This window comes from Camelus bactrianus, chromosome 14 (genome assembly GCF_048773025.1).
Source record: "Camelus bactrianus isolate YW-2024 breed Bactrian camel chromosome 14, ASM4877302v1, whole genome shotgun sequence".
Taxonomy (NCBI): Eukaryota; Metazoa; Chordata; class Mammalia; order Artiodactyla; family Camelidae; genus Camelus; species Camelus bactrianus.
In genome coordinates, this window is record NC_133552.1 from 34,875,323 (window position 1) to 34,947,411 (window position 72,089).

Consider the following 72,089-nt stretch of genomic DNA (forward strand, 5'->3'; position numbering starts at 1 on the left):
GGCTTATTAGCTCTTAAAAGGAGTTCTATACTTTTCTAAGAGATACAGAAAGATCTTAAAATTAAAATTTTCCTTATATAAATGTTCTAAGAAATGAGAGGTTTGATACTCTGTTACCTTATCTCAACAGGGAGAATTAAACCTTTTATTTTTAATTTATATTTTTTCTTACAACATAACAGACACACACACATCACATACATGCAGTATATAAAGGTAGACCAAGTGCAAGAAATTGCAGAATAGCATATACGTATGTTAGTTATTTCTTTTTGGTATTGCCATTTTCTTAAGCTTTTATAAATTTCCTTCCTAAGATGCCACAAGAACTGCTTAACTAAAGACTCTAAAGATATTTTGCACTGGTTATCTCTACTAATATCACTGCAAAGATTAAAGACTACTCTGTCTATACTGGGACTTCTGGTACTGACCTCTATTTATTGATTGCTCCCTGCAGTGACTAATCAACAATATCACACACTCAGCAAGATAATTCAGCTACTTTATAAGACCTATTTTATGTCAAGGAAGAGATCTCAGGAAGTCATCAAGAAAGTGACTGATTTGAAGAGTAGTCTCAACCCTTAAATTTTTCTCCAGTTGCTTGTCTATAAAATTGTGTCAGAGAAAGTTCACTCTAAATCATTTTCTTTCTGGAAGATTTCCATATATCCCACTTCAGTTTTAGTCCCCACTATTTCCACCATAGACATCTGACAATTTTGAGTTGACTACTCTTTGGTCTGTGCCTGGAAAGTTTTTAATTTATTTTCTAGACTCCATGCTTGAGTCCTCCTCTTAACACATTTGGTTATTAAGCAATTAGACTTGATTGATTCTGTTTATTCCAATATTTTCCTTTCTAACTTTTATTAGAAATGTCTCTCCACATCTTGCGACTTGTATTCATGTTTTTTGCAAAAGATCTCAGATTATTTCCTTTACTGTGTCTTTGTATTTCATTACTAAATCTTTGTCTCATTATTTAGAGTTCTGAATTATTTGCATTACCCCAAAATACAATATTTATCATTCACAAGGGAAAAATGTAATAAGACTAGCTTACAATTTTACACTGGTTGAGATGAGAAACTGAATAGTGCATATTATATAAAACTTGGTTTTATTGCCAGATTGGGCTTAGGGATGCCACAATTCAGAAGATAAATCTATTTCTTTCCACCCCTCCAAAACACGATAAAAAGTTCTGCTTATAAGTTAGGAATGAGTTATGGAGGCATAAGTGAGGAGAAAACCATATTTTTAATAAATTTGAACTTTTGAGAACTAACAGACCACATTTTGATTACACCACTGTGCGTTATTTTCACTAACTTCAATTTAATTATATCATTTGCAGATATTGTCTCCAATTCCATAGGTTGTCAGTTTGTTTTACTTACAGATTCCTTTGCTTGCAAAAGCTTGTAAGTTCAATTAGGTCCTATTTAAAAATTTTTTGCTTTTATTTCTATTGCCTGGGTTGACTGCCCTAGGAGAATACTGCTAAGATTTATTACAGAAAATCTTTTGCCTATGCTTTCTACTAGGAGGTTTAATGTGTCTTCTCTTATGTATAAGTCTTTAAGCCATTTCTGAGTTTATTTTTGTGTATGGAGTGAGGGAGTGTTCTAACTTTATTGATTTACATGCTGTTGTCCTTTTCCCAATACCAGTTGCTGAAGAAACTGTCTTTTCTCCATTGTATAGTCTTGCCTCCTTTGTCAAAGATTAATTCATCATAGGTCTGTGGGTTTATTTCTGGGCTCTCTATTCTGTTCTATTGACCCACATGTCTGTTTTTGTGCCAATATCATGCTGTTTATTTACTGTAGCTCTGTAATATTTTCTGAAGTCTGGGAAGATTATTCTTCTAGCTTCCTTCTTTTTCTTCAGTATTGCTTGGCAATTCTGAGTGTTTTGTGATTCCATATAAATTTTAGGATTATTTGCTCTAGTTCTGTGAAAAATATCAAAAATTCTATTTTTTTCTATTATTCTACATCAACTATTCAAATTCTAGACCATACAGGTACTCCCAGATAGTACAATATAAAAGGAAAATATTTGATTCACATATTACTTCAAAAACATAATTTAATGCTGTGCAGTGTATATTTGCAGAGATTAGTAGAAATGGTATTACTGTATATTTGAGAATCATTTAAATGAATACTGTCATTAAGATTCTGCCAACAAGAATATATATTATTCAGTGTAAAGTTAAAGTTTTAATATTTTTATCTGATACATTGTTATCAGTTTTATCCTTAATGTTGAAGAAATAATTTTTAGCCTTCCTAAATTTCATCTCATTTCTTTTTGCTAGCCTCTTATAAATATCTGAAGAAGGATAGCATGCTACTGTTTATTTGTAGTTAAGTCAAACTGAGCACATTTATTTTCTTTAAGTAAAATTTCATGGACTTCATATAAACACTGGTCAAAAAAGAACCATTTTCAAAAGAATATAAAATTTACATACCAAATATCAACAGTTGCAAAAAGAAACACCTGCTATTATTTTGGTAAAGTCACAGAGGCTAATTTCACAGAGGTTACAGGAAGGAATGTCAAATGGCATTTAGACCTTTAAATTTCATATAATTATATCCTACTCTATACAGTTTCCTTAAACTTTATGTAAAATTAAAGTCAAATGAATAATTACCAAAATAGAAATTTGAGCATTTCATAAATCATCAGACACAGCATTTGAGTTAAAGAACAAGGGACTGGGAAATTAGGACCTTTTTCTTTTCATGTATCTGATCAAATCCCATTAAAAAATTAAGGGACTGTCTGGCTTTGGTTGATAATGAGTAAGGCATAGCTCTGAGCTTCAAAGTCATTATTGATTGTCAGAGAGTTGAATTAATCTGAGTCTGCTGCAGTTTGGTTCAAAAATGTTTAGATAAGATAATAGATTTATAAACTCACAGGACTAGAAAGCTATTACAAGGTCATCCAGCCTGTCAAATTCTTCTTTATGTCATCTACAACAATTATATGTAGAGAGCAGGTATGTATATAATTGGGCATAAAGTACTGACAGATGTAATGTCATAAATTCACTTCAAACAATTCTAAAATTCAAAGTTTCTTTGTCATATCTTTTCTGAAAAAATTGTTTATAGTATTGCTGGGCAATAAAAAGTGATAGGCATTATTTACATTTTGATGTTTGATGAATGGAGAACCAAGAAGTTAATTGGACAGTACTATTGTTAACCAGCAGAGTATCAGCAGAAGTAAAATATTATTTCTCAAGCTTACACAAATGAATTTCATTCATATGTTAATTCATTTAACATTTATTTATTGTCATTCTTCAAATTTTAGATACAAAGTAACTTCCTCAGGAAGTCTAATCTGAGCCTTAAATTAGAACTGATCTTGTTATAGGATCTTATTTCATTGCTTATTTCTAGTAGGCATTTATCACAGATGTGTTTTAATATTTACTATGTGATATATTGTTTGATGACCTCCTATTTAAATCTATAAAAGCAGCAGCACTGCGGTTTTGGTAACTCTTATCCATGTCTAGCACAGTGCCTTGTACCTAAGGTTTGCTCAAAAATATTGGTTAATTACATGCATTTCTTATATTAATTGTCTTGACTATGTTATTGTCTTGTAGAGTATCAAGCATAAAAGATAGTAAATTGGAGTTAAGCAGTCTGAACCTTACATGCCTCATTGTTTCAATCCATGTAGAATTGACACACTAATGTGCTGGAAACATTTGAACATTTCCATTTAAAAAATTAGTTTGAACTTTTCTTTCTTTTTTTCAAAGATGATCATAGTCATGGAAAAATTGTTAGTCGTGACCATTTATTTGTTTGTTGGTAGATATCAATTCCAATGTCTTGGAGTAGAATCATCGTTGTTCATGAAAGACTCACTTGAGTGACTCTTTTACATAAATGTAAGGTAATAGACACCACTGTCTAGAAGGGTAGAATTAAATGATTCTTTTTCCTTTCTGATTTCATAAGATATAGGTCTCTTATGTTGTAAGCAACACGAGTCTTACTTTGTTTTGCTTTTATTCTCTGCATAATTGTTGCTATAATGTGATGAACACTAATAGGAAGGGAGTGGGTGAATTTTCACATAACTGTTAGGAAAAATATGGAAAGAAAGGAAAGAAAATAATTGAAAAAATAACATTACTTAGATGTTAAATTTTCTAGAGTATATCTGATCTAGATTATGTTCCCAGTAATACAACATATTTCTAAGTTCAATAATACATATATTCCTTCATGATTTTAATTAATTCAGTGATTAAGTTAATAGAAATCATAGAATTTAAAGCAATATTCTTTTACTTATGAATAGATTCAATGTATGAAAAATGACGCATTTTTATCAAAATCAAAAAGTAACTCTTTGCAAAATTAACCCTAAGAAGAGACCATTGTAGTTATCACAGTTATGCCAATAACTAAACATAATTTTTAAGAACATTCAGCTTCAGAAATATTCTTTCCTTCTCCAAGTGTCTGCAAATATAAGTCTGGACTTATCTCTCCTCTTTCTCTTTCCCTTTCATTCTCTCTCAGATGAGTTAGTTCCTGTTCTGTATGTCTTACTGGAATAAAATTGTCACTTCATCATCATTATGTAATTTTTAATATAGTAGTTTTAAGCAAACTAGAAAGCTTATTTTTTTTTTAGAAAATGGTGAATAATGTGGAACACTACATGTTGACAATTCTTTTTATATTTTTCCTCACCTGTTAAATAATCAGCATATCAAGTGAATCTTTGAACCTGACTCTCAAGTAAGGAATGATGCCTTAACAGGCAGAGGAAATGCTTGAACTTGGTCATTTCAGTTGCACTGTAAGTTGACTTTGATAAAGCATCCTCATCACTGAGACTAATTTGTATCAATAGAATAATCATAATGAGAACACAGAAACATCAAGACATTTAACACATATAACTGAAAAATAATTTTAAGCAAATTTGCATTATGAATGATATCTCAGGACTCATAAATTTTATTCAATAATGTATAGATGGTAATCTTTTATAAAACAAAGAAACTTCCTTGTAAATAATACCTATAGAAAACCTCGATTATAGAAAGCTGATAATAATCATCATTTAAGTATAACTTTATTATAGACATTTTATTTTATAATATTTTTAAACAATTAGTGAATACAATGAGTCATAAAAATTATTTTAATAGTATCATGACACCACATGCTGTGAATTTATTTTTCTCATGTGAGTTTTACTTCCATTGTGTGCACAGATAGAGCAAATGCTCTCAAACTTTTACCTAAGTGCAGGTCACATATATTAGAGCAATATATTTGTGTGGAAAATAGTAAAATTATTTTCTTCCTAATAGGTAAAGTGTTTACTGAGAATGGTTGCATTCTGCAAAAAAAATCTGCTCACGGTGTATTATGATGTTCACAAATAAATTAATTAAGAAATATCCTCTGTGCCTAAAACAATACTAAATAGTTAATAAAAGTTAGTGGAGAGGTAGTGCTTGGTCAGAAGTAGGGGACAAAAGAGACAGATTTCTAACTAATTCTTGTTTCTAGCTAGGTTAGATAGCAGTATTACTCATTCTACTAATCTTCACATCAAAACTAGACAGTCACCATAAGAAAGGAAAAATTAAAAGCCTGATTCATTCATAAACAAAAATGCAAAAATCCTAAACAAAGTACTAAATATAGCAGGATAGCTAAAGGAAAATTCATTATGACCAATTTGACCCAGCAAAACAGATTAAAGGAAGAAAACTTCACAATCAATTCAATAGGTGAAGAAAAACATTTGCTATAAACTCAGCATTCAATCATGATACTCAATCATAAAATTCTCAACAATGCTGGAATTACAGAGAACACACTTAACATAATAAATGGTATCTATCCAAGAATTAGAGTAAACATAATTAACAATCAAACAAACAAACCAACCAAACAAATAAAAAACTATAGAAGAAGGCGCTATTTTTTTTAAAGATGATGATGACTTCAATTTGGAAATTCTTGGGTTTTAGAGATTTAGAAGTCATCTAACTGGAAATGTTCAGGAAAAGTTGTATATAAAGGTTTTTATTTTAGGAGAGTTCTCGGTGTCAAACAAATAATTTAGGGGTTATCAACATCCAAGGTAAAAACCTATAGAATGAAAAGAATAGAGAGTCAGTTGTCTGTGAAGGGAGCCAAATACTTAATCACAGTTAATTTATAATCTATTTTAATAATCCAAAATTAATTAAGAATTGAGTAAGTATTTCAAAGTTTTGCTAAACTCCTGTAGAACCTCTTTGAGAGAAAACAACAACAACAACAAACTTATCCTATAGTCTGAGCTGAAAATGATATTTAGCCTTAATTTCCACAATGCCTCCAGTTATTTTTTCAGAATTTTTTACTCAAAATAATTCATTAACTCCCCAGGATGTGTAGAATATTTAAAATACGTGCTCAAAGTATCCTATGTAGGTGTCACTCATGCATTGTTTATCTCTCTGTTTTACAAATACTTATTTTTTTCTCTTTTCACTAATTGTGAGATATCTGAAATAGAAACAAAATTTTATTACTAAGTTTGGCACATGGAAGAAATGTCACTGACTTTATTTATAGTGATACTTTTATTTGAAGTCTTGAAAAAATGAAATTGTACTGACATTCAACAAATATTTATTGACTTAGAAACTGACTTAAAAATGAAACCTTTTTACTGAAACATGTTTGGCAGGGCTCTTGTCCCCACCCATCCATCACCACCACTTCACTACTAATATTCCAGGTCTCTCAAGTTAGGAGCAATCATGATTTCTCCATCTGACCAGTCTTTCTTGTTGTGAAAGAGCTTCTTGATCTGCAAATACTATACAATTTACTCAGTCATATAGAGTAGTCTAGATGTAGCTGATTTTTGTTGATTTTTCATGCTTTGAATTGAAATTCATCTAGATCCAGAGAAATGAATCTCCTCACACATTTGGGGATTTCACTTCCTTTGTTCATGTTTTTTTCTAGTTTTCCCATTTTGAAAACAGTATCCTTGATAGATAATACAAAATAAAATTTGAAGGTGAATGCTTTTACTCTTTCTGTATGATCTTCAAGTGAGATATTATCTGTCTCAGCAATGGTCTTAGACCTTCTAGTTCTCCCTCTTTCACTTTTTGTCCTTCTCCTTCTTATTCTCCTATGCCTTCTTTTATTCCATAAACATGTGTCACAAAAGGCACTCTTTAAAGGATTTTAGCATTCACTACAAACTTCTGTTATTTTAGATTCAGATTATCCTGAATCTGTTCTTAAAATTCATACTATTGTTTAATTTTTCCTTGATTGTACATTACAACTGCTATCTTACATATATCTCTTTATATCTGGCTTATCAGAGAATAATATTTGCACCTATATAAATTTCTTTAGGTTCTTCACTGTCTTTTGTTCTCATTTTGTTTTTATTTTTATTTTGCATATTTGTTTGAGTAATAAGTTTGAATTAATCAGAAACAATAACAGTAAAGTCCCTGTACCCTGAGGTCTAATAGTAACCCAAGTACTTGCCAACATCTGACTTTAAGCCTGGTATTTGTGCATATTTCACCTGAGTAAAAGTTAAATGTGTACTTTTAAAAGCACGTATCCTTACTTTCTCATTTTAGATGATACACAGCACAATGCTTGTTAGAAAAGGTTATTTATAAGATTTTTTAGACACCTGCAGTGCAATCTGGTTGAGGATTATTACAATAGCCTGATTTAAATATCAATTTTGTCAGTTTGAAGAATTAGATTTCTACAGTATATCAAATTGACTTCTAGTTCTTAATAAGATGACAAACTAATGTGGGCTGATAATACTCTCTCTCTGAAATGTAACTCTAGAGATGCCAAAGAAGGGAGACTGACAGAATTGAGATACTCATAAAATTTTTGAAAAAAATTCTAAGGAAATGGAATTCTCAGAGTGGTAGAAAAATGCAGCTTAGAGCAGTGTCGGGTCCAGTGTTGCATATTGGCAACTTGGAAGAGTCGTTTTGTTGTGCAAACTTAGGGTCCTCATATTACAAGTCCCTAATTTTTCACCCTTTCACTGAGAAGCGGAAGAGTTGGAAACTATCTGAATGGTGTATTCAGTAGGGAACTCCATTACTACTTTTATTAGGCTCCCTTTAAAAAAAAAAAAAAGCAGCAGTAAGTCTGTCCTTGCAGGTCCATCCTGAGACCATCACCATGGGACCATACAACCAAAGGAAAAAGCTGCAGTGGAAGTACAGAGAGCCCTGCTAGGCATGTTAGGCAGAATGCATAGGTATGTAGCATGTCTTGATGTGAGTGTGTGAGAGATGCTTTCAGAACTGAGCTATATCTTGCCCCATCCTCTCATCCCTGCAGGATGTTACCTGGGGTAACAAATTCATATGCAAGAAAAACAGAATTCAAGAAAAAAGTTATCATGGAAAAGAGAGATTTTAAATATTAGTGAAAGAATGATCTGCTGAATAAAATACAATGACTATGAATATATATATTGAGAAAAGCAATGTAATTCATCAGTGTGGTTAGAATTTTATCATATGTTTCTTAAAGAAGGATAGGTTTGGCCAACAAAAGATAAGCAAAAATAGTGAAGATCTGCATAATTTAATAATTAGCTAGAATCAACAGTTACCAACAATATGAGTATACATTTTCTTATTGAGTTTGTTTGGAATTTGACAAATTTAAGTAAGTCACAATGGTATCCAAAAAGAACCTTAAATAAAGTCCTAAAAACAATATCATAAAATGTTTTATGACCAAATATAAAATACTAGATGTCAATAAGAAAAGATAAATTTAAAACTATCATAAACTATATATCTATAAAATAAAATACAATAAAATGATTCCTGGATTAAAGAGAAAATGTCTAATAATGTCTAATAATGTCTAATAAATCACTATGTTATATTAATAAAACATTAATATATTGATATAAATGATAATAGCATCTTTTATAGTACACTTTCTGTATATCTGATATTCCTATCAATTTAGTTATATAATTTCCCATATTTTTTTTGCCACTCCATAATCTGGGTTATCAATTGTAGTCAGAATTTGAAGACTCAGAGTGATTCAGAGAGAGATTTTGTAACTTGCCCAAGGTCACATAATTAAGAAGTTGCTGAGATGAGCTATGAACCCAAGCAATTTGACTCCAGAGCCCTCATCATCATCTATCTGTTATGTGTCCCTCAGCACACATAACCCAATCCTGCCAAGTCCACCCAGACAACTGGTGAGTCCTGCCTATTCTGTTCACTAAATAGATGTATTACTGAGAGCATTTGCTATTGTAACAAATAGCCCCCTAATGTGTAATAGCTCAAGCCACTTAAAAATTACTTAGTTCAGAAATATATTAATATAAGATACACCTGGTTGGTGGATGGCTCCCACTCATATAGTAGTTGTGAGATGTGAGCTCCTTTTGGCATATGGCTTTGCCTTAAGCTGGTGAAAGGGTGAGAGCTAATCTTGGAAACATCTCATAGTACGTTTGTTCAAGTGCCATCAGTTAGAACCCATTCAGCAGGGAACATTTAATAGGTAACTGAGTAAAGAGTCAGGAAATCTAATCTACCTATATAGTACTCTTGTTCTTGTATGAGTTACCTTCACTTTTCACATAATTTACTGGCATAGTGTCCCAAGTAATCTCTTTGTATTTTCTCTTGCCCTTTTATAATTTATTCTGTACTTTTAACTTAACCTGATCATTTCATTTTCTTGCTCAAAACTCTTCAATCTTTTCCACTGATTGTGAGAAGACCTAATATCTAGCAAGGCCTTGGCCTACACTTACATTTTCAACCTCATCATACTCCATACTTTCTTTCCTTTTTCTGAACTTCAGAGGTACAGACTCTGTGTCTGTAAAACATGTCTTGCTCCTTCTAGCCACAGAGGCTTGTTTGTGCTGATTCATCTTTTAGGCATGCATTCCTACCTCTCTTCCTGCCAGTTCTAACTCATTCTTTAGAACCAACAAAGACCTCACATTCTCAAACAAATTTCTCCCTTTGAAGTATGAAAAAATTGAAGACTGGTTTTCATATTTTTGCTGCACATTTAATATTCTTTCCCTACATCATAATATTGCCATAGTTAATTCTAATAATCTAATGCATCTCTGCATACATAGTAGACTGCTTTAGGATGGACATAAATAAATCTGTTCCTGACTATTTTTCTGTCATTCTAATGCTAAAACAATGACTGCTGTATTTTACAGATATAGAAACTTGCCTTCAGAAGTCAAGTGAATTGACATTTTTTCTTTTTTTTATTGAAGTATAGTCAGTTACAATGTGTCAATTTCTGTTGTACAGCATAATGTCCAATCATACACATATATACATATATTTGTTTTCATATTCTTTTTCATTAAATGTTACTACAAGATATTGAATCTAGCTCTCTATGCTATACAGAAGAATTTAGTTTTTTATCTGTTTTTATACACAGTAGTTAATATTTGCAAATCTTGAACTCCCAAATTTATCTCTTTCCATCTTCTTTTCCCCCAGTAACCATAAGATTACTATGTCTGTGAGATTGTTTCTGTTTTGTAGATGAGTTCATTAGTGTCTTTTTTCTTTTTTTAGATTCCACATGTGAGTGATATTATATGGTTGAATTGCCATTTTGTTTTCTACTTCACATTTCTCCTTTTTATGTGACCCATATATATGGATTATCTTTAATTACATACTAATGATAGTAAGTAAATAATTTCTAGGACTAACATTTGAGTACATTTCAAAATCAGTGAGATCAAGAAGACCTATCAAGAGATGTGATTATTCTGGATTAAGAAAGTTACTCAAGTATTATCTAGAGACTCACACAGCAAATTTCATTACTTCAGATAATAGTTATTTTGTTTTATAAATGATAAATATAGGTATTCTTTACTGAGTATGACATACCAGGAACTTTGCAAAGGGTATTTGTGCATTATTTTATTTAACTTTTATAATAAAATTATAAGTACTGTTATTTTACAGGGAAATAAGAGAGAAGTTGAAGAACTCTCTGAGGGTCACAGCCAGTGGAAGAGTCTGGATTTTAGAATGCATCTGTCTTTAAATGCTTTCTTTGTTGAAGACCATCATAGCAGACTCCCCACCTTTTATCACATGGACACATGCTTCGATCTTGAGGCCTAAAGAAAGTGAAATCATTGGGGAATATCTATTATTTGAGACCTGGAAAAAATCCTTTTGTTAAGATTTTCTTCTTATTCTCCCACACGGAACACAGCAGAGTACAACATAGTACACATTATAACAGAGTAAGTTATGATAACAAAGCTTGTTTGTTTCAGCCTTGCTTATAAGAAAATTGGGAAATTGAGAGGCAAAGTTTCATTGGTTAAGTGGCAATAACATCATAACTAAGTTCCCTATACTTCATATATAATCAACTGTTTCCAGACTAATTTTTTTTTCTTTTTGAAGCAGAGTGGTGAGTGACCCTGGGAAAAGAAACAAGACACACCTTATATGGAGAAGATTTTTTGTTTTGTTTTGTTTTGTTTTGAACTAAGGTTGCAGAAGCCAGGGAAATTTTCAGAGTGCACTTGAATATTGATTTTCACTTAAGAGACAAGTATAACCAACCTCTCTAAGTAGATAGTAAAGAAGTTGAAACCACAAAGTATGATTTTTCTGTGAGGCTGAAGGGAGGCTGTAGAAGTGCCTTTTATGAAAAGAATACACTTTAGTATAACAGGAATTATTCTATAAGAGGGAGTAGACCTCTGAAATTTTAGTGGGATTTTTTTTTCTGGCGAGATTCTAAATTGTATGGAGTATATCGATGTTACGGGGGTTCATCAAGACAAAATCCACTACAGTTCATTGTCAAGATCTGATTTAATATCTGTTTTCTAATTTTCTAATCTTTGTTTAGTTGATCACACTGTCTCACAGAATTAGTGTTTTATTCCTCTAATATTTTCTAGTTTATATTTACAGTCTATCAATTTGTTCATTCATTAACTAGATGACCATGAGACATACATAAGAAAGAATCTTGAATCTCAAAGAATCCAGAATCATCTTTGTTCCTCACTACAAAATTTCATTGGATAGAAAAGAAGTTGGGGAGAAACATGCTTGCTCTCCCTTCATACTCAAAATCTAGAATTCATTTAAATATACCAAACATTTATTTTGTGCCACTTTTTATACAAAATATTTCTACAAAATACAGAGAATACAAAGATGAAAAAAGATAAGGTCCATGCTGTTCAGGTGAATCACTTAGCAAGAGGATTAGAAGAAAAGATTTCCAGGTAGTGGGGATTTTTTTTTTCTTCTTTGTAAGTAAAATCAGCAGTTACATCAGGAGAGAATACCAAAAAGCTGTGGAAGGATGAGGTGAAATAGGAAAGACACAGGCACTTAGACAGAAGGTACTCCTAATACAACATAAAAGTTTCACATCATCAAGGATGTTTGGAAAGTGAAAGCAGCAGACAGACCACCCTGTGTGTGATCATCTGAGATGCACTGGCTTAATTTCAGCAGAACTGTCATGCAGCCTCAGGGACAGATCCACAAAAGAGAAAACTGAAATTGGGCAGTAGCTTATAGCTTCTCAAATCCTGTTTGGGGAGAAAGGATAAAGTCTCGGAAAAAGGCCATACATCAGCATGCATGAAAGGACATCCAGTGTGTTTTCATCAAATTACTAATAAAAATGAGAATGTCAACACCCGCTAAGAAAAGCAAAGACTAAATCAGTTCTCTACACGACAAGTGTCAGACATTGGCCTTTTCAGCTTCCTCAAAGTTTGTCAGCAGATTGTGCTACTGAACTTAGCCTGATATTTTTAATGTTGAGGAAGTGTTCTGACTCTGTGGTAGGATTTCTTATTTCAGTATTTGATGTCTGAAAAAGATAATGGCTGCAACTTAGAATTATATGTTTTATTTTATATATATGTGTATATATATATGTGCACATGTATATACACACATAGATTATTAATTTCCATATGAATAAAGGCAGTTGGTTTTAAAATTAGAAGTATGAGCATCATGAAATAAAACAGTTCTGTTTCTGGAGTCTTTTGTTCCTGAAGAATATAAATTCTATAAAATTTCATTTAAGAAAAAAAAATAGGGAATGAGCAAAAGGAAGAACAGAAGAAGGAGGGAGGGAAGGAAGGAAGGGCGGGAAAAGGGAGGAAAAGTGAAATATATTATTAAAATGCAGAAATAAATTACAGTTCTCTGAGCTACAGTTCAAATTCCTGAGACTAGACTAGGAACTGGAGAGCTATTCAATCCTAAGGCAGATGTGATACAGTCCTCTCTATAAGCCTGGGTGGCATTCTACTGTAGCTCCTCTCTGGGCTGTATGTATGTATGTATGTGTGTATATATTTATTTATTTATTTACTTACTTACTTACTATTTTTTAAGGGTGCCTCAGCGGCCTGTTTTCATAGAGCTCATGCTTCACACTTGTTCACACTGTTCATTCTTGTCAAACTAGGTAGGTGGGACCCCATCTCATGCCCCTGACCCCAGCTCCGCCCCTAAGCGTCTCACCATTTTCCAGTCATCACCCAGTCCCCACACATGGACTAACTGTGCCTTGTGCAACCACTGCTGCTTGGCTCCTGGCCAGAAGGCACTGGGGACCAGGTCATAGGCACCTGGGTGTCTGGCCGCCCAGGGTGGTCAGAACTCCTTCTCTGCGCTCCTGGGGTGTGCTGGACCCCAGAGGGCATAGGGAGCAAGCACCCTGGCTCCAGCCATTGGTGGTGGGCAGAGACTCCTTGGGAACAGAACACCCAGACCTCAGGGCTGCAGGTGATGGGAAATGCGTCTCTGCACTGAATCCGAGAGCAGATCAATCTTCTTTGCTTTTCTCCAAGCCCTCTGCGGTGTGGTCTGCTCCTCTGAGCCCAACCCCCACATCTGGGCTGAAGCGGGGAGTTCTCCATCCCTAGCTCTGAGCTGGGCTGGAATGGGATTGCCCTGCCCTCCTACTCTTGTACGCAGAGGCAGCTGTGGGCACAGACCTCTGCCTTCCATCTCTGTCCTTCTTATCTTGAAGCCATCACATGGCCCCTGCAGGCTGTGGTCAGGGTTGGAAAACTCCAGATGTGAAGGGACCCCAGTGTTCCAGAAGAGCACTGCTTTGGTGAGGAATAGGGGATGTGAGAGAAAGTGCAAACCAGGACTCAAGGCCTCAGGGACAAGGCTCCTGGCTCCTGGCTGGGGTGGCGAAGAAAGACCACTGTATCAAAGGATGGCAGACTCACTGGACCCACAGGCAGGTTAACACTGGTTTATCTGGTCCATAATATGGCTGGTCTGGCAGGGCCAGGCAGGGGCAGCAGTGCCTCAGGCCGAGGTGTCAAAGAGGCGATCAATCACGTCGCTCACCTGCTTAATACAGTACTTGATGTACTTCTCAGGGTTTTTGGTGACGGGCACCCTGCCAAACCTGTGCAGAAAGGCCCTGTAGGTCTCCTTTACAATGTTCTTCTGAGTTTGGTGGATCTTGTCCCTCTGCTCTGTGTCAAGAACAGCCCAGGTCTTTTGGATCTTGCACAATTCTTCAAGGCCATCACTGAAGCTCTTAAACCGCTCCTTAATCATCTGTCACTCCTCGTCCCAAAGCTTGACTCCGGGTTGGAACACAGTAGCTTCTTCTCAGGTATGTAGTCAGTCACCTTTAAACAACTGCACTGGTAGGTCTGGATCTGCTGCTCGATGTGCTCCTGGTAAGAACGCTTGGCAGTATTCTGGGTCACGGCCACCAGCTGGATCAGCTCAGACTTCTCCAGGGCCTTGAGGATGTAATTATAGTTCTCGTGCAGGAAGATGGCACTCAGAGCTTGGTCCTCATACACCTTGGACTTGCTCAGCAAGTTCAGCTGCAGGTTTCCCAGGACTTTACAGATATAGATGCTCAGAAGGTGCCTGCTGAACTTGGAGTTGTAGCTGATAGCTGAAGAACTGGTCTCTTGGGAGGCCAGCATGGCGCCCGCTGTCCCCTGGAAGTTCAGGAGCTGCTGCAGGAAGAGGGTGGCATTGCTCCTGAGCTTGTGCACGGTGCTTGGGCATGTTGTAGTCCTTGTCCAGGTCATTCTTGATGTTGTCGGGGAAGTCCTCCAAGCGCTTTGGCTCCAAAAGTCCCCATGGAGGTGATGAGGCTGGGATACTTGTTCTTGCTGCTGGTGGCCGTGCCCTGGAGCACATGGTCAAACTTGGGGTTGGTCTGCTTGAGGTGCTGCAGGGTGGGGAAGACAGTGAGCACTGCCAAGAAATCGTGTCATATGATGGCCTTATGGAAGCGGCCATGGTGTTCTGCCCTTCCAGCATCAGCCCGTCCAGCGCCTCCTGTATCAAAGAGTCAAAGGCCTTCCTCTGATGGGGCTCAGGGATGACGTTCATCAGCAGTTGGTACACGCTCTGGGCCGACTTGACAAAGGCACTGACGCAGTGAATATAGGCATCGGGTGTCCACGTCCAGCATGTCATCTCTCCCGACCAGCGGCCCATGCTTGTTGCTCAGGGCCTCGGACAGGTACTTTACTCAGAAATTATGCTCCTGACCTGGTTGCTTGACCGGCTTCTTGGTGGGCGTGTCTTTCCTCTTTGTGGGTGTGTCTCCTCTAGCAGAGGAGTAGGCAACCACAGAGGAGGAAATGCTCTTCCAGAAAGGCTCCTTTAGGCCTTTAATGGAGCGATCTAGCTGGCTGGAGCGGATCTGGTAATAGATGTTCACAAAATCTTGGTTGCGGCCGTATTCCACCAGCCAGCGGGAGACGCGGACCATGTCCTGAAGCATGCTCTCAGGCAGGTGCTCCAGGGGCGCCTCCTCCTGGACCTCCAGGTCGTCCGCAGAGCTGGTCAGATCTAGGATGAACACAGGGGGCACGACTGTTGTGCTGGGTCATCAGGCTTCGGAACTCAGACTCCAGCGACTCCTTCTCCCACTCAAACCACAGCTTCACTTTGTTGAGCTCTGGGCTGTCTGGGCTATTGTCCTGGAAATACTCCACAGCCCTCTGAATCTTGGCCATGCTTCCCAGATACTCTTTCAGCCTACCTGTGGGGCCCTCGCTGATGATCTTCTCAGTGTCACTGGCCACATGGTAGTAGCTGATGACGTGGTCCATGCAGGACAGTGTCTTCTCAACATTCTCCTGCACTGCTGCAGGTTCTCCCTCTGTTTGTGCACAGGGATGATAAAGTTCTTCAGCTTCATAAGGTGACTCTCAAAGGACGACAGGATACACACCATGTTCTTGGTGAGCTGGTCGCTCTTCTCTGGCTGTCTTGCATGAGGGACAGCATCTCCTCCTCCTGCTTCAGCTTGTCCTTGATCTCCTGCCGCCAGGCAGATGCCTCCTGTGAGGAGATCATGGCTTTGGCCCTACACTGCAATTTTTAATAATTCCATTCTCATATATGAAATTAGTGAGAACTCACATGTGTATATATGTAGTGTATGATAGTAGGATGTATTTTTGAGAGCTTTCCTCAAAACTTAGCAATGTAGCCTCAATTAAGCCACTGACATTTAAAAAATCTTTATTGCAGAATATTTGACATGCGATTAAAGTACACAGAATAAACAAGTTCATAAATTTTGATATTAGTTTCACACATGAAAACCAAGACAGTGAATATATATGTATATGTATATACACTCCAAAATTTTCCTCATACCTTTTTATGTTTTTTATTTTTTTTCAAATTTACCCTTTTCTAATCATTCCCTCCATCCCTAGTCGACCACTGGTATACTTTCCATAGTTAAGAAAGAGGTTTTTTTTTTTTAGTTTTTAGAAATGTATATGTATAAAATAATAAATAATCTATTCTTTTGTGCCTGTCTTCTTACAACATACTTTTCTGAGACAGTTTTATTGTTGCATGTATTCAGTACTTCATTTCTTTAATTGCTGAGTAGTATCCTCAAGTACTCATATTCCAAAATTTGTTTACTCATTCATGTATCAGTGAACATTTGGATTATTTCTAGTTTTTGGATTATCACACAGATAAGTTATGAACATTTCATACAAGTCTTTGTGTGGGCATATGTTTTTATTTATACCTAGACATGGAATGGGAAGATATATTTTCTAAAGCTGTAGTATCAGTTTGTATTCCCATCAGCAGTGTATGGAAATTCTAGTATTTCTCAGCTTGTCTGCATTTGGTATGATCAATCATTTTAAATTGAGTCATTCAAATATGTGTGCAGTATAATCTAATTGTGGTTTTAATTTACAATTTTTTTTTGACTGATGATTTTGAACATCTTTGTATGTGATTATTTTCAATCAATAAATTTTCCTTGGTAATTCAAATTTTTTGCCCATTTTTAGTATTTGCTCGTTTTCTCATGATTGAGTTATAAGAATTTCTCACATATGTATATATATATTTCACATACAATCTTTTTGTTACAGATATGCTTTGCAAAGTGGGCATTTTTTCTCCTACCTTCTCATTTTTTATGAAATCCCATTTTTTAATTTTTTCTTTATTTTTCATGTTTTAAATCTTATTTTAAAATTATTTGTGAAAGCCAAGGTTATCACAATTTTCTACCAAATCTTTGCCTAGATATTTCAAATTTTTATTCTTACATTTTTATCTATGATACTTTTATGGCTTAATTCTGAATATAGTGTAAAGTAAATGCAAAAGTCTTTTTTTAAAAATATTGAATATGGCTATCCAGTTGTTCCAGGACAATTCGTTGAAAATTATTTCAAAATGAACTGTCATGGCATGTTTGTCAAAATTCAATTTGCTATATATATGCAAAACTATTATGTTCTGCTGATTTATGTGCCCATTTTTAGCGCAATATCAGACTTTATTACTGTAGCTGTATTATGAAGTGATGAGGTCAAAATTTAAGTTCTAAAACTTTATTGCTCTTCTCAACATTATTTTAACTATTCTAGGTACATAACATCAATATTTCTTTGATTTATCTCAGCAATGTTTTGTAGCAGTCAGTGTAAAAGTTTTCCATGACATTTGCCAAATACTTAACATATTTGCTAAATATATGACTAAGAATTTCACATTTTTATACTATTGTATATAGTATCTTCTATTTCAATTTCCAACGCTTCATTCTCTGAGACACTTCATTTTTTTAGGATAAGAATATAGCTATTCCAACTTGCTTTTGATAAAAACATGATAGATATTTTTTCCACTTATAAAATTATAACCTATCAGTATCTTTACATTTAAAGTGATTTTTTGCTTGTTTGTTGTTACTTTGGTAAGTATCATATAATTGAGTCTTAAATTTTTATTGAATCTGACAATCTCTGCCTTTTACCTGGGGATTTGAGACCATTAACACTTGATTTAATTATTCATATAGATAGATTTAAATCTAATGTCTCATCATTTACTTTTTATTTGTCCCATCTGATCCTTTTTCTTTTTTCCAATTTCTTTTGGAGTAATTATATACTTTTTCAAACCACCATTTTCTCTTCTCTGTTTACCATTTAGTTAAAATGGACCTTTTTAGTGACTCCTTAAATTTTAAAATATACTTATTTAAATTAATACTTTCTAACACAGTAAATATAATACCACTTTACAAATAATGTTGAAAACTTACAACAGAATATTTCCATCTTCTCATGGCCTTTGTACCACTTGTTCTCAGACATTGTATTTTTTTAATTAGTCCCTCAATTTTTTTTTCTGTGAGCAGTCAATTATATTTTAAAGAGATTTAAAAAATAATATTTTGTATGTATCCACAGAATTCCACTTCTGATGTTCTTTATTCCTTTCTGTAGACCCGGATTTCCATTTGTCTTAATTTGTCTTTTATCTGTGGCAATTTAACACTCTAACTTTGTAATAGAAAAGAACAAATCTGATTCCATATTAGATCTGTTCCTTTAACTTTAACCCTATGCTCTGTTTCTTATGCTTAGTCTTGGTGGTTCTGCATCTTTTGTAAAAGAATGTTGCCTATAGGCTGAAATATACCAAACAGTCTACTGTCAAGGTTCTAACTTTTAAGGATATTAACACTTTTCCATTCATATAAAGTTAACAAGTTGAAGAATAGAAAATAACATTTGTTTTGTTTGAGGTTTACAGGGACACCATGATCTGACCCATGTGGACAACTGCAAGAACAAAGGATTCAAAGAACAATGGATTCTTTTACCAAGAATTTTGCAACAACCAGCATACCCCTTCTCCTTTTAAGTATAAAAGGAGCCCGAATTCTGACCTGGGTAAGATGGTTCTCCAGGACATTAGTCTGCCATCTTTTTGATCTGCTGGCTTTCCAAATAAAGTTGCTTTCCCTTACCACAACACCTCGTCTCCTAATTTATTGGCCTGTCATGCAGCAAGTGGAATGAGTTTGGACTTGGTAACAAGTTCAGGTATGCAATAAATTATTTAAGCCTTTGTATTTCTCAAATTATATTGATTTCACCTTTGATTTTGAAAGATATTTTTTTCTGAGTATAGAATTTTCAATTCAAATTTTTTATATTTTAATACATTAAAGATTTTGTTCCACTGTCTTCTGGGTTGTGATTTTTCCAAGAAGTCTCTTGTCAGTTTTGCATTGGTCTGTGTTTTTTCTTCTTTTCTTGATGCTTTGAATTTTTTTTCTTTGCTGCTGGTTTTAACAGTTGTATTCTAATATATTTTGATATAGTTTTACCCTATTTTTTCTTAATTATGTTTTATTACATTTCTTCAATATACAGATTTTTAATTTTCATCAAAATTTTAAAAGGCAATTCTAAATTTAAATATTTACTCTTCTTTTCATATTTTTCTTCTCCCAAATATATGGTAGGCTTCTTTAAGTTTTCCCCAAACTCACAGAATGCATTTCTTTAATTTTTAGTTATTTTATTCTGTATGTTTCATTTTGGATATCATTGACATGCATTGAAATTTACTAATCTTTTTTCTTTACTGTCTAATATAGCAATAACTCTACTAGTTTTTGTTTGCTTATTTTAGGCATTGTATTTTTTATTTTGAAAATTTTTATATTCTTCTAAACATACATATTCTTTTTCCTCCACTTCCTTGGCCATAAAGAATAGAGTTATAAATGCTATTTTAATGTCCTTAACTATTAATTCTACTTTTTAAATCATTTCTGATTTTGTTTCTGGTAATTGATTTTCTCATTATTATGACTGAAGTGTACCTTCTTTATTGAATATTTATTAATTTTCGATTGGTTATCATACATTTTTTTAAATGTATACCTTGTTGCCTATTGGATATTCTATTGCTATAAATCATCTTGAGTTTGTTTTAGAATATAGTTAAGTTTATTATAAATAATTTGATTATTTCGAGGCTTGCTTTTAAATTTTAGGTGAAACAAGAGGTTTTTCTACTCTAGAGCTATTTTTTTTTCCTTTGGCAATGCACTTTTGAGGTTACTACCTCATGCTTTATGAATTATGAATTTTTCTATTCAGGCTGAAATAAGTATAACCTATATTGATCACTTTTAAGCTCCTTTTAGGCAGTTCTTTATTTGACTTGGGTAACTTCCTTGTATGCATGAACTGATCAAGACTCAGTTGGAGATTGAAAAGTGTCCACCAAAGTTGACAAAGGTCTTATTCTTTTTGTTGCTCTTTTCCAATTGGTACTCTGCCATCTGGGAATTTTGGACTCCACAGACTCATATTTTCATCTCCTTAATTCAAGAATACTTCCAGGCTATACCTGAGTTCCTCTTTCTTGTGTCATAGCCTGGAAACTCTTAGTAAGACAGCAAAATTACAGGACTCATCTTTTTTATTTCTTCTTTCTGAGGAATCAGTGTTTCATGATGTCTAATGTTCAATGTCTGAAAATCATTTATTCATATATTTAGTCCACAATCTAGCTGTGGAAAGGTAAATCTGTTTTCTGTTACCCCATCTTGTTCAGAAATACATGTAAGATTATTATTCTCTACATTTAATTTTATGATTTCTCTTTCAGAGATATATAGTCTGTCTAAAATAAATATTATCTATTATTCAGATAAATAATAAGGAAAAGTAAAGATTAAAATTTTAAGCTTTATCTTTTTTTTATTTTTCCATCCAAATAATCAGAGTATTTATGAATTCAGCAACACTACATGTTTAACTTTAAGAATCCATTCCGGGTATTGACTGGATAAAGAAGATGTGGCATATTTATACAATGTAATACTATTCAGCCATAAAAACTGACAACATAATGCTATTTGCAGCAACATGGATGTTACTGGAGAATGTCATTCTAAGTGAAGTAAGCCAGAAAGAGAAAGGAAAATACCATATGAGATCGCTCATATGTGGAATTAAAAAAAAACCATAAATACTAAACAGAAACAGACTCATAGACATAGAATACAAACTAGTGGTTGCCAAGGGGGCAGGGGATGGGAAGGGACAGACTGTGATTTCAAAATTTGTAGATACTGACAGGCATATATAGAATAGATAAACAAGATTATACTGTATAGCACAGGAAAATATACACAAGACCTTGTGGTAGCTCACAGTGAAAAAAAAATGTGGCAATGAATATATGTATGTTCATGTATAACTGAAAAATTGTGCTCTACACTGGAATTTGACACAACATTGTAAAATGACTATAACTCAATAAAAAAATTTTAAAAAGAATCATTCTGGGTATAATAAAGTTGAAATATTTTCTATTTCAAATTTTCAGTTTCAAATATTTTGTGTGTGGTAAGTAAAAAAGCCATGATATCAAATTTCTACAAATTGATAGATCATTACATAGAAGAGCAAACAAAATTCTATTAGGGTATGTGTATGTTTAAAGGGGTCCGGCAGTATATGTGAGATAAATAAATCTTCATCAGAATCCTGAGTTCTGAGTGTCTATGAAGTACCTAGGTAAAAAGATCAGTAGGAATGTTTATGTATTTGTCTGGAGTTTACAGAATTTTAGTAGCATTAATAAATAGCTAGTTAATTTCTTCAGCATGATGAAACCGTCAAAAAGATATAAGAAGAAAGTAAAGATTAAATATGATGATATGATCCTGGAAAGTTCAAGTACACTGGTGTCAATTAAAAACATGAATTATACAAGAAGACACAATAAGACAATGTTCCTAAAGTTTCATTGCATTGTTGAATTACATAAAAATAATAATCTTCCCTAAATAAGAAGAGAGCTTGTAATTTTTTTAGTCTAAAACTCAAAATGGTATATTTTTTATTTCTAGATTTTTATATAGGGAGCAAAGTCAAACTGTTTCAAATATGTTACAGTTATCTACACTATTATTTTGAGGAAGAGAAAGTCATATTATTAAAATGGGCCTAGGAATGGTGAAGATGCAGAGGAATTAGCACATCATTATGTAGTTTTAACAGAGCTTCAAGTGTACAGTTTTGTTTAACAGATACTTACTGAATACCTACTATAATTTAGCCACTCTTTTAGGGGCCAAGGTATATCAATGAGTAAAGAAAAAAAATTCTGAATGGATAATCAGTACAGATTGCATACTTTGCAGATCTCAATGCAAGATAAAAATGTATTGTTTCTTAGTAAAAAAAAATCAAGATAATTAAAAACAGAGCACTAAACCAAACACAGCACCCTGCTTGACATAGGGCTCTGTTTAATTTCACAGGTCACCATAAAGTCAACCCAACATGAAGTTAAATCCTGTGGGAAGAAATATGTGATGTATAGATTTTTAAATATATTCCCAACTGTTCCTAAAAATATGCTCCCTTATATCTTTTGATGAAAGGAATTAAAGAAACAAAAATGTATTTTTCTCTTAATGTCCCTGGAAAATATACTCTACTAGGACATTAATTTGAATATTTTAATAAAATTTTAATAACACTAACAAAGAATAAACACATATATCAATATTTAAAATAAACTGCAAAAGGTCCTGTATAGGACACACAGTAAATAAAAATATAGTTCAAAAGTCTTCAACAACTCGGTATCACTTCATTTATTATATTTGTCGTCCCAACACTTAGGTTCATATTTAATGTATATGTGCATAAAACTTTTTAGAATATATTCTTTGATGATATATTATAATTCCAAGATTTTTAAAGTAAGAAGTCTCTCTCTCTCTTTCACATCCACACCCAACTTATCTGCACATCCCAGCCTGAAACTTAATTAATGAAGTGTGGCACTATAAGTACTCAATAAATATCAGCTTTCAAATTTGGGGTGGCGTTTTGTGAATTGGATATCCAATAACTAAAACAATGCTCAATCATTTTCTGAATATGCAGTATCACTTTGTCAAGTATCAGCAAACATTCTAACTATAGATTCTGGAAACCTATCATAGTGTCCTGTCAATTTGGTCTATGTACTGCCTGTTATTCATGTAGAATTACTATTAATCATGATTCCAATATTGCCATTATTTTTTCTACAATGGTGACATCAGAATATGTGTATATTTTAGCATTATCTTCCCCATCCGCATGGGAAGATACTCAATTTAGCCTTATCAGATGAACAACTTGTTCTATATTTATGTATAAATTATTTTCCTATAAAAATTCCAAAATAGTTATATGCAATAGAGATATGTCATTTGTGGATTCAGAATGGTATTAGGCATTTAATTATATTTTTAATTCAATTTTCTTCTTTTAAAGTACTTTCTCAATTCATATATTTAACATATTCAATATTGATTATTCTAAAATTTTTAATGTTGAAATTCTATTTGCTGCCATCTGTGCAGTAAATTGTGTTTATTAAACATAGAACTCTGAAGATGATTTTTTTAAATTCGATAAAGGGCCTATATGTGAGGTGTGTCAGACACTCTCAATCCGTGTTATTTTATAATAAATCGTTTGGCTAAATTTTCTAAGTTTAATATCTGTTTATGAATTACAATGTTCAGTGATGAAAAATCATATGGATATGTTTATTTTGCACAAATAACATTTATTCAATATACCTTATGTGCTCAAATCTTCTCATTTCATCTCTAAAGTTTATTTTAGCAAACAAAAAAAGGAAAACTTAGTGGAATTACTTAGAAAGTGATGTTAGTGAGCTGCTAATAGGCATTGAAGTTAATTTTCCTCATGATAAATTTATAAATACCAAAAAGTTAAGAAAGCTTTCATGTTTCCTCTGTATATAATTTGTTGGGGAAATTCATCTCTCTGATTCTCAAATTTATGGTTTTTTGCCTTGTACTACTCTGAGAATTAATATATGAATATTCTTGTTACTACTTTAACTTTCAGACTCCAGTTCTTTCATAAGGATGTTGAATGCATGCACAGGCTCTAGTTTCTCAAATTCACAGGGACAAAAAGATTTTACAGAAGTTTTGATTCAGGACTACAAATATCAAGATTCAGCCACTTGAAAGGTCACAAAATATAGATATTTAAGTAGATATTTTCTCCCAAGGGTTTGAACTGAAGCAATGGAAAATCTTGAAACCAAAAGATTTCTGAAGAGATTCTAATGCCATCCTAATTTCTGGATCTAGTGTTCTAGAGGTCATGCTTTATTTTCATTTTGGTCCACTTGAAAAAATTATTTATTTATTCAATTGTTGATTTGTGTTTTTATTCTATATGTTGTGTCTGTGTGTGTGCAACTAGGACCTCACTTGAAGAATAAAATTGAAAAAAAAATAAAAGGAGTACACAAATTTGTGCTGGGTATAGAGAAATAGCAATAGGTAGAACAGTACTTGGGGAGTTAGAGATATTGGGACAGTTTTATCTACATCTAGATTAAAAAATGATAAGTGTGAGTAATTACCTGAACCTGAATAGAGTATATATGTGATAATCAGCTTCCCAGAGAAGCTGATTTGGTAAAGATAGTCAGCCAATCTGGGAAACACAGGACAGAGAAAGTTGGAGTAAATACTCCAACCTCATTGTCTTGAAGTTTTCTTGCCAGTTTTTTCTGTTAGCTGAACTCAACTAGAAATTAAAGGACAGAAAGGGTCTACAAGATGGCAGAATAGAAACTACATGGAGCAACCCTCTCCCATGAATACATTAAACCACATCTACATGTGGAACAATTCTCACAGAGTACATACTGAACTTTGACAAAAGATCTTGTATAACTAGAGCTACAAGGAAAATCTTCAAGAAACTGGATAGGAGAAAAAAGGAAATTGGGGCAGGACCTATACCTCAGGGAAGGAACAATGAAGGAGGAAAAGTACACTCTCACCATGGGAAGCCCTCTCTCCATCAGTAAGGTCAGCTGGGACACAGGGATCTTCAGAGGCTCAGAGGAGAAAGCAGCAGCTGCTTGGCAGACAGAACAGAGAGAAACTGGCAGAGAGGGTCTGTGTGATTCCTAGCCTGAGACATGAGCCACCTGTTGTAGGGCAGGACTAGGTACTGGAATTCAGTCCATCAGAGAATGGACCCAGGGAGAGCCCTGGGGTTGACTGCGCAGAGGCAGCTTCAGGGAATTGGAATGCAGTGAAGGCTGAGGCTGGGAGTGTATGCAAAAGAGCCTGGGTCCACCATAGAAAACCCCACTCCTGGTGCACACAGAGAGGGATGCAATGCAGCCATAGCAGCCTTTTCCGCTAGCCCCAGAAGACATTACTTGACACCATTGTTAACCTGCCCCTACAGAGGGAGAGGAAGAGGGAGAATTCAGATATAACAGTCTTCTCTGCTTACTCAGAAAAGGCACTATCACTGGTGAGTGGCTTGCAGGTAGAGGCAGGTCTGAAACCTGAACCCATTCCCAGGGGTGGTACAACTTTGCAGGCAGGATTGAGATTTGACTTGAGCCCCAAGTGGCGATGTTGCATGTGCTCCACTGGTGCATTTATGGACTTGGTATTTTTGGGACATCTGATCTGACTTCTGGTGCCCAGCAGAGTCAGGTCTGGTTGTTACCAGTAGGTGGGTGTATGCAGAGGCAGGGCTATAGTCCATGATGGATCTGGGTGCAAAAATGCACACACACTATGGTGGGCCCTGGTGCCCGACATTGGTGGATCTGCACTGGTGGCTTTGTGGACATGAAGCCTGGGAGACAACAGGGTGTTTTTCTGGAACTCCTGTGACTGAGACAGGGACAGGTGCAGCACCAACAAAGTATACTTTATAAGCACATACTATGAGTGACAGGTGACACCACTTCCTAGTGGACATCTCCTGCAGAGGAATACTCAGTGGCTCTTTTCTCAGCAGAAGTGCTACAATTCTGCCTACCACAAACTGCAGTTCAGAAGTGAATCTGGGGTCCTCTATTCCCGCAAGGGAGAAGACCCAGCCCCTGACAGGACTGTGAAACAACAGATCAAAGGGGAAGTCCCACTCAAGTCACCACAACACCCATCACAACCCCAATTAAGGGAAAACAGTCAGGACACATGGAGGAAAGACATGGCATCCATCCATACTAAAACAGCTCTTGAAACAAAAATATGAGATGTGCACAGTCTACGTAGTAACACTCTTACATAAAAACAGCCCTTCAAGACCACAGTAGATAACTGATACGCCTTAATTCAGAATCAGAGAAATGTAAGTAAAATGAAGAAGCTGAGGAACCAATCCCAGTTAGAAGAACAAGAGAAATTCCCTAAAAGAACAAAAAATAAAATAGACCTCTGCAGTCTACCAAAAAGGAGATTATAAAAGCACTGAAGAAAATAAGAGAATCTATTGATAAAAATGCAGAATACTATAAAAGGGAAATAGAAACTATAGAGAGGAGCTAATTAAAATCAGGAAATTAAATTGCCAGGATAAAAGCTAAAGGAAATCAAGGGCAGAATAAATAATACAGAATAACAAATAAGTGATTTAGAATATGGAATAATGGAAATTACCTAATCAGAACAACAGATAGAAAAACAAAACAAACAAACAAAAAAAGTGAAACCAATATAAGAGACCTATAGGACAATATAAAGCATGTCAATCTACATATAATAGTGATTCCAGAAAGAGAAGAAAGAGAAAAAGAGGATGAAAAATGTATTTGAAGAAATAATGACTGAAAACTTCCCAAACCTAAAGAAGGAAACAGATATCCAAGTACAGTAAGCACAGAGGGTCCCAAACATGATGAACTAAATAGACCCCCCACTAAGACATATTATGGTTAAGATGGCCAAAATTAAAGATAAAGAAAAGACTCTAAAGCCAGAAAGAAAAAAATAATAAAGAGTTAGTTACAAGGGAACCTCCGGAAGTCTATCAATTGATTTCTCTACAGAAATCTTGCTGGCCAAAAGGGAGTGTCAAGATAAATTTTAAAAGTCCTGAAAGAGGAAAACCTGCAACCTAGGACATGCTACCCAACAAGACTATCTTAGAATAGAAAGAGAGACAAAGAATTTTTCAGTCAAACAAAACCTATTTGATGAAATCTCTATCAAATTATCCAAGACATTATTCTCAGTGTGAGAAAAAAATAATCCTAAAATTTATATGGAACCACAGATTACCCACAATCGCCAATGTTATCCTGAAGAAAAAGAATCAGTAATCAAAACAGTGTAGTGTTGCACAAAAGCAGATATATGGGTCAATAGAACAGAAAAGAGAGCCCAGAAATTAACCCACACACCTATGGTCAATTAATCTTTGACAAAGAAGACAAGAATATACAATGGAGAAAAGACTGTCTCTTCAGCAAGTGGTGTTGTGAAGGTTAGACAGCTGCATTATAAATCAATAAAGTTAAAACACCCCCTCACACCATACACAAAAATTAACTCAAAATGGCTTAAAGACTTAAACATAAGTCAGGGCACCATAAATCAGTTGATGAATTTATTCACTGCTCAATTTAAGAGGCCAAAAAGCTAAGAAGCAGAGTCAAGTACTTACCATTTAGACAGTCAATGAAAACTTTAAATTCCATTTTGGTTTAGGAAAAGGAAAATGCTGGAATTGTGTTGTGATTAAGTATTTTTTCTTTGAAAATCAGAGTTTATTTTCCCAAACATTATTCTAGATCCATATTGTTGCTTTATTTTTATTTTTACTTTTTTTGTGGCACATCTGTATATATTGCTTTTTCTTTAATTATTAATCTATTTTAATTTTTCTTAATTAAAAAAACTCCTAAAATAACTTAGGTATATTAGGCATATATTTATCTAGCAGATATATAAGCTATCTTGACATTCAATATTATAACAATATTTTTGTTAGGTGTTTTGTACATGGAAATTGCAAGACAATTAGCTCAAGAGTCTATGGTAGAAGCTTACCAATAAAAATAGATGACAACTCACAGACATAGTAAGCATAGTAAAGAGTTACCTGAGAAAGAGGGTGAGAAGGGATAGATTTGGGAGTTTGAGATTTACAAATGTTAGCCACTATATATAAAAATACATTTTAAAAAGTTTCTTGTGTATAGCACAGGGAACCATGCCTAAATGAATGAATGCATCAATGAATCAATTAATCAAAAAAATAGATGACAAATGTATTTTGTCATTATGCGTCACTTGGAGACTATTATATTGTCAACAATCAAGAAATGCAGGATTATTACAGATAAAATAAAACTACTGATAACATTACACACATTTTCTTTCTTATTTCACAAAGCAGAAATTATATAGTCTGAGTAATAACAAACTACATTTGTTCATTTGCTTAACAGTCTTAGTTTACCAAGTAGTAGAGTGTTGTAAAGAATAGTTACTTCACTAAAAAAAAGAAAGAAAACTCTAATCAAAGTTCAAGAAACATCGACCAAATCTTTCTAAAATCTTTGTTTTTCAAATAAAGGTTATTTTTTCTTTTTTAAAATTACTCGACCTTGCATGTGAAACTAGAATAATACATATAATTTTGTTATAATTTAATTATAATAACAGTAAATGTTATAATGTTAATACTTCATATTAAATAAAAATGATACTATTTTTAGGATATAAATTAAAATGGAACCTTAATATACCAAGTGTACAAAATTGATCAAATTAATAAATACTGTATGTAATGAATTACAGTTTTTCACAATTGTAGTCATTGAAATACTAATTTTGAGAAAGAAAATTCCCTTTTCATGATTTTATTGCTGGCTATGCTTACACAGGCAGTGTTTTTTTCCCTTTACAGTGCTGTGAACTGAACCCAGAACCTCGTGCATGCCAAGTACATGGTCTACCACTGAGCTATACACTCCCCTCTATATGCTTGTGAATGTTTATTTTACTCATATCAAAGTAATGCCATAGAAGAACCATGGACTCCAAGTTAAGAGACTTATTTCTGTACCCAGCTTTGCCATCATAAGCATTTTAATACTACAGAATTAAATGTAATCTTTCTGGATGTACTTATCTGGAAAAGAAGAGTCTGGCCAATTCTAAAACTTTATAATACTCAAAGAATTTGTACTTGTATTTCCCAAGGCCATCATATTCAATTAAGCATAATTATGTTTGCTCAACAATGAAAGTTGATACTCAAATATTAAATTAAATTTAGCCTAAAGAAATATTACAAAGATTAAAAATAGATAGACTTGCAAAAGGAATTTGAAACCTAAAGGTGAAAACAAAAACTTTTGATAATTTGAAACTTATTTTATTTTGTATTCAACCACTAAGAGTGCATTATCTCTTTTAAAATGTTTTAAACATAGTGTATGTCCTGCATATTTTAAATTAAACATAATTATTAATTTGTATTTTGTGAAAATGTGGAGGAAAAATTACAAAATTTCATATTTAGCTTTATTTTTCACTTTAATAGATAATTAAATACATAAAGATGCATAAAATATGTGTCCAATATATACTGTATCACAGATAAACATGCATTATATAATACATAAAATGTACATACTATTCTATTTTCTACACTGAAGTATAGCTTCACTATAAAAAATTAAGAGGAAAATATTACTTTAAGAAATATTTTATTATTTACTTCTAAAGGAGAAATGAAAATTCAATTTTCTCAAGGAAGTGGAAATTAAAAAAAATTTTAGAAGATTTTGTGTGTGCCACTTGGGGCATATATTGATGAGAGAGTTATCTATTATCCCACTTTTTCTCTTAATTGAAATATGCATAATTGACAATATTGTGTTAGTTTCAGATGTGCAGAAAAGTGACTCAGTTATATATGTACATATATATGTATATATTGTTTTCTTTTTCATAGTCTTTTCTATTATAGGTTATTATAAGATTCTGAATATAGTTCACTGTGCTTTACAGTAGAACCTTGTTGTTTATCTATTTTTTAAACAGTAGTTTGTATCTCTTATTTCCATGCTCCTAATTTATCACCTACTCACTTTCCCCTTTGGTATCCATAAGTTTGTTTTCTATATCTGTGAGCCCATTTCTGTTTTTGAAATAAGTTTATTTCTATTATTTTTTTAGATTCACATATATGTAATATCATATATTATTTGTCTTTGACTGACATTCTTCACTTAGTGTGATAATCTCTAGGTCCAATCATGTTGCTGCAAATGGTATTATTTCATTTTTTATGGCACATTAATAATCCATTACACACACACACACACACACAAACACACCACTTTTTCTTTATCCATTCATTCGTTGATGAAAATGAAGAAATAGTATAGGAGGGTTCCCTTTTATCCACAACCTTTACAGCATTTATCGTTTGTGAACTTTTTGATGTTGGCCATTCTGGTTGGTGTGAGGTGATACCTCATTGTAATTTTGACTTACATTTATCTGATAATTTGTGATGTTGAACACCGTTTCATGTGACTACTGGCCATCTGTGTGTCTTCTTTGAAGAAATGTCTCTTTAAGTTCTTCTGTCTTTTTTTGGATAGGGTTCTTCTTTTTTTTTTTTTTTAATATTGAGTTGTATGAGTTGTTTGAGGAAATTAACTCCTCATTGGTTGCATCATTTGCAAATATTTTCTACCAGTCTGTACATTGTCTTTTTGTTTTGTTGATGGTTTCTTTTGCTGTGCAAAAGCTCAGAGGTTTGATTAGGTCCCATTTATTTTTTTCTCCTTTTATATCTTTTGCCTTGGAAGAGAGATCTGAGAATTTATGCCAGAAAGTGTTTGCCTATGTTCTTTCCTAGGAGATTTATGATGTCATGTCTTATATTTAAGTCTTTAAGCCATTTTGAGTTAATTTGTTTGTATAGTGTGATGGTGTGTTCTAACTTTATTGATTTGTATGTGGCTTTCCAGCTTTCCCAAAACTACTTGCTGAAAAGACTATCTTTTCTCCATCGTATATTCTTGCCTCCACTGTCAAAGATTAATTGATCATAGGTGTGTAGGTTTATTTCTGGGCTCTCTATTCTGTTCTGTTGGTCCATGTATCTGTGTGTCGGTATCACACAGTTCTAATCACTGTAGTTTTGTGTTATTAGCTGAAGTCTGGGAGGGTTATGCATCCAGCTTTGTTCTTTTCCCACAGGATAGAATTGGCAATTGTGGGTCATCTGTAGTTCCATATAAATTTTAGATTATTTTTCTAGTTCTGAGAAAAGTGTCTTGGATAATTTGATAGAAATTGCATTAAATTTATAGATTGATTTGGGTAGTATGGCCATTTTAACTATATTAATATTTCAAATCAAAGAGTATAGGGTATCTTTCCATTTCTTTAAATCATCTTTTATTTACTTTATCAATGTTTTATAGTTCTAAGCATATAAGCCTTTCATCTCCTTGATAAGGTTTAATTCTAATTATTTTATTTTTTGATATGGTTTTAAAAGGAATTAAATTTTTTTCCTTTTCTGATATTTCATTGTTAGTGTAAACACAAGCAACAGATTTCTGTGTATTAATCTTATATTCTGCTACCTTGTTGAATTCATTTGTTAATTCTAATAGTTTTTGTGTGGAGTCTTTAGGGTTTTCTATGCAGAGTGTTACTGAGTTCAAACTCATTCTGCTTACTGAATGACAGGCCAATAAATTGGGAGACGAGGTGTTGGGGCAAGAAATAGTGACTTTATTTGGAAAGCTGGCAGACTGAGAGGATGGCAGACTAATGTCTTGGATAACCATCCTGTTCCAGTCAGAATATAGGCTCCTTTTATACAAAAACAAAAACAAAAACAAAAAACAGGGGAGGGGGTATGGTTGGTTATTGCAAACTTCTTGGTGTAGAAATTCTTTGTTCCTGTTGCTGTCCATGTGGGCCAGGTCATGGTGCTCCTGCAAAATCTCCAACAAAACAAATGTTATTCTCTCTATTCTGCAACTTTCTTATCTTTACATGAGTTCAGAGCTAGCAAGACTAAGCCTAGAAAACAGGGCACATTGGTTAAAGCTAAGGGAAAAGTTCTAATATAGAGTCAGATTTGTTCTTTTCTATTACAAGAGTATTGTGTTATCCACATATAATGACAATGTTACCTCTTCCCTTCCAATTTGGTTACCTGTATTTATTTTAATTATCCAATTGCTGTGTCTACGACTTACAATATTGTGTTGAATAGAGGTGGTAGTAGTGGATATCCTTGCCTTTTTCTGGAATTTAGCAAGAAGTCTTTCAGTCTTTACCATTTAGTATTATATTGGCTGAGGGTCTGTCATAAATGGCTTTTAGTATATTGAGATAATCCATTTTGGTAAGAATTTTTATCATCAGTGGATGTTGAATTTTATCAAATGCTTTTTCTGCTTGTATTGAGGTGATCACACTCATTGAGATTTTCACTTTTCTTTTGTTGATATGGTGTATTGATTGATTGATTGATGTTGAGCTATCCTGGCAACCCTGGAATGAATCCAATTTGATCATAGTGTATGATTTTTTATGTGTTGTTGGGTTCAGTTTGCTAGTATTTTGTTGACAATTTTTGCATCTATATTCATGAAATATATTGCCTTATAGTTTTTTTGATTTGTTTGACTAGTTTAGTATCAGGGTGGTGGTGACTTCAAACAATAAGTTTGGGATTGTTCCATCATCTTCAATCTTTTAGAAGTTTGAGAAGAATAAGTATAAATTCTTCTTTATATGTTTGTTATAATTTCCCAGTGAAGTCATCTGATCCTGGACTTCTGTATGCAGGGATTTTATTATTTTAAATTTTATTTCACTTCTAGTAACTGACTGTTCAAATTATGTATTTCTTCTTGATTCAGCTTTGGAAAACTGTATATTTCTAGAAACTTGTCCATTTCTTCTGTTATTCATTTTCTTGATAGATAATTGTCCATATATTCTTTTATAGTTTTTGGTATTTCTGTATTATTGGTTATTATTTCTCCTCTATTTTTTTCTTTTGTTTATTTGGTTCCTCTCCCTTTTTTTCTTGAGAAGCTTGACTAGATTTTTGTGGATTTTGGTTATCCTTTCAAAAAACCAAGGTCTTGTTTTCTTTTTCTATTACTTTTTAATCTCTATTTTATTTATTTCCTTTATTGCCTTTACTATTTCCTTCTGCTGACTTTAGATTTTGGTTGTTTTTCTTACTCTAAGTCTTTTAGGGAGTAGGTTAGGTTGTTTATTTGATATTTTTGTTGTTTTTTGAGGAATACCTGTATTACTATCAAGTTCCCTCTTAGGAATTATTTTACTTCATCTCATAAATTTTGTTGTATTTTCATTGTCATTTTTCTCAAGGTATTTTTTAATTTCCTCTTTGATTTCATTAGTGTCCCACTGTGTGTGTGTGTGTGTGTGTGTGTCTGTTTAGTTGCATGGTGTTTAGACTCTATATAATTATTTTTGCCTTTTTTTAAATTTCTGTGGTTGATTTCTAGTTTTATACCATTGTGATCAGAAAGGATGCTTGAAATAAAATCCATTCTCTTAAAATTGTAAGGATTGTTTTGTGTCCTAGTATGTGGTCTATCCTAAAGAATGTTCCATGCTCTCTTGAAAAGAATGTATATTCTGGGTTTTTGTTATTTTTTTTTTTTTTTGATGTAATGTCCTGAAAAATATCAATTAAGTCTATATGTCTTTTTGTGTTATTTAGGATTTCTGTGGCCTGACTGATTTCCTGTCTGGAAGATCTGATCATTGATGTCAGTAGGGGGTTTATGTCTCCTACTATTATCACATTCCCATGAATTTCTTCCTTTATGTCCATTAGTACTTTTAAATGTATTTACATGCTCCTATATTGGTAAATATATGTCAATGAGTGTAAAATGTGTTTCTTATATTGATTCTTTTATCATCATATAGTGTCCTTTTTGTCTTTCTCTATGACTTTTGTTTTAAAGTGTATTTCATTTGATATGAGTATTTCTACCTCCACTTTCCTGTTGTTTCCATTTGCATGAAATACCTTTTTCCATCCTCTCACTTTTAATCTATATGTCTTTCACCCTAAACTGAGTCTTTTGTAGGCAACATGTTGTATGTTTTTGTTTTACTATCCAAGTTCTCACTCTATGTCTTTTGATTAGAGCATTTTGCCCACTGCCATTAAAGTAATTATTGATTAGTATTACTTATTGCAATTATATCCTTGTTTTCCAGTATATTTTGCAGATAGATTTGGTCCTTTTCTTCTTCTCCCTCTTCTCCCTTTCCTCCTCCTCCTCTTCCTCCTCCTCCTCCTCCTTTTCTCCTCCTCCTCCTTCTTCTTCTCCTTCTTCCTCTTCCTATTCCTATTCCTGTTCTTCTTCTTTGTGTGTGTGTGTGTGTTTATTTTCTTTTTAAAATTATGATTATGTTTCTTTTTGTTTTTTGTGAATCTATTGTATGTTTTTGATTTGTGGTTACCCTGTTTCTTAAGTTTGTTAACCCATAATTCTATCTACTTGCTTTAGACTGAAAGTCATGTAAGTTTAAATACATTCTAAAAGATCTACATTCTCTTAATCCATTGCCCCACATTTTATGATTTTGATTTTATGTTTATCCTTTTATTCTTCATGGTAGCTATAATCACTTTCACAAACATTTTTATTTTTTTTTTAATTTATGAACTAGACTTGTGTAAGTGATTTTTAATCCTTCTATATGTTTGTTTTTCTTATCATTGTTTTTTCTATAGATTCTTGGTTCTTTTCTATTTATAAAAGAACCTTCAATATTTTTTACATTAGGTTTATTAATGCTTTATTCTTTTAGTTTTTGCCTGCCTGAGAAATTCTTTATCTTTCTTTCTATTCTAAATTATAATCTTGCTCTGTATCCTAGGTTTCAGGTTTTTTTTTTTTTTTTTCTTTCAGGACATTGAATAAATCTTGTCACTCCCTTTTGGCCTGCAAAGCTTCTTTAGAGAAGTCAGCTTTATGGGAGTTCCTTTGTAACTGACACTTTGTTTTTCTTCTTACTGCCTTTAGAATCGTCTCTTAATCTTTCATCTTACCATTTTAATTATGACATGTCTAGATGTAATTCTGTTTGGTTTCACCTTATTTATCATTATCTGTGCTTCTATACCTGGACATATTTTTCCTTTTTAGGTTTGAGAAGTTTTCAACCATAATATCTTCAAATATATCTTTGATCCCTTTTTCTCTTTCTTCTCTTTCTGAGATCCCTATTATTTGTAGGTTAGTAGTGTTTATATTATCCCATAGATCTCCTATGTTTCTTCCTTTCCTTTTTTTTTTTTTTTTTTTTTTTTGGTCTGTTTGCTTCTCTGATTGAGTGAGTTCCATTATTTTATTTTCCAGGTCACTTATTTGTTCTTATAAATTATCTAGTCTCCTATTCTTTGCCTTTATCTTTGTTTTTATCTCAGTAATTGAGTTGTCTAATTTTTATTGGTTCCTCTTTGTAGTTTCTAGTTCATTTTTACAGTGATCTGCATTTCTATCAGTAGTTTTTCTTAATTACTTTATTCAGGATCTGGAAGACTGGGGAGCTCCATTCACCATTCTTTCAGGGAACTTCTCTTGTTCTTTGACTTGGGAGTAGTTGCTCTGTTTTTTTCATTTAAATTTCTCTGACTCTATGAGTTTAGGAGAAACAAGTTATCTACGTGATCTTGAAGGGCTTTTTTATATTCAGTTTCAACTTTTATTAGCTTAGTATATTTTCAGATACATATAGATACATAAACATATTCATGTATAAAATATTTTGTATTGTATCTCAGATCACACAATTGTATCACTTCATTATATAAATGCTAAGATGAAATAGTAATTTATGAATTATTTTATTACTTAATATGCTTTCTAAAGTGGATTAAAAACTCAATTTTCTCAAGAAACTGGAAATATTAAAGGCTTTTTAAAAGAGTTTGTGAGTGCCATATAGAACATATATTTATGGGAGAGTTACTTATTATCATATTTCTCATTTCTTTTTCCTACAGGATCTGTCCTTAATTGAGATATACAAGTGGTCCAACACAAAGAGTTGAAATGTTTAAATTATGAATTGTTTTTGTTTATATAATACACATTACCTAATATATTAAGGATTTTGTTATTTACATGCTGTTAATAGTACCATAGAACTATGATTTTTAAAAATTTTTCATTGATTTATAATCATTTTACAATGTTGTGTCAAATTCCAGTGTAAAGCACACTTCTTCAGTCATACATGAACATATATATATTCATTGTCACATTTTTTCTTTGTGAGCTACCATAAAATCTTGTGTATATTTCCCTGTGCTATACAGTATAATCTTGTTTATCTATTCTACAATTTTGAAATCCCGTCTATCCCTTCCCACCCTCCGCCCCCTTGGCAACCACAAGTTTGTATTCTATGTTTATGAGTCTATTTCTGTTTTGTATTTATGCTTTGTTTGCCTGGATAAAGAAGATGTAGTATATTTATACAAGGGAATACTACTCAGCCATAAAAACCAACAACATAATGCCATTTGCAGCAACATGGATGCTCCTGGAGAATGTCATTCTAAGTGAAGTAAGCCAGAAGGAGAAAGAAAAATACCATATGAGATCACTTGTATGTGATATCTAAAAAAAAAAAAAAGCAAAAAACATAAAACTATGATTTTTGACAGGATCACAACCTTGACTTTACATAATATATATCAACTACTTATTCATTAAAAATTAACTGACATATAACATTTTTTAAGTTATAAAAATAAAATCATGATTCAAATGATGTCACAATATCATATCAAGTACTTTTTTATGTATTGAAAGAGAATGGTATCAAAAGATATGATCAATAACAATTTAAAAATATCTTAAGGCTCTTATTGTAAGACACTGAAAAGCATTCTAGAGTAATCAAAGACTATAGAATAATAATTATAAAATAATTCTGTTTTTAAAATGTTGGAGATAAGAGATAATGCTATGTAGGCATTATATTTTACACTTGAACTTAGAATTAATGTTTATATTTTATTCATAAAAATGAGATCACTTTCATCTATGGATGTAAGAAATATCTTGCAAAAAAGCAACATTTATGCTACATTTTGAAGATTAGTTAGACATTTGAGAGGTGAAGAAAAAAGAAGAGCACATTATTTATCACTCTTGTCATGACTGATGATAAATGGTAAAGTATGTTCAGTATACACTGATTCATATCTTTATCTAATTATCTTGATTTCTATCAGTCTCCTTGGAATAAACATATTTTGTAAGAAAATAATGGGTGATAAACCTAGAAAGCAGGATGCAAGTAGATTGTAAATACTTTAAAAATCATGTTTCTTTCATTCTATTGAAAATACCTTCGCTGAGGTCACTTATTAATAAACTGCATAATCCTTTTCAATTCTTTTACCTATCTTCACAGTATCATTTGAGGTGGTTTATTGGTCTGATTCTTTTTTGACTTCTGTCTTAATACGTTTGGGCTGATATAACAGAATACCATAGACTGGATCATTTATAAACAACAGAAATTTCTTAGATTTATAAACTAGGAAGTCCAAGATCAAGGAACCAGCAGATTGGGTATATGGAAAAGGCACACTTCAAGGTTTGCAGATGGCCATTTTTTCTTCTTCACACAGCCGAAAGCAGAGAGAGCTTCTTAGGGTCTCTTTTATATGGCTCTAATCCCATTCATGAGGACTTCATACTCAGACTAATTACTTTTCAAATGCCCTAACTCCCAGTACCAACACACTGAAAGTCAAGATTGCAACATACGAATAATATGGGGACACAAATATTTAGTCTACAATAGATTCCATGACATTTTTTACCTCATCTTGTTTTGATTATTTTCTTCCTAAATTTGTGTCTCATCCTTCTAGTTTCCTTTACAGTTACTTTTCTTTCTGAACTCAAATGTTGATGTTGTGTATATTGCTCTATGTCATTTTTCTTCATTTTGCACAATTCCCTAGACCATATCAGTCTTTTCTGTAAGTTTATTTCTATGTTTGAACTCCCCTGGAGATTCAACAGTGCCTAGACAATTATGTCAATATTGTGAAGAAATGTGTAATTCAAAATGGCTTAAACTCAATTAATTTTATTAATACCAAAGTTTATATCTTTCAATTCGAGCTCAGTGACTACCTCATCATCAGTCTGATTACTTAAGTTAGAAACACAAGTCATTATTGATGTCTACCTCATGCCTCACAGTAATATACAATGCATCACTATTATAGATTAAGATTTATACATTCTTTTTAACTATTGGTGATGTGACTGGCTCCTCCTTACTGACTTTATTTTTATCATGTTTTGACTGGACAGATTCAGTTGTTAGTTTCTTAGAAATGAATATTCAAGCTTGTCTACAACTTTTTTTTTTAATTAACTTCCCTAATCCCAGTTTTTGTTTCAAGGATATTTTTCCCTGTGTTTACAATCTTTTTAGAGTCTTGGAAATGGAGATGGTATACTGGAAAATTAGTTTCATCTATTCAAGATTTATTATTTGTAGAGAAAATATTTTCTGAGCTTTTCCAATGAACTCTAGAAATTTATTTATAAGCCATGACTCCTCCAAAGAATTTCAGTGAAGCTTCTTGGCTGGAACACACATACTGGAAGATGGTTGTATAAGCAGTAAGCAGACATGCCTTGAAAGCTGTCATAAACCCTGTGATACATGGGTTGTAATAGCATAGTCAGAGTAGTAAAACATTTTGGAATTTGTAACTATACTAAACAAAATTGGTCATATATTTGAGAGAGCTGTCACTGTCTCACAGGACTTCCTCTGTGATGTCTGTTTCGCTGTGTAATACATTATGAAGGAGAAAAGTAGTTTATGTAGACCAGAAAAATTTCTTTTCTCACCCAGGATTTGCAATTCAACTTCCAGATAATTGGCAATTTTCCTTTGATCATTTCTTTGACTGCCTTGAGTTTTCTTTTTTGTAATATTACACTAATAAGATTTTTAACTTAATATCTTAAAATTAGCCCTGAATATGAAAGTCAGCTTGCCCTTGAATTTTTGAGACAAAACATTTCTTGTCTATGAGATAAATACACAGAGTGAATAGTATTTTCAAAATAAATCTATGTAATCTATCTATCTATCTAATATTTATTGATATGGTCTTATTTATCAATAAGGTTTTCTCAATAAGACAGTTGTATACAAGTGCATCAATGTGAACTATGTTGCCATTTTAATGTGATGAAGCATAAACCAACTCTTAAATCTGTTGAAGCATGTAAGTCTTGCTTTTAATATCAACTTGTATTCTGACTTACAATTCTTTTTCAACTACTTTCATCATCTTCTCAAGCAAGGTCATTAATTTTAGCTAGATAACAAGTAAAGAGATGTTGTATTAATGAAAATTGGTGCAGCCACTATGGGGAACAATATGGAGATTCTTAAAATAGAGGTATCATATGATCTAGTAATCCCACTCCTGGGCATATATCTGAAGAAAACTCTAATTTGAAAAGGTACAAGGACCCCAATATGCATAGTGGCACTAAACTATTTACAATAGCCAAGGCCTGGAAGCAACCTTAATATCCACAGACAGATGAAAATCTGAGAGTAACCACTACTTTACTCTCTGTCTCTATATTTTATTGTCAGATCCCATGGGTGAGTGACATCATACAAAGGTTGTTGCCAAGGGCTGGGGTTTGAAGAAAATAAATAGATGCTGATCGAAGGGTATAAGTTTTCATTAATAAGATGAATAAATTTGTGAGATCTAATGTATAGCATAATGACTGTAGTTGATAGTACTGTACTGAATATTGGAAAATTGCTAAGAGTGTAGGTCTTAAGCGTTTTTACCACAAATACATACACACACACACAAAGGTAACTATGTGAGGTGATGAACATGTTAATTAATACAACAATGGTAACAATTTCACAGGATATGTTTATCAAATCACCATTGTACATTTTAAATACCTTACAACTTTGTCAATTATACCTCAGTAAAGCTGAAAACAACAAAGTTATAAAAGTTGTGGCAATAATTTTGCAATGTATATCAAATTATGTGATATGCATTAACAGTTTTATTTTTTAATTATACCTCAATAAACCTGGGGAAATAATAATTTGAAAAAAAGTGAGAAAGAGACTCTTAGGTCATGACTGTGGAACATTTTATAGCAGCAGAACAACATGAAATCCCTGGAGAAAATGTCCCAATAGAGATAGTTTGAATGCAATTTGGTTAATACAGCATAGAGCACATTAAGAAAAACAGTAGATGACATGTCTTAGTAAATTCTTATTAGTACTCAAAAGGTACTTGAAGTGAAAAGGAAGTTCATAATTTGGTGAGTAAAAGCTGAATGACAAAGAATGCTAATGTGACTTAATGTGAATTTGTTTTATCCATCCAGGTATTCTGAGTCTGTCACAACTTGGAGAAATTTGGGATTATCTTAAAACAGAAGATCCTTATAATGTTCTCTTTAGCACCCAGAATGGATACACAAACCCAATCTTATTTCCATATCCATTATGACTTTTCATGATACTGTGGATATATCCCTAATTAAGACTACAGTCATGAAAAATATAAGTAAGGGAGTTAAAAACTCTCCTTTATTTTTATTATTATTTTTATTATTGTTGTTGTTGTTGTTGTTGTTGTTATTTTATATTCTACATATGAGCGATCTCATATGGTATTTTTCTTTCTCTTTCTGGCTTACTTCACTTAGAATGACATTCTCCAGTAACATCCATGTTGCTGCAAATGACGTTACATTGTCAGTTTTTATGGCTGAATAGTATTCCATTGTATAAATACACCACGTCTTTTTTATCCAGTCATCTGTTGATGGACAATTAGGCTGTTTCCATGTCTTGGCTATTGTAACTAATTCTGCTATGAACATTGGGGTGCAGGTGTCTTTGAAGTCGGGTTCCTTCTGGATATATGCCCATGAGCAGGATTACTGGGTCTTATGGTAAATCTATTTCTAGTCTTTTGAGGAATCTCCATACTGTTTTCCACAGTGGCTGCATCAAACTGCATTCCCACCAGCAGTGTAGGAGGGTACCCTTTTCTCCACAGCCTCTCCAGCATTTGTCATTTGTGGACTTTTAAAAGAACATGAATAGAAAACAGAAACAGACTCATAGATATAGAATACAAACTTGTGGTTGACAAGGGGGAGTAGGGTGGGAAGGGATAGACTGGTAGTTCAAAATCTGTAGATACTGACAGGCATATATAGAATAAATAAACAAGATTATAATGTATAGCACAGGGAAATGTATACAAGATCTTGTGGTAGCTCACAGTGAAAAAAAAGTGACAATGAATATATGTATGTTCATGCATAACTGAAAAATTGTGCTCTACACTGGAATTTGACACAACATTGTAAAATGACTATAACTCAATAAAAAATGTTTAAAAAATAAAAATAAAAACTCTTCTTTATTTACAACAAAGTACTGAATATTTACTTCAGCTGGTAGACTGAAATACTAATAGTTATAAGAAAGATGATGTGACAATATAGAGGTAGAGCTGAAAAATCAGCATACTATGAGAAGTGAGTCAGTATTTCATCTTTAAATTTCAAGGACTGCACATCATTTTTGACATGCTCATTTGATGTATTTGTTTCAAACCACAAAGCACTTGATCCTTATGAGATTACTGACCAGTTGTCCCTTCACTTTGAGAGCTGAATTGAGCCATTATGATGTACATCTAGCATCTAATGGACTCCGAAGAACATAATAACCAATTTATTGGATTAATGATCTGTGAACAGAAAATTATCTATATAGACTTTGACAACATAGATTCAGTGAATTATTTCTCTTTAAAAGCATATTTTTCTTTAAAAGATAAAGAACTGAAAAAAATCTTTTAAAAGTCTTGCTTACACTATAATTACTGGATAAGCAGTCAGAAATAAACAATGACTCACTGTACTAAAAGTCACTAGATGATAATAGTTTAATGATACACAAATTAATTTTAGGTGTTGCAGTTCACCAAACTATGAATTTCCTAGGTTTTAAGAGGGGATATGAATATAATACATCTTACTACAAGTATAAAAAAGGATCTTGTACATAACATTGTAAATCAACTATACTTTAATAAAATTCAAAAGAAATCTAACAGAATCTGAAAGGAAAATATTAGATTAAAAAGAAAAGGACCGTGTTTAAGGATTGATAAAATATCTAGTAAATTAATCATTCTGTTAATTATAGTCTTACTGGGGCTTTGCCTTTTCACTAAAACAGATTATATATATATTTCAAGGGAATTCAAGAATATGCTTGACAGTTTTCTTATTTTCCCTCAAAAGTTCATAAATATTAATGATTTGGAAGAAACACAAAAGTAAATTAACTTCTGATTGATAAAAGGTCATTTCTGATATAGATGTGGTGTTTAATCAGAAGATTTTTGAGGATTTCCAAAGATGGCAGAGTAGGAAAACCCTGAACTCACCTGCTCCTGTAGGCACACAAAAATTACAGCTACTTACAATTACAACTATCTATGAGAATGACATGAAAAGTAGCAGAAAATGTTTTTTATAACCAATTCTGTAAAGCAGACATCACAGTGAGACAGGTAGGAGGTGTGGAGATGTGGTATATTCAAGACTTTCACCCCTAGGTTGGAAATCCACAAACAGGAGAAATATCACAACTGCAGAAGTCTATACCAAGGAGAAAAGTGTCCAGGTCCACTTTGGCTCAGCAGCCTGGGTTTCCAGCACTGTGAAGTCAGACTCACAGAACATTTAACTTCAAAAATTCTCAGGGCTTATGTTCAGGACAGCCAAAGGCTGTAACATGCAGAGACTCTGTGTTAAAGAGTACCTGCAAAATCTCACCATGATGATAATAGCACTAGCAAGTGCCATTTCTGAATACTCCCTCTAGCCTATTAGCACTGAGGCATTCCCTGTCCATCATAGGGTCACAAGAAGCTATAAGTCACCAGACCACACAGCCAACCATAAGGGGACATAGCCCTACCCACCAGTGGGCAAGCAGCAGCTGTGCAGAAAGCTGACCCTAAATGCCAGTGGCCCCACATCTACTGAACCAGAAAATACTTCTCAGCCAGTGGGTTTAGGGGTCAGTTCTGCCTACCAGTGCACAGCCAATTTTTGGCCCTGCCACACAGAAAGGTAAACACAGCCCACATAGGGGTAACCCCTAGAGTATATAGTTCTGGTGACCAGAGGGGAGCATCCTCCTGGGCCCCACAGGACATCTCCAACATAAGCTTATTTCTCCAAGATCAAGACTTAAACAAGATCATAGACTTAATACACAGAAATCAACATGGAAAAGTAGGCAAATTGATAAGACAAAGAGATATGTTTGAAATGAAGGAAAAAGACATAATTTCAGAAAAAAATGTTTAAACCAAGTGGAGGTAAGCAATTGGTGGGATAAGTAGTTCAAGGTAATGGTTATAATGATGCTCACTGAAATTGACAGAATAAATTAACATAGTGAGAAATTCAGCAAGGGTTTAGATATATTAAAAGAATCAAACAGAGCTGGAGAATACAAAAACTGAAATGAAATTAAAAATACACTAAAATAAATCCAACAATAGATTGGGTGACACAGAAGAATAGATTAGTCATCTGGAAGACAGCATAGTATTAATCACCCAAGAAAACAAAATGAAACAAAAATAATTTTTAAAAATGAGGGTAGCTTAAGAGATCTCTGGGAAAACAGTAAGTATACTAATATTTACATTATAAATGTCCCAGAGCTGAAGAAAGAGAAAGGGTCAGAGAACATATTTGAAAGAATAATACTTGAAAACTTCAATAATCTACAGAAAGAAACATATCCAGACAGAAAGCACAGAGTGTCCCAAACAAGATAAATCTGGAGAGGCCCACACAAAGATACATTATTATTATCAAGGCAAAACTTAAAAATAAGGAGAGATTCTTTAAAACAGCAAGAGAAAACAAATATTTATGTAAAAGGGAACTCTCATAGTATAATCAGCTGACTTTTCAGCAGAAACTTTGCAGGCCAGAAGGGAGTGGCATGACAAATTTAAATTGCAGAAAGGAAACTAAGCGAAAAGTAAGAAAACTTGGCAAGATTATCGTTAATATTTGATGAAGTGATCAAGAGTTTCACAGATAAGGAAAAGATAAGGGTTCAGTACAACTAAACCAGCTTTACAAAGAACATTAAAGAGACTTCTCCAAGAAAAAAAAAGGTAACACTAGAAATATAAAAATTGTAAAGGAAAAACCTCATTAGTAAAGGCAAAGATATGGTAAAGATAGTGAAACAACAACACATAAAACTAGTATAAAAGTTAAAGAAAAAAGCAGTATACTCAACATTACCAAAAAGTAGTTAAGGGATACACAAAATAAAAATATGTAAAATATACTGTCAAAAACAAAATATGTAGTTATATACAAACTTAATATTAACCTCAAACCAACAACATATAACCCATACACAAAGAAAAATAAATGCAAACACAGGACTAAAGGAAGAAAACAAAAGGAACAAAAAGAATGAAAACACAATCAGAAAACAATAAACAAAATGATAATAAGCACATATCCATCAACAATTACTTTAAATGTAAATAAACTAAATACTCCAAAAAAAGACATACAGGGGCTGAATGGATAAAAACATAAGACTCATATATATGCTACCTATAAGGGACTCAATTCAGATTTAAAGACAAACACAAACTGATAGTGAGAGGATGTTAAAAACAGATATTCCATGCAAATGGGGGGAAAAAAAAGGCTAGGTGTAAGGAGGCAAAACTTTTATATCAGACAAAATAGACATTAAAACATAACTTGTAAAAAAATGTTTAAAAAAACCTGAATTATAAAACAAAGAAGTATATTATATAATGATAAAAGGATTAATCCAATAAGAAAATAGGAAAATTATAAATATATATGAACCCAACTAGGAGTACCTATATACATAAAGCAAATATTAACAAACATAAAGGGAAAAATTGACAGTAGTACTTTAACAGTAAGGGACTATAACACCCACTTACAATAATAGACAGGTTAACCAGACAAAGCATGAATCAAAGAACACTGGCTTTAAATACCATATTAGAGTTGAACTGAATTAAGAGATAAGCAGAACATTCCATCCCAAAATAACAGAATTCATTCTCTAGGAAAGATAATATACTAGGCCATTACATTTGAGAAGATTAAGATCATATCAAGTATCTTTTCTGACCCCAACAATATAACACTAGAAATTAACTGCAAGAAAAAAAAGTCTACAAGAAAACAAAAGCAAGTGAAGGCTATATAATGTACTGCTAAGCAACAAATGGGTCACTGAAAAAAAAAACAAACAAAAAACAAAGAGGAAATCAAAAGTACCTGGAGACAAAAGAAAATAAAAACACAATAATCCAAAATATATGGGACAAGGCAAAAGCAGTTTTAAGAGGGAAGTTTATAGTGATCATGCAAACCTCAGGAAACAAAAAAAATCTCAAATAAACAACCTAATATTACACCTACAGGAATTAGAAAAAGAACAAGAAAACCCAAAGTTAGTGATAGAAAATAAATACCAAAGAATAAAAAAGAGCAGGTGAAAATAAAATAGAAATAAAATACTCAGAATTAAGGTTACCAAGGAAATAAAAGACTTGTCTTTTGAGAGCTCTGAGACTCAAAGAAACTGAAGAGGAAAAAAGCATATGGAAAAATATATCATGTTCACAGAATGGAAGAATTAATATTGCTGAAATGACCACACCACCCTGGCAATCTTCAGTGTCAATGAAATTCCTATCAAGATACCAATGATATTTATCACAGAACTAAAGGAGATAATCCTAAAATTTATGTGGAATCACAAAAACCCTTCATAGCCAAACAATCTTGAGAAAGAAAAACAAAGTTAGGGGTATCATCATCTCGATTTTTTCAGACTACACTACAAAGCTATAATAATCAAAATAGTATGGTATTGACACAAAAACAGACATATAGATCAATGAAATAGATCAGAGAGCTCAAAAAAAATCGAAATTTATACAGCATTTAATCTATGACAAAGGAGTCAAGAATGAACAATGAAGAAAAGAAAGCCTCTTTAATAAATGGTGTTGGGAAACTGGACAGTTACATGCAAGAAAAAAAATCAAAGTAGATTACTTTCTCACAACATACACAACAAGAAACTCAAATGTATTAGACTTAAATGTAAAACCTGGAAACATAAAACTTCTAGAAGGAAACATAAGCAGTACATTCTTTGACATCAGTCTTAGTAGTATCTTTTAGATGTTTCCTCAGCCAAGAGAAATAAAGCAAAAATAAACAAATGGGACTACATCAATTCAGAAAGATTTTCCACAGTCAAGGAAACTATCAACAAAATTAAATGACCTCTTATTGAATGGGAAGAGATATTTGCAAATAATGTCTGATGGGGGTTTGTATCCAAGATATATAAAGAACACATATATCTCAACATTGAAAATAAATAAATAAATAATTGAGCATAAAACCTAAATAGACATTTCCCCAAAGATATACAGATTGCCAACAGATGCATACAAAACATTCAGCATCACTTATCATCAGAGAAATGAAAATCACAACCACAATGAGATGCCACCTCACACCTATCAGAATGGCTGTAATCAAAAAGAAAACAAATTACAACTGCTTGTGGGGACGTGGAGAAAAGGAAACCCTCATGCAACATTGGTGGAATTTTAAATTGGTGCAGCCGCTACGGAAAAGAGTATGGAAGTTCCTCAAAAAACTAAAAAGTAGAATTAACATACGAACTAGAAATTTCATTTCTGAGTATTTACTCAAAGAAATCAAAAGCATTAATTCAAAATGATATATGCACTCCAATGGTCATTTCAGCATTATTTATAATATCCTTGATATGGAAGCAACATACATGCACATTAATAGATGAATGATATAAGAAGATATGTCATATACATATAATAAGAATATTACTAAGTCATTAAAAAAGAATATAATGTTACTCTTGTGACAACATGGATAAACTTAGAGGGTATTATGCTAAGTGAAATAATTCAGACAGAGAAAGAAAAAAACATGATTTCACTTATATGTGAGATCTAAATACAAAACAAACAAATGATACAAAATAAAAACAGACTTACAAGTACATAGATACAGATTAAGTGTTGATAGAGGGGAAAAGGGTAGGTAAGTGAAACAGGCGAAGGGAACTAAAACGTGCAAATACCAGTTTTGAAATAAATAAGCCTTGGTGATATAATATACAGCATAATTGTATGGTTAGAAATATTTCAGTGATTTTGTATAAGGATAGATACTAGGTTTATCATTGTGATCATTTGTCAACTTATGTAGATGTCAAATCATTGTGTAGTAAAACTGAAATTACCATAGTATTATATGTCAACTATATTTAAATTAAAAACGTATATTAAAGAAACACAAAAATATTTAAAATATGTTTTTAAGCCAGTCATAAATATTTTAACACTGAAGATGTGTAATTAAATAAGGTATATGAAAACATCAAACTATACACAAGACCATCATATAAAGACTAAGTGCTCATTATATAAATATATAGAAAAGTGATTTAACAAGAAGAATATTCTAATTGATTACTCAAAAATAATTAATTTTCAAGCAATAATAATACAGTATACATTTTAAAATAATAATAAATATTATAATATCATAAAGGTGATTTAAAGATAACTAGGCCTGGAAAATACTGAGTGCCTACCATTTGCAAGACACAGTATAGAGAGCTTTAAATATCACTTTTATTACCCCAATAAATGTTTACCTATTATTATAATCATCATCTTCATCACTTTATTGTTATTGTGACAGATCGGAGGACAAGTGGCCAAATAACAAAAACAATAAATACAAAAATAGTATTTAATGTATCTTAAGCTCATAAATCCTAATCTCTGAAATAAGAAATACAAGGTTTCATTTATCAATATAATTTTCTTATGTGACAAGTTATATATTGGACAAAAGCAGGAGGAAATTACTGATAGGTCCTTTTCATTCATGTTTTTTTCTGTGAATGTGTGTGTAATGCTAAGTTCAGAAACAGTGGGCTGTAACATATAGTAACCAAAGCGGATTTAGTGGCAAAACTATTGTTTATTTACATATTTAATATTTGATCTACTAAAATGTTTTACTGATCTGTTTTGATGAGTACCCTACCCTACCAAAATGATCAAATTGGCTATTTTGGTAGTGTTTATGAGTGAAATGATTAAGTAGCAATCAATCTATATAATAACACACATAACAACAAAATAACTTTATCATTTGGATTTCATAAATGTCCTATAATTCGGGCTTCATAATTGCCCTATGGTCCATGCATTATTATATAATTTTATTAATGATAAAACTGATGCTAAGTAGCTGAATCAAAAGATGTAGAAAATTAGTGCTTGATGAAAGATAAAAATTGAGATTTGATATACTACATAGCTCCTTTTTTTCACTGAGATATTGTAACTCTGGGTTCTCTTAAGCAAACAATAGAAATTTAACTCATGCTTATTTAAGAAGAAAGAGGTTGTAAACATTTAAATTGACTTTCAGGGGCCAGTCTGATTAATTAGAAATGAAGAATATTTAGTAAAGCTCTCATGTGTTTATTCAGTCATTAAAGGCAGGAGAAAAAGATTTTGGTCAAAATTTGGAAGACTTTTCCCCAAACCAATTACAGTGTCTCACCAGTGAATTAGCTACATTTTCCTCAACTAGCAATATTGAATATCAGAAAACCATCAATTTGACTGATAATTTTAAAATGCATTATTAGACTTCTGATACCAAACAAAATGGCATAAGCTGATGACAATCTATCTTTCTTACTGATTACAATTAAAATTCCTAGACCATTGCAAAAACAGAAGACTGAGGACTTTGAAAGGTTAAAAAAAAAAAAGGATACATTTAATATATCCTGGGTATGGATCTAGAAGCTCAACAGACTCTGGAACTGATAGGAATTTATAGTAAAATATGAAAAATATTAAAACATAGTAAAACACAATAGATCCTCACTATGTGTGAGTTCCTTTTTTGTACCTTTCTTTTAAAAATATGTTAATAATGTTAATATAATGATTGTAAATTTGAACTTCTCTTCAATTATGAAAAGGCAGTTAGCAGCTAAGATAGTGGAGTAGAAAGACACTGAGCTCATTTCCTCTCATGAGCACACCAAAATCACAACTATGTGCAAAACAACCATGGATGAAAAAGACTAGAAACTACCAGAAAAATATTCTACAACTAAAGAAGGAATCATAATGAGACTAGTAGAAGGTACAGATTTGCAGTAAAATCAAATCCATACCCAGAGGTGGGCAACACACAAACTGGAGAATAATTATATTGCATAGTTTCTTTCACAGGAGTGAGAGTTCTGAGCCCCATGTTGGGCTCCCCAGCCCAAAGCTTCTACACAAAGAAGATGATCCCCCAGAGCATCTGACTTGAAGGCCAGCAGGACTTAATTTCAAGCATCCCAAAGGACTGAGGGAAATAGAGACTACCCTTCAAGGGTGAACACAAAACCTCATGCACACCTGGCCCAGAACAAAAGCAGAAATATGATAGAAGATTAAGCCAGACTCACCTGCTGGTCTTGTAGAGTCTTTCAGAGAGGTAGGGAGGGGCTGCAGCTCGCCCTGGGGATAAAGACATTGGTGGAACACATACTGGGGAACATTCTACTATATGAACACAGCTGCTGGCAACTGACATCTTGGGTCATTAGTGTCAAGACTCAGCCCCACCCAACAGCATGCAGCCTCCAGTGCTGGGATGCCTCATGCCAACCAACTAACTGGGCAGGGACACAGCTCAATCTATCAGGAGACAGACTGCCTAAAGACCTCCTGAGCCCATAGGCACATGTCTGCCTACCAGAGGGTCAAGACTCAGCTCCACACACCAATGGGCAGACACAAGCTCTTCCCTCCAGGACACCTGCACTAGCCTCAGACCAACCTCACCCTCCAGGAAGCAGATACCACATGCAAGGAAACCATGATCTTATAGCCTGCAGACTAAGCACAGCCATAGCAAGCCAGATCCTACTCTGGAACCAGCTGGGCCCTGTCCTTGTCCACTAGCAGGACAATGCAACTTTCTGGAACTCCCATACCCAGAATTTCCAGGAACAAAATCCCCCACCCTCAACAACAATTTAAAATTAGTTCTGGCATCCCTGGACCCTGAAGCCAGAATTCAGGAATCAGCTTTGCCTACTAGTAATCCAAAACTAAACTCAGGACCTAGCCTTACCAACCAGAGGGTCGATAACAGTCCCAGACTCTACCCATCAGTTAGCCAGTACAAGCTCTTGGTCTCCCTAGGATTCTGCAGTCAGCCAAATCATGACCAGGCCCCACTAAACAGCAGCTACAAGCATATACACAAAGCAGGGCCTGGCAACAAACTGGAATAGCGTCCAACAAAACCTACCAGACCACCCACATAGTTAGCCTGTCACAACAGAGGGACCCACACAGCCCTCTTAAGGAGAACCTCTAGAGTATACAGCTTGGACCAAAAGAGAGTACACTGCTGGGATGCACAGGCCATCTTCTACAGAAAGCCACTTTTCCAAGGTTGAGAAACGTAACTAACTTATCACATACATAAAAATACAAATAGGAATTTAGACAAAATGATGCAGCAGGGGAACATGTTTCAGATGAAGGAACAGAATAAAATCCTATAAAAAGAACTAAATAAAGTGGAGATAGACAATCTACCTGAGAAAGAGTTCAGAGTAATGATTGTAAAGATGATCAAAGAACTAGGGAGAAGAATGGATCTGCAGAGTGAGAAGGTAGAAGTTTTCAATAAAGAGTTAATAAACAGAAAATATAAGGAACTGCCAAACAGATTTGAAGATCCAAACAGTGTTCAGTGTTGAAGAACTATTGAAATGAAAAATACACTAGAAGGAATCAACAATAGACTAAATGATACAGAGGAACAGGTAAGCAAGCTAGATGAGAAAGTAGTGGAAATTACTGCTGTTGAACAGAAAAAAGTAAAAAAAAAAAATTAAGGAAGTTTAAGAGACCTCTGGACAACATCAAGTGCATATATATATATATATGTATATATATATATATATATATATATATATAAAGCACATATAAGGTCCCCAGAAGGGGAGAGAAAGAGAAAGGGCCTGATGGTGTATTTGAAGAGATAACAGCTGAAAAATTCCCTAACCTGGAAAAGAAAATAGTCACCCAAGACCAGGAAGTACAGACAGTCCCATACAGGATAAACTCAAAGAGGAACACACCAAAAGACATAATTACAATGATGAAAATCAAAGATAAAGAGACAATATTAAAAGCAGCAAGGAAAAAACAACAAATAACATACAAGGGAACTCCCATACGGCTATCAGTTCATTTTTTTGCAGGTTCAACATTCATTTTTATAAAAACTCTCCAAAAAGCAGGCATAGGGGAACATACCTCAACATAATAAGGGCTATATATGACAAACCCACTGATAACATCATACGTAACAGTAAAAAACCTGAAAGCATATTTTAAGATCAAGAACAAGACAAGAATGCCCACTCTCACCACTTTTATTCAATATATTTTTCTAAGTTCTAGCCATAGAGAAGAAAAAGAAATGAAGTAAATCCAAATTGGAAAGGAAGAAGCAAAACTGTCACTGTTTGCAGATGACATTATACTACACATGGAAAATCCAAAAGATACCACCAGAAAACTGCTAGAGCTCATTAATGAATTCAGTAAAGTAGCACTGAAAAGACTAAAACACATGGGGATGAATCTACCTATGGAGGAAGAAGACCTGTACTCTGAAAAATATGACAATGATGATAGAATTTGAAGACAGACAAAAAGATATACCATGTCCTTGGACTGGAAGAAACAACATTATTAAAATGACCATGCTACCCAAGGCAAACTAAAGATTCAATGCAATCCCTATCAAAATACCAATGGCATTTTTCACAGAACTAGAACAAATAATTTTAAAATTTGTATGGAAACACAAAAGACTCCAAATAGCCCAAACAATCTTGAGAAAGAACAGAGCTGGAGAATCACATCTCTGACTTCAGACTATACTACAAAGCTACAGTAATAAAAACAGATGATATTGGTACAAAAAACAGACATGTAGATCAATGGGAGAGGATAGAAAGTCCAGAATTAAACCCACTCACTTATGGTCAAGTAATCTATGACAAAGAAGGCAAGAATATAGAATGGAGAAAAGGCAGTGTCTTTAATAAGTAGTGCTGGGAAAACTGGACAGCTACCTGTAAAAGAATATTAGAATATTCTCTAACACTATATATAAAAATAATCTCAAAGCAAATTAAAGATGTAAATTAAAATCAGATACTATAAATCACCTAGAGAAAAACAGAAACAGAACACTCTGACATAAATCACAGCAATATTTTTTTTGGATCCATCTCCTAGAGTAACAGAAATAAAAGCAAAAATAAACAAATGGGACCCAATTAAACTTAAAAGACCTTGTACAAAGAGGGAAACCATAAACATGATGAATTGACAACCTACAGAATGGGAGAAAATATTTGCAAATGACGTGATCAACAAGGGACTAATTTCCAAAATATACAAACAGCCCACACAGCTTAATTTTAAATGAACAAACAATCCCATTAAAAATTGGTAGAGCAACTGAATAGATATTTTTCCAAAGAGGAAATTCAGACAGCCAACAGGAGGCACATGAAAAGATGCTCAATATCACTAATCATCAGGGAAATGTAAATCAAACCATGATGAGATATCACCTCACCTAGCAGAATGGTTATCATCAAAAGAACACAAATAACAAATATTGGTAATGATGTGGAGAAAAGGGATCCTTTGTACACTGTTAGTGGGAGCGTAAATTGATGCAGCCACTGTGGAAAACAATATAGAATCTTCTCAAAAAAATAAAAATAGAACTACTATATGACCCAGCACTTCCACACTTGAGTATATAGGTGAAAAAAAAACCAAAATCACTTTTTCAAAAAGATACATGCACCCCTACGTTTGTAGCAACATTACTTATAATTGCCAAGGCACATAAGCAAACTAAGTGTCCATCAACAGATGAGTGGATAAAGAAGAAGTGGTGTCTATACATAGTGGAATACTACTCAGCCATAAAATAAGATAAAATTTTGCCACATGCAGCAACATGAATGGACTAGGAAGGCACTATGGTAAGTGAAGTAAGTCAGAGAAAGCCACATACTGTATGATATTGTGTATATGTCGAATCTAAGAAATAACAACAAACTAGTGAATATAACAAAAAGAAGTAGATTCAGATATATAGAAATAAAACTAGTGGTTACTAGTGGAGAGGGTAGGAAACATAGGGGTGGGAGAGTAAGAAGTACAAACTACTGCATGTTAGATAGGCTCAAGTATATATTGTACAACGTTAAGGACTATAGCCAATATTTTGTAATAACTGTAAATGGAAATTAACTTTTAAATTTGTATAAAAATTAAAAAGAAGAAAAATTTAAAGTTTATAGTAATACAAGGCTAGAAAAATATTATGCCTTACATATGAAGTTATATATGTTATATTAATAAAAGGGCAGTAATATAAGTCTGCTAGAGATTCAACTCATCCTGGTACTGAGAAAGATTGGGTCTTTTGAATGATCCACAATTGTAAATCTGTTTTTTAGTATTTTTGTTGATGATGGATCTAGAATATGTGATTGCATTGTTTAGTTTCTTGTTCTGCATGAAACTTAAGACATTCTTGTCAAAGTAAAGAAGTCTTCATAGATAAACAGGCCTATGGAATCTAGAAAAATGCTGAAGGAGAAGAAAGCTTCATTGAAAAATAGAATTATATAAAGAGGCAAGCTGGGAGTCACAAAGACTCAGGAGTTGGAAATTTCCTCATAAACAGGCAAGCAAAACTGGTTGAGTGATAACGTTGTGTTTTGTGAAAAATTTCACCCTCTCTCATACATTCTTCTATTATATATATATGTACACATATATACCCACTATATGTACCCACTATTTATATCCATTATCTCTTTATCTATCTATTATCTAGTAACATATCTATCATCTACCTATATCTCTACAGTGATGAGTAGTAATTATTGATGACAAAAATGTGTGTGATATTGATATTAAGATTAATTTAAACAACTCATCAGCACCATATGACAAGTTATCCAAATTGTATCAAAGTAAGTAGAGAAAATATTGCTCTTTACTTGTTTCAACTTAACTACACTTTTTAAAATGGTGCTAAATATTAGAAAAGCTGAGCTAATAAAATTATCCTATCTTAGAAAAAATAGAGATCTAATCTATTACCATATGGCACATATTTAAGGAGGTTTATTTAATAAGTTAAAGGAGTTAAATATTAATTTACTCATAAATGCTTGAGTTTCATTATATAATGTATATCAATTTTGTTACCATATAAATATTCCAAAAAGTAAGGCTATCTATTTAATCCTGTTCTTGGAAAGAAAAGTTTAAAGTATTTCAATTAGCAATCTCCTAGATAATCATCATTATAGTAAAATAAATACTAATTAACATGCTAATTTTGGCAATTAATTGATATCCAATCCATTCCTGTAGTCATTTTGTTAAACACCAGTTAAATATTCAATTTCTTTGCAAGTTTAACGTATTAATTAGGGTGATAAAACACATTTAATGCTTTCCTTGTTGAGATAATTATATGGCAACTAAATTAACTTACTTATGTTCATTTAAGTTTATTACTATATCATGTGTTTAGTATACAATAAATATGTTATCTAATTTAAATACTGAGAATGTGCTAAGGTTTATATAATTCTAGACTGTTCAAGGAAAATTCCATAAAGCTTTCCTAGGAAAAATGATGTAAACTGGTTTCTGTGAGTCTTATTTTTTTGTATATTTAAATTATAGTTCTTAATATTGTATCTCTCTATATAAATATAGTTATTTACAATAACTAATTTTAATATTCTCTAGCCTTTGAAATTACTTAAATCTCTTTTATTTATAATAGTAAAAAAATTCTAATATGCCAGTATTTTTAGAAAGCCATCATAAACTACATAGATATCTTCAAATTATTTATGGTAATATTTTATTTATCTTCAATTATTCAGAAAGAAATCTGAGTAAGTGACATATCTTTCTAGGATTGCTAACCATGAAAAGCTTAATGAAGTTAATGCAAACACACACATGTTAAAGTATGTTTTTCTTTTAATTTTAAAACTTTTACAACCTACATTTAAAATAAGTAATAAAGCATTTTGCTATTATGCTTATTCCTCAATTAGTCATGTAGACAACTGTCTCTTACTCATATTACAAATATTTTAAAAATAATATTTATTGTACAAAATGCTTATATTGACCATCTATTTTTTTCTGAACACAGTAAAACTGTACAGTAATGCTCACTTTGAAAGTGCAAGTTACTGGCTTCTATCCAGTCCATCTTCTACTTTCCATTCAGGCCAACCTAATATTCTTCTCTTCCAGGGGCTATTGGGTGAGTATTAAATATTTCCACCTTAGAAGCATTTGGACTTTTTATTTTTATTTTTGGTCAACTGTGTAAAGCATATTTTACTTGCACTTTATGTGTACATGTATGTTTGTATGTGTCTGTGTTTGTGAATAAAACTGTCATTTATTTAATAATAGTGCAGAATTGCATTGATCCCTTTACTGTTATAGCATATGCTCTATTTATATAACATATGTTCACTTGATGTTAGTTTGAACTTTGCAATAAAAGTAACGATAAATTCTTCTCATTCCAATCTCTTACAGTCTGAGAATTTTCCTGTGAGGAGAGACCATCATCCCTACACTTATTAATGTATTCAATCAGAAATATTTGTTGACTATCTCTACATGTATGAGCTAAGCCAAGCAGATGGGGGACACAGAGATTTAGGTACCACTCAATCCTCAGTCTCTGCTTAGTTGCTAGGAATGAGTAGAGGCCCAAAATATATATATATATATATATAGGCAGTTAGATATGGCCGCTGTTTGTTACAAGAAATAATAATAAAAGACAGTCACAGAAGTGCATAAAAAGCTCACATTCTGGAAGTTCAAAGTTTAAGCACACTGGATTCTATGTATAGAATAATTCCTCCTGAAAAAGCTCTGAGGTCCAATGGAACAGCTATTGCACATAGAAAGGCAGTATAGAAATGAACAGAAAAGATGGAGACACAGTATCAAAAAGAATCCCACCCTTGATGCAATGATTTGTGTAGGGAGGAATATTGATGAGGGCCAAAGCACAGACTTACCTCCTGTGAGACACAGTGGTATAACAGCAGTTTAAAAGACACCTAGACTATGTGGGAAGGAAATTCATTCACTAACCCTGCAGCTTCTGCCAAACATGCAGGGAACTGCTGGAGCCCTTCCCAGGATCAGAGGCACTTGAAAAAGTCATTGCTTGAGTTCCCCCAAAGACTCTTCCCCGTCCATGCCCCCAAGCCAGCCTTGAATGCAATATGTTCTGGGACTGCTGTAGGCCCAGACCCAGTTCAGCTCCAGCCACCCAGCCAAGGTGACCTTGGGCAAGCACTACCCCAGGGATCGATCCAGCCTGGTCCCACACCAGGTCTAACTGTCCCAACAAGTGACCTCAGTGCAGCATGCTCTAGAAAGTCCCCATATCTTTTAGCTTCAGCAAGTCTGCCAAAGACATCAGGCACACTCCGCACAGGGGTTACTCCCACACAAGGCCATGCCTGCAAAACTAAGAGGGTAGTTTCTTTGCTTAACTCATAGAAATCAAAAATGAAAGTAAAACAAAATGAGGAGACAGAGGAATATGTTTCAAATAAAGTAAAAAAATAAAATAAAATAAAATCCCAGGGGGAAAACCCTAATTAAACAGAAATAAATAATTCTGAATCACAGAAGAAAGTGTTCAAAGAAATGATCGCAAGGATGCTTACAGAACTGTGGAGAAGAATGGAGGAACTTAGGGAGAACCTTAACAAACAGAAAATATAATAAAGAACTAATCATAGCTAGAATATAACTAAAATAAAAGAAAAAAGTGCTAGAAGGATTTGACAGTAAATTGGATGATACAGAGGAACAGATTAGTGAACCAGAAGATAGAGTAGTAGAAATCTCTCAAATATCTCTTTAAAGAAAAAAAAAAAATGTGAGGAGAGTTTAAGAAACTTTGGCACAAGATCAAGCATACTAATGTACACATTAAAGAGATCCCAAGAAGAGAGTAATAAAGGAATAGAAAACTTATTTGAAGAAAAAAATGCTTGAAAATTCCCTAACCTGGGGAAGGAATGGATATCTAGGTTCAGGAAGCATGGAGAATCTCAAACAAAATAAACTGAAAGAAATTCACACCAGGAAAATTATAATTAAATGGCAAAAGTTTCATAGTTTAATATGAAAAGAGAAAATTAAAGGCAGCAAGAGAAAAACAGCTAATCAAATACAAGGGAAACTCCATCAGATCATCAGGTGATTTGTTAGCAGAAACTTGGTAGACCAAAAAGGAGTGGCAGGATATATTTAAAGTGCTGAAAGAAAAAATAATATATCTGACAAGATAATCATTTAGATTGTAAGGTGAAATAAAAAGTCACTCAGATAAGCAAAAACTAAAGGGGTTTATCATCATTAAATCAGCCTTACAAGAAATGCTAAACTTTCCTCAAAGTGAAAAAGAAGGCCACAACCCCCCCCCCAAAAAAAAGTAGTAAAATTAACTATAACTACAATAAGCAGTTAAGGGAGAAACAAAATAAAAAGTTATAAAAGATGGGATTTCAAAATTGTAGACTAGATAAACAAGATTACATTGTATAGCACAGGGAAATATACACAAAATCTTATGGTAGCTCACAGAGAAAAAAATGTGACAATGAGTGTGTATATGTCCATGTATGATTGAAAAATTGTGCTGAACACTGGAATTTGACACAACATTGTAAAATGATTATAAATCAATAAAAAATGTTTAAATAAAAAAGATGCCATCAAAAACATGAATCGTGGGGATGGAATAAGAAAATAGTGTTCCTAGAATGTCTTTGAACTTACGCAATGAACAGCTTAAAAGAAATGGCTATATATAGAGAGATCAATAATATGAACATTATGATAACCAAAAACCTCAAAACCTAAAATGGATACACAAAACAATAAAAATTAAAGAATCCATCAAACCACCAGGAAACCAAGAGAAGACAAATTAGAGAATAACTACAAAAACACTCAGAAACCAGTTAACAAAATGGCAAAAAAATAGATACCTATCAATAATCATTTAAATGTGAAAAGACCAAATCAAAAGACTCCAATCAATCAAAAGACAAGGGATTGATGAATGGATAAATTCAACAAGACCCATATACTATGCCACCTACAAGAGACTCACTTTAGATCTAAAGAGACACATAGAGTGAAAGTAAGGGGATAGAAAAAGATATTCCATGAAAATGGAAAGAAAAGAAAGCCAGGTAGCAATACACATAACAGAAAAAATAGCATTTAAAGTGAAGACTATAATGAAAGATAAAGGATGTGGCATAATTATAAAGAGGTCAATACAACAAGAGGATATAAAATCTATAAACATTTATGCACCAAACATAGGAGTACTGAAATATCTAAAGCAAATATAAACAGAAATACAGAGAGAAACAGGCAGCAATGCAATAATAGAAGGAAAATTTAAAATTCCACTTAACAGCAGTGGATAGATCACCCAGACAGAAAATCAATAAGAAATCACTCACCTTAAATGACACATTAGCTCAGATGGTTTTATATATACTGAACATTCCATCCCAAAGCAGATTATACATTCTTTTCAAGTGCACATGAAACAGTCACCAGGAGAAATTACATGCTGGGTCACAAAACAAGTCTCAATACATTTAGGAAGACTGAAATCATTTCAAGCATCATTTCTGACTATAAGGTCATGAAAATATATATTCACTAAAGGAAGAAAACTGGTAAAAACACAAACACATGGATACTGAAAAACATGCTACTAAACAACCAATGAGTCAAAATAGAAATAAAAAAGGAAATAAAAAAAATAATTGGAGACAAATGAAAATGGAAATGCAACGACCCAAAATCTATAGGACTCAGTAAATGTACTTCTAAAAGGAAGTTGATAGTAATATAGGCCAAGTTTAAGAAAAAAGAAAAATCTCAAGTAAATAATCTAAACATGCATTTAATAGAACTAGAAAAAGAATAATAAGCAAAGCCCAAAAGTCATAGAAGGAAAGAAATAATAAAGATCAGAGAGGAAATAAATGATGTAGAGATTAAAAAGACAATGGAAAATATCAATGAAACTGAGTTCATTCTTTGAAAAGATAAACGTAATTGATGAATCTATAGCTAGACTTACCAAGAAAAATAGAAAGCCTAAATAAATGAAATCAAAAATAAAAGATAAATTATAAGCAACAATACAGAAATACAAAGGATCATAAAACAATACTATGAAAAATTATATGCCAAAAAATAGACAACATAGAGGGAATTGACAAATTCCTAAAAACATAAAATCTTTTGAAATTAAATCATGAAGAAATAGAAAATCTGAATGATGAGGAGTAATAAAACTGAAATAGTCATTTAAAAACCCAAAAATAAAGTCCACATCCTGATGATTTCACTGGTGAATTCTACCAAATATTTAGAGAAGAGCTAACACCTATCCTTCCCAAATTGTTCCAAATAATTGAAAAGATTAGAACATTGTCAAACTCATTTTACAAGGCCAGAATCTCCCCATACGTAAGCCAGAAAAAGACACCACACAATAAGGAAATTTCAGTCCAATATCACTAATGAACATTGATGCAAAAATCCTCAACATAATACTAGCAAATCAAATTCAACAAACACTAAAAGGACCATACATCATGATCAAGTGGAATACATTCTAAGGATGCAAAGATGGTTTTAACATCTGTAAATCAATCAATGTGATAGACCACATGAACAAACTAAAAGAGAAAAATCATAAGATCTCCTCTATAAATGCAGTAAAAGCATTTGACAAATATCAACTTCATTTATGATAAAAGCTCCCCAGAAAGTGAACAAAAGAAAACATACCACAATATAATAAAAATCATATATGACAAACCCACAGCCAACATCATGTTCAGTGGTGAAAAGCTGAAAGCATTTCCTCTAAGATCAGGAACAAGACAAATATGCCCACTCTCAACACTTTTATTCAACATAGTATTGGAAGTCCCAGCCACAGAAACCAGACAAGAAAAATAAATTAAAAGAATTCAAATTGGAAAGGAAGAAATAAAACTGTCACTGTGCACATGACTTGATGGTATATGAAGGAAACCCTAAAGTCTCCACCCAAAACGATTAGAACTATTATATGAATTCATTAAAATTTCAAGATACAAAATTAATATGTAATAATATGTTATATTTGTATACACTAATAACAAACTATCAGAAAGAGAAATAAAGGAAATAATCTTATTCACAAATGCATGAAAAAGTTTAAAATACCTAGAAATAAATTTAATCAAGGAGGTAAATGATCTGTACTCTGAAAATTGTAAGACACTGAGGAAAGAAATTGAATATAGCACAAATAAATGGAAAGTTATACCTTGCTGATGGAGTGAAGAATAAATATTGTTAAATTGATCGTATTTCCTATGACAATCTACAGATTCAGTTCAAACTCTATCAAAATAACCATGTCATTTTTCAAAGACTTAGGACAAGTAATCTTAAAATTTGTATGAAGCACAAAAAAAAAAAATTGCGTAGCCAGAACAATCTAGAGAAGAAAGAATAAAGCTGGAAGTATAATGCTCCCTGACTTCAAACTATACTAAAAAACTACAGTAATCAAAACATCATGGTACTGGCACAAAAACAGACACAGAGATTAATGAAATAGAATTGAGAGCCCAGAAATAAATAATTATGTGGCCAATTAATCTATGACAAATTAGGCAAGAATATACAATGGGGGAAAGATGGTCTTTTTAATAAATGATGTTGGGAAGACTGAAAAGCAAAATAATCAAATGGTATCACTCTTTACACCATATACAAAAATAAACTTAAATAGATTAAAGACTTAAATGTTAGTTTTGAAAACATAAGCCTCCTAGAAGAAAATGTAAGTGGTAACTTCCTTGACATTGGTCCCAGCAACGTTTTTTTGGGGGGGAGGTATTTCTCCTCAGAAAACAAAAATAAAAGCAAAAGTAAACAAATGGGAATACATCAAACTACAAAGTTTTATCACAGTGAAATGTATCATTAACAAAATAAAGAAGAACCCTACTGAATGGGAGAAGACATTTGCAAATGATATAATTGATAAGGAGTTAATATCCAAAGTATATACAGAACTCATACAACAACATCAAAGAAGAACAAACAACCTGATTAAAAGCTGGGCAGAGGACCTGAATAGACATTTTTCCAAACAAAATATACAGATGGCCAACAGATACATGAAAAAGTGTTCAACATCACTAAGCATCAGGGAAATGCAAATCAAAATCACAGTGATGTAAGTAACATCTCACATCTGTTATAACAGTTGCTATCAAAAGACAAGAAACAAGCGTGGCAAGATTGTGGAGAAAAGAGAACCCTTGTACACTGTTGGTGTAGCCACTATGGAAAACAATATGAGTTTTCTCAAAATACTAAAAATAGAACTGTCTTACTATCCAGCAATTTTGCTCCTGGGTATTTATCTGGAGAAAATTAAAATAGTAATTTGAAAAGAGATATATGTATATCCTTATGTTCATTGTAGTGTAACTGTATTTATTGTGGTAGTGCTTTCTTAAGGATTAAAAATATCAAATCACTATGTTACACATGTGAAACTAATATATGTTAATTATAACTCAATAAAAGAGTAAAAGTAATTCTGGACATAAAGGGAAGCAGAATCTCTTGTATACTGTGCATATTCAATACGTGTATGTTAAATTGCATTAAGCTTTTTTTATCACTCACTAAATTACTTAGCCTCTTCTAGCCTATTTAATTACTAAGGAATTACTGCTTTGTAGTTTGCAATACATGTGACATCCAGCAAGTCCCTTGACCAAAATATTTTTCCCATGACAATTTATAAGTACTATAGGAATCATAGAACAAAGTACTGAAAATAATAAATAAATGATAAATCAAAAGATTGACAAATATGTATTTCATGAATTGCTAGTTGTATTCCTTCTTTAATTTCTTTACACATCTTTTTGAGAGAGTCTAATTATGCATTAAGGTAAAGAAGTACATCTTCCTTATATTGAATAATTTTATTTTACATAGAGTTTATGCCAGGGGCTGCCACACTTCCCATGTAAGAATATTATGCTCCTGGGCTATGGTCACACATCCAGAGAAAGCTTTGAAAATTACAGACACAGACACGACTGCACTACTGCACATATATACACAGCTTCTATCACATCAAGGTGAATTTAATTCTTCCATCAATCCTAATTTCCATCTCTTTTTCCATGTCTGATTTTTCATTTTTCATACTGGTTATTTGCATTTCCTTGCCTCATAATTTTCTTGGTTTGCTTTGTTAGGACTAGAAATGTAACTGTAGACTGCTTGCAGTGACATATGCACAGGCAGTGTCCAGTCCAAGCCAGTAGAAGGCTCTAGTGTTCTATTTTGTATTATGAATGAGAGTAGATTATAATTGACTTAAAAATAGCTATTATGCATATATATGTATATATTGATTATCCAGCATAAAATAAAGATGAATTCATTCTGAATAATTTTGACCTTTCATTTTATACTTTAATTGTTAAGCTATAGCAATAAGTCTAGAGAATCATGCATTTAAGTCATTCAATCCTTACTATAAGAGTTATAGATACCTGAATATAAATGTAAAATATATGGTACAGTAAAATATATGTAAGTGAAAATAACTTTTCCAACTGGATTGTAGGTGTAGCTTTGATGCAAAAGAGATCATTCATCATATGCTTAACAGTTAACAGTGAAGAAAAACACAAAAATAGAAGTCATTAACTAAATCTCATTTTATATGCCCAAGCTCAAATTAATTAACAATATATTACCTTTAATTGGAGACCTTGAAGATGCATTTAGGTAAGAAAAATACAACATTATAACATAGAAATCAAATGAAATTGATTTGTACTTTAATATCCATGAAAACCTATAGTAGTCACATCCAAGCAACTTCCCCTCTACCACATAGAACTGTGCTATTTTAGACCTGGAGAAGATCTGAAGATATTCTTAAAAAAAAGAATTCCCATCAACTAAAAAAAGGAAACTGAATTCTAGGAAAATCATGTGATTTATGATTTTGTCAACATTTGTTGACATTAGAATTGGGACCAAAATTCAGATCCCCTGACTCAATATATGTTAGATAAATCGTTTACATGGCACATAAAGTTCTGAATATAAATTTTCAGAATTGCGTGTCATTTTTAATATAGACTTCAAGATTACATATATTGGTATATTTAACAACTATTCACATTTTCCCAAAAGTTGCAACTATTTTTGATAGTGCAATAAAATCTGGGCAGATATACAGCTATAACAAAGCATCATTTCTCCCATGTGACAATAAATACATTGTGTAAGACAATAAACAAGAGTAACCAACTGTTAAACTAAACTTACTAGCTGTTTATCTGAACTAAATGATTTTTTAACTGATATTTTAAAAGATTCTAAAAGAACTAATAAAATCCCAGAAGAGGGAGTGCAGTGGGGAAAGGATGAGAAAGGAATTATTAAATTATCATTCTAATGAATCTGTGTAAATTGTGCAATGAAAAAAAATTTAATAAATAATGAGTCTGTAAACATCTAAAATTACAAATGTAATATATTTTGATTTACCATTTTTCCTTGTTTGCACTGTTGCATTTAAATAGTAAATCTCCTCTCCCTCCAAAAAAAGAAAAGGAAATAAAAGGAAAATAAAAAATAAAGAAGGAATGTATCTTCTGGTAAACAGACAGAAACAACCTTTTTTTTCCTTTTCTCTTATTTCTCAAAGTTAAACGAGTAAATGAAACCCCAAATATCATTGTATTCTCAAAATTACAGCAGGAATACAAGCATGAGTACTGTCAATACAAAGTCACACATATCTATTCATGTTCAGTTTTGTCTTCTGAGTAATTCTCATTTTCCTAATTCTTTAAGTAATAGGAAGAAAATCAGATTTTTGACTTTTTCTAATAATTTCTGCTTGGAACTGCAATAAGCAAATGAATGTAGAGAAAGTGGACAATGAGTTGAATTAATACTAAAATTCTAAAAGTAAATTTTGATATGTGAGTCACACATTTAGTTGTCAGTGGCCACTCTGTCAGGTAGTGCAAATATAGTGTAAATAAAATACAGTTCCAGACTACAAAAAGATATACACTGGTAGGGAAGACAAGCAAATGAGAAAAATATTACTTATTGGTAGCTGTAGTCACAGAGATATGAATCATTTCTCCATGAATATAGAAAAAGGGTACATTAATCACAGAAAAGGACAAAATTAACAGCTACATTTAGTCATTTTTCAAGGGATGTGATACTTCAGTTGAATTTTTAATGATAGTCAATGAAGAGAAGAGAGAATACATCCTTCAAAACAAGCAGAATGTGCAGACTCAAAGTCATTTAGATAGAAATCAAAACAGAACGATAACTTCCTAAATGGGAGAACATATTTGAAAATGATATGATCAATAAGGGATTAATATCCAACGTGTAAAAATAGCTCATACAACTCAACATCAACAAACAATCCTAGTAAAAAAAAAGGGCAGAAAAACTGAAAAGACATTTTTCCAAAAAGGAAATGCAGATGCCCAACAGGCACATGAAAAGATGCTCAGCAGCATTAATCATCAGAAAAATGCAAATCAAAACCACAATGAGATATCACCTCACACCTGTCAGAATGGCTTTTTTCCAAAAGACAACAAATAACCAGTTTTGGTGTGGATATGGAGAAAAGGAAATACTTGTACACTGTAGTGTACTTTGGGGACATAAATTGATACAGCCATTATGAAAACTAATTCAAAAAGATGCATGCACTCCAATGTTCATAACAGCATTATTTACAATCACCAAGATACAGAAGCAACCTAAGTGTTCACCAATAAATGAATGGATATAAGAAGATATATATATATATATATATACATATCACACAATGGAATATTACTCAGCCATAAAAAAGAAATGTTGCCATTTGAGACAATACAGATGGACCTATAGGGTATTATGCTAAGTGAAATAAGTCAGACAGAGAAAAACACATACTGTATGATATCCCTGATATCTGGAAACTAAAAATACAACAAACTAGTGAATATAACAAGAAAGAAGCAGACTCAGAGATAAAGAGAACAAACTAGTGGTTGAGAGTGGGAAGTACAGACTATTGCATCTAAGATAAGCTCAAGGATGTATCTTACAACATGAGGAATACAGCCAATATTTTGTGAAAAGTATAAATGGAAAGTAACTTTTAAAAATTGTAGAAAATATTTAAAAATGAAAAATAACCCGAGTCCAAATTAATTGTATAAATATTGGACAAAATCTTGTACTACAGAAAATTGTATTCTCTTGTGCATATAAGCCTGGACTTGGATGTCTAATACACTTGGCTTCAAATGCCATTTCATCTTGCATGTTATTGAAAGCATCCATGGTAATGTTATTTAAAGCCTCAACACTCCAACAAAGCAAACATTAATTGTAACCATGATCTATGTATTCCCAAACACAAAGGATGTCATTAATACTATGATCCTTGATTTCTCAACAATATTCTATATATTTGACCCTCCCTCTTCCTGGAGAACAACTTAGAGAACTTCTGAGACTCTAATTTCAGTCCTTCATACTTCTCTGGAATCTTGCACATATCTTTGTTATTTCTTCCTCCTATTTGGTCTTTTTAGTTTTGGAATTTATGTTTGTCTTTCTGTGTTCTCTTCACCTCACTCCACTTGTAATTCTATATTCTCAGTCTTACAAATTTCTTTCTTTCTCATGACTTCAAAAACCATTTATACATCTTAGAAGTATATACTCTGGAGCTCAGGTACCTCGTCTGAGCTCTAGGCCTGTATGTCTAAAGACTTACTGGGTATCTTTAGTTGAATCTTGCTGACATTTCAATTATGGTAAAAAGTATCTTGATCTTGACTGCAAAAATATATTTACCTAAAGAATGTTACTATTCAAGCTCTTAATTTCTCAATACTGAAATATAGAAACCAATATTGACAACTTCATCTTCCTTCATTTTACTCATTGTCAAATCTTGCTCATTATGAACATAGTATGTAAATTAAATTCCTCAGTTTGTTACCATCTCTACATATAATCTTTTAGTGTTTAGGTTATTTCAATTATTTTGAACTAATTTCTTTCACTACTCCACAACCTTAGACACAATTCCAAACCATTCTTCCAGAGTATCTAGAATATTTTTTTAAATAGGCATTATCAAGTCCTTCAAATGCTTAATATTCTTTAGTGAATTGTCTTCATCCTTTTGATATGATCCTATTTTTTACCATGATTATAATGCATTGTGACTCTCTCTGAATATACCTTCTGCCCACTCTTGCTAGCTAATTCCTACCATGCTTACAGTTTTCAGTTTCCACAATAGACATTTAATAACCCAATCAAATTTGGCCCATCCTTCTTGTTCTTCACAATGTCTATTGCAGTCTTCAGTGCTCTATGTATTTGTGTAGTATTTTGTTTTATGTTTATCTCCACTACTAGCTTATGAGCTTCAAGATATCACAGATTGTATATGTGACAAAAGATATTACACTTTTGTTCTCTGGCACCTTGTAGGTGCTCAAAAAATAGTTATTGACTAAACACTTATATGAATAAATTAGTCCTCCTTTGTAGATATGAGTCAACATGATCACAAGCATAAAATAGACTAGACATATGAAAAGATACTTTTTTTTTTCTTCTTTTAGCAAAGCAAATAAATTGTAAACTAAACCTTATGCACAGGAAGCAGTTTGGGTTAGATTATTCTATATAAATAATGCTGTGCTATATAAATAGTGAATTTTTTTAAAACAGGGTTCCTTTTCTGTTCAGAAGAAGAAAAACTACATTATTAATTTTAGCATTTTGTTTCTTTGTAGAAAAAAATAATGGTATTAAGAGTAATTTTTTTTCAGTTTTCTCACCCTAAATTGCTACTATGGAACACTAAAAAAAGTCATTCTTTCCATTTTAGTAATTTAAGAAATCAATGTTGTTGTGCAGTTTACTTTTAATCAGTAGCAGTTTGAGATATTGCTTCATATAATATCAAATTGAAAGTAACAAATTGCTGTTCTTAACATAATTGTTCTTTGCAGTCTTCCTAGCATCAAACCTTCCCTGCATTGGATCAAAGAGAACCGGCTGTCAAAATAATAATAGCAATAAGATATTTGTAGTGCTGGTTTATAAAGGTTGTTAATGAGATTTTCTCCGTAAAAGCAAAATATTTCTTTAAAATCAATTTGGCTTAGTTTCAACAGTTTCAATTTGGCTTAGTTTCAATACACACACACACACACACACACACACACACACACACACATATACCGTAGTTAAATAAATTATGATAGAATTTCAATTGTTTTTCTCAGCAGATAAAAATAAATCTGAATTTTAATGTGATCTTCATTACATAAACTAGTTTCAAATTTAAATTCTTTGTCTTACTTAGTTTTTTAAATCTATGTTGAAGAAATGAAGAGGCCTAGGAGAGAGATGAAACTTTCTTGAACTTGCAGAGAGAGAACTTCCAAAAAGCAGATATCTGATAATCTATGTCTAAATCTATATTTACATGTAGATATCTAAATCTAGATCTATATATTTTCTCCCCTTTGAATAGTCCTCAAACCTGGAGAAATGGAGGAAACTTTAAGTGATGGCAGCCATGGGGAAGTCTTAAGTTCTATGCATTTAGGAGCTTCTAAAGAAAAAAGATTTTTTTTTTTTTTTAAATGTAGATAGTGGCAATGGAAGGCAGTAAATAAAGCTGGGCTCTTCTTTAATTACAAATGGAGTTAGTCCAAAGAGCTGCAGAAAGTCAAGTACAAGAGAAATAGAAAATCTGTGTATTTTTATGTGCTATCATTGAACTACTTGGCCTTTTTTTTCCCCTGAGAAAATCAAAGGAAACAACAAAAACATTGAAATATTTATTGTGCTGAAATTATAGTTTTTAAAACATTTCTCCTTTTTTATTTCAATTTTTCTATATTCTTGATTGTGTGAATACTTTCAATTATTTCAGATTGAAAAAGTATACTGAACTTGCTTACCTCTCTTTCTCTTTCTCTCTTGCCTCTAGATTTTTCCATCTGAATGTATCAAGGACTGCACAAATACAAAACGCCATTAAACTTCCTATAAATATTAGTTTTGTCCTACAATCACTGTATTTATGAATTATAGCTCTATTTCCTGAGTCACTCAAGCAAAACTCTAGAAGAGATAGTTGACTTCTATATTTACACTACCATCTTTTTATCCCAATGGTGAAACAATTTCTGCTTAAATGATCATCTTAATACTCCTCTAACCATTCCATCTTCTCTGTTTCTATATCACTACTTTAGTTAAATTCTTATCATTATAAATTCTGACTGTTAAAATAGTCTCAAACTAACTTCCCAAGGTCTATTTTTACCCAGCCTAATGCAGTTATCACAATATAGCTAGAGTTAAATATGATCTATGTGGTTTCAAATTTTGGTGTCCAATCTGTTAGCTGACTTAACTTGAATAAATTACTTAGCCTATTTAAGATTTAGATTCCTAATATGCAACATGAGAAAAAGTAATAGCTTCCTGGTGACCATTAATTAGGAGTAAATGTAACTTATGCTTAAAATCATGTATTTATTTTACATCAGTCATGCAAAATGTGGTACAAATAAAATGGCTAAAAGTCTAAATATGGTTCATATTTTCATGTGTAATCATTATAACAGAGCAAGGAAATAATAATTTCAATGAAATGTGAGGGATGCTTTAGAAGGAGAATACCCTACAAAAGGACAAAGGAATGCACCTAAGGTGACTTCAGTTACAGGTTAGATAATGGAAGCAAAGTCTTTTTCTAATGATAAGAGAATAAATTGACTGCTGAGAGTTAAAAAGAGAAATGGAAACATTTAGTGTCAGAGGTATAAGAGGGTACTCCCTTATCATGGACCTGAAAGAAGTTTCAAATGTCTGCATCACAAAGAGTAAGGGTCACAGAGTGACCATAGACTAAGTCCAGATACTAGCACAATGGCTAACACATATAGAAGTTCAATAAATTACAGCCTCTGTTTTGGTTTTCTCTCACACAAATCTTTTTCTTGTGCTCCCTTACTTTAATTCCTTTAGTATATTCTTTTTTTCAGAGGGCAATGTTCCAAGATTTGACTATGTAATGAAAGGTGACATGGAACTTTATCTCAACCCCCATTACCTCATTCACGAATAGATTTCCAGCTTCACTTCTTAATCCATCTACCTCTCTTTTTACTCTACAACAGTGGTGCTCATGATCAACACCATACAATAGAAAGTTTTGAAATGTTCCACGTGTGACTACCCAAACTTGTAGTTACTAGCATGTGCAGCTATTGAACCATTGAGCTCTTGTGGCCAGTGCAACTGAGGAACTGAATCTTTGATTTAACTTGATTTAAATTTAAAAAGCCACGTGAGGCTAGTTGCTATCATGTTAACAGCAGAGCTCTAGAACTTTTATCTAATAGAGGATTAATAATTGCAAATGGATTGGATATTTTTAAGGATGTTTAAGGTGTTTTAAGGTGTTTAAGGATTTGTGCTTTGCATAGTTAAGTGTTTTTTTCTTGTATTTTATGTTTATTTGGTATGTCTCAGAAGGTGAAGATAAGTACATTTATATATGAATTTCAACCTTCCTCCCTGCTATTACTAAAGCTGCCCTAGTTTCTATTCCAAGTATAAAATACTGCTTGCAGTTCCTTGAACTCACTATGCTGTTTCACATCTCAAAGACTTTGCTAACACATATCCTCTAGAAAGCCTTTCTATAATTGGCCAGCTATTAAACAATATTTATCTATTCAAAAATAGCTCCTTTATCATGTTTTAAACATAGGTCCCCCAGAAATACCTAAAACACTAAAATAGATGAAATTCTCTCTAGAATTCCCTACTGACCTATGGTTTAAAGCACTTCATCCCACTATAACCACCATATATTTCTTTTCTGCTTTCATTATATGGCTTCCTAGTCTGTCAAGCAGATTTTCTCCTTGACTTTATGTTTTTAGGAAATATATATGACAGTCCAGATGTTACAAATGATGATGCCATGATAGTCACATCAAATGCATACAATATGTACTTCATTTAAGGAAATAACAGATATTTGAACAATATACAACTTTCATGAGCACAGGTTCTTCTTTCAGTAATTTTGTTTAATTTATTTCATCTTTACATGACATCTTAGTCATTTTTAAAACTTACTCAAAAAACTTGAAACATTGTAATATTTTACATTTGAAAGTGTCCTATTACATAAGAAGTTTAATAATAAACGGCATAAAATTTATCTTTATCCAATAAGTTTTATTTGTTTTATTTTGTTTTGTAAGTGTAGGTCGTCTTCTTGTTTGAGAAAGGCTTGTATTAAAGGAGGACACTCTATATTTAAATTTATCTTTCTCCTTTTGCTGGCAAAACCTTTACTCTTTTATCTTCATCTTTTAAATCTGACAGTTTGAATTTAATTCTTTTCAGTTTTGTCATTCCCATTCTTTAAACTATGTGAGAGCTGAATATATTTCTATGGTGTATTGATTTTTATCCTTATTTAAATATTGTAAAAATTACTATTGATTGTCTCAAGAATGATTCTGATGACTTCCCCACTCTAAGCCTCTTTTGTTACCAGCATCTTCATGCTAATGGTGAAAGGGTGACTTTGACTGGAAAAGATCTAAATTAAACCAGGGTCATGCTTACTGCTATGTCCTTGGAATACTTTTCTTCTGGCAGCAACACTTCTTTTCTCCCCCCTGCTCTTTCCTGCAGTTTTGTACAACAACTTGTTCAGATATGCAACTATAGTAGTGAGTTCAGCTTTGTATCCATGGCAGCAATTTCTGCCCTAGTTTTATCTGACTTTTCATTGAATTCTTCTGAAAGGGCATTCATTCCTTTGTGGAGGAAGCAAATGAGACGCTGATACCAGAGCCCTGGTTCCTATGTGCCAAAAACAGCATCTTGCAAAGCAGCAAGACACATGACCTTGGGGAGTAAGTCTTATTGAGTAAATTTTGCATTTTAAATATCTTCAAATATTGTCCTAGAATATTAAACTTTTTCAAAAATCAGAAATATAACTGGATCAATAGATTTTCTTTGAAAATGATTTTCACTATTAGGAGAAAAAAATTCTTATCTCTCTTTACCCAAACTGGTTGAGTTTTATCCAGGTTTTGAGAAATATAACATATTCAACTTCCACTGGACATAATGCCCCAATGATA

The 72,089-nt window shown here is 32.7% G+C and overlaps 1 pseudogene; it reads right to left on the minus strand.

Annotated features, from left to right (window-relative positions):
* Positions 1-14,431: 14,431 nt before the first annotated feature.
* Positions 14,432-16,462, minus strand: LOC105083652 (exocyst complex component 7 pseudogene; annotated as a pseudogene).
* Positions 16,463-72,089: the final 55,627 nt, after the last annotated feature.